This window comes from Helianthus annuus, chromosome 11 (genome assembly GCF_002127325.2).
Source record: "Helianthus annuus cultivar XRQ/B chromosome 11, HanXRQr2.0-SUNRISE, whole genome shotgun sequence".
NCBI lineage: Eukaryota > Viridiplantae > Streptophyta > Magnoliopsida > Asterales > Asteraceae > Helianthus > Helianthus annuus.
In genome coordinates this window covers 179,921,942-179,994,030 of record NC_035443.2, presented here as the reverse complement: position 1 = coordinate 179,994,030, position 72,089 = coordinate 179,921,942, and the positions used below count along the sequence as shown (strand labels likewise).

Sequence of the window (72,089 nt, the reverse complement as noted above, 5' to 3'; positions counted from 1 at the left end):
TCTTAAATAATTAAAAGCATTTACAAGCTTTCACAAATCAATAATCCTATTCCTTTTGTACTTGAAATCACACATTACAAACACGAAGACAATGCTACGTAAATAAAATAGGGGTTATATACCTAAATCATAATGATCAAAGTTTACCACTAACATTTAAACCGTCAAAACCTCAAACTTTAAACCATCATTTATCTCCAAACTTAATTTGTGTCTAAATTTACTTATAAACATTTTCGGTTAACAAGTCCTTTGATAACCAATCATTCACACGACTATATATATGGTGTCGTGTCATAGCCCTCAACTTTTCCACTTCATATAACACTCAACTTTTCCACTTCATATAACACTCGTTTGGTGAGAAACCTCACACAGACTGTCCCATTCATTCAAAATACTTCTCAAAACTAACAATACTTGGTATGACCTCTATATTTGCATGCCTCTAAACCCTAGCTAAACCCTTGTTTCATATTTTCACCCTAGTATCACTTTCCAAGATTTACTTTGATGGTGGTCTTATAACTACAAATCATCATATACACATAGTAAAGTGAAATAAACAAACTAATTGTCAAGTTTAACCATCTTAATGGGTAAGAATCCAAATATTTAACCAATCATACTAATTCCAACTAAAATGCAAATTTTATTCAACATTGCTCCCTATTTCACTACATACATGAAACTATCACATGGTCAAAAGTTTAAAAGTTTAGCCGACTTTGTGATCATATATCGTTATTTGGTATCTTTGTTCTTTTTCGACAATTTAAATCATACAGTGAGTTATGATGTAACATACTATAATATGGTATATAATGTTCTTTTAAATCATATAGTATCTTTGTTCTTTTTCGACAATTTCAATCATAGAGTGAGTTATGATGTAACATTCTTACTATAATGGTATATATTGTTAATATGCATATGGAAATGCCATTGTTTTTAGTGAGAACAAAGAGTCATACCATGAATACTAGATTTTGGAACTAAAATTTAAATCACTAAATTCAAGTTTAAATTGTAGTTTCTTCATATACCAATTTCTTTTTTTAAAAACATCATGTTCTTAAGAATATCCTAAGTACTAGATTTTTAAAACTAAATTTACATCACTAAGCTCAAGTTTATATTTTAGTTTCTTCAGATACTGAATATTAATCCAATTAGGTTTTAGATGACGTGAGATGATTATTTGGCAAAACTTTACTTTTTAATGACGTAATATCCTAAGTACTAAAATTTGAAAACTAAATTAAATCACTAAACTCAAGTTTAAATTCTAGTTTCTTCAAACAAAATGTTAACTCAATTAGTTTTTTATGAGGATATGACATGATTATTTGGAAAAACTTTACTTTTTGATGATGTAGCATGTGTATGTGGCAAAAAACTTTATTTTTTATGATGTGGCATGCTTATGTGGCAAAAAAACTGTAATTTTTTATGACGTGTGACGTGCTTAGATAGTAACATATAAACTGAGATAAACACAGATGAGTTTTAAGGTAAAAAATCAAATAACTACTAACTACCCACGTAACAGGCAAACGTACCTATCAGACTATAGTATAGTTCAGATAAGTTATCGAGTATCAATCCTAGGACACAAAACCTATTAGTACTAGACTTATCCCTTAATATGCAATATATGAATAATTAAACTTAAATTATAGCTACTAATACTTAAATTAACTAAGAAAGATAACCAAGAGTTAAAAAATATAACTATCCAAGACTCGAATCAACGAATACTGACTAGATTGATGATATATGATACCTATTAAACTATTTCAAGACTTAGCTTTGATAATAGCGTATGAAGTGCTAAAATGAACTAATACCGATTAAGGTTAATCCTATTAAGCTAGGGTTAAGACTATAGACACGCCTTTAGACCTAATCCAATAAAGCTGGTATTGATATGGATGCGTATGGCTAAGGGTTTCTAGATTAGTGCCAAGATCGAGCAGTGAAACATTATGGTTTGATATCAAAGTTAGCCAAATATAGAAAACTCTAACTAATTTCTAGACTTTTTTTATCAGATCCTTCCCGTAGGCAGAATCATGGTTGTAGAAATTGCTAGTCGCTAGTCGGTCGGTAAGGTGGGGACTAGCGATTAATCGGGATTAACCGGGGATTAATCGGGATTAATTGTAATTAATAGAAAATTAATCGAGATTAATCGGTGATTAATCGGGGATTAATCGATGCCTAGTCGGGATTTTTACAACCATGGGCAGAATACATGTTTTACCAACTATGATGATCAATCATCTATTACCGGTTAAGGTTTCAAGCCCTAATTTAATGGATGTCAATATAACCTAGAGATAGAAATATTAAGTCTAGCATGCATAACTTCATTGAAAGATCAACACAACCACACGATTAACATCATAATCAATACACAACATGTACTCATATGTATCATAAGACTAATCTATAACAAACTACTAAAATCATACTAATAAGTAAATCAATCACCAATCACAAGTCAATTCAACGAATCATCTCATCTGGACAGTTATAAAAGAGTTTAGCCGGACATGACAAAGAAATCTAAAACGTAAACTAAATTCATCATCAAATACATAAGTTTAAAGACTAGAAAATAGTAAAAATTAACCCTGGGAATCAAATATTGCTTCCCTTTGCGTTAGATCTTCAATCCTCTTGCCTCTTGTCTTTTCTCTGCTGAATCTTTCAAAGCCAAGTTCATCATCCCTTTTTCGCTCTCCTGATTATTTTAGTTTATTTCTAGGGTTTCCATCGTAATCTTCAAATAGACGGCTCTAATTGGGATTCGTAAACGGTACGAGCCGTCCCTTTTTATTGTGTACGGGCCGCATTCTTTTGACAAGGCCTAGTTTGGCCCAAATCCTAATACCGATGATGTCTTTTAACTGGCGGTGCTTAAGGATCGTACTCTCTAAATCGGGTACGGGTCGTACCCTTCTGGATATCCTACCTTTCTTCTAGCTTTTCTCCTTATGTTCCAAAAGTACACTTTTTACATCCATATTACTCAATTTTCATTAATTACCTGCAAATCCTCAACAATGCATTAATAACTAATTAATCTTATCAAATTTGAGATAATTACCCCTAAAAGTGGGTTTTTAACTCTTAAATACTATGTATCCTACAGTTACATCAACGTGGCATTCTTATTTGGCAAAACTTAAAATTTTTGATGGCGTGACATACCACATCATCACAAATTAACTGGGTTACATTAAGTTAGTTTGGGATTGTTGGAGGAAAATACATTCAAAGTTAGGATTGTCATTAATTATTTCCTTAGTTGTGATTAAGCTTGCCAATAGATAAAAGTTGGGATTATTAAAACCCAATAACCTTATTATTATCTATGTTCGGTTAGGATCAAATAATAAATAAGAAATGTGAGAAAGATTCTAGTCCATTGATCTTAGATGTGGAGAGTTGAGATTAGTTTTGGAAGTAAAAAATATGAGAAAGGCATAAATGGAATATCCTATATTTGTTGACTTTCTCTCTCTTCACATACATGACACATACGCCAAATTCCCCATCATTTTAAATGTCCATAATTTTTTCATACAATATTAATTTTTATTAAAAATATCATCATAATAACGAGCATTTTTTATCTTTAATATGAGTAAGATATTGCTATATAAAAATAAAATAAAAATTACAATATTTACTAGGTTTCTATGCATTGTGTTAAAAGTTCTGGTTATTGTGTTTTTCAATTGGGTTTTGGTCATTGTACTTTTACTAGGGTTTTTATATATTGTGTTATTCTCAAAACCTATAACACAATGTTATTATACATTGTGTTATCGTCAAAACCTATAACACAATATTATTTTGGGTTCTTTTCATCGTATTTTTATCAGTAGAACCTATAACACAATGTATAACACAATGAAAATGGGTTTCTATGCATTGTGCTAAAGGTTCTAGTCATTGTTTTTTTTCAACTTGGTTTTGGTCATTATGTTTTTTTTACTAGGATTTCCATACATTGTGTTATTAGCAAAACTTATAACACAATGTTATTTTAAGTTTTATCCACTGTGTATTTATTATTAGAACCTATAACACAATGGAGTTGTTATATTTGGGATTTCTATACATCATGTTATTAGTTTTGATTACTGTGTTTTTCAACTGGGTGAGTTTTCCAATTCATTGTGTTATAGGTTCAAGTTATTGTGTTTAGTCTCTTATCCATTGTGTTTTAGGTTGTTTGTCCATTGTGTTTTTTGTTCTACTATCCATTTTGTTTAATCTACTGTCTATTGTGTTTTAGTATATTGTTCATTATGTTTTAGTCTGTTGTCTATTGTGTTTTAATATGTTGTCCATTATGTTTTTTATTTGATGCCAGTTGTGTTTTTAATTTACTTTTTATTATGTTTTAGTCTACTTTCCTTTGTGTTTTTAGTCTATTTTCCATAGTGTTTTTAATTTAATACTCATTGTGTTACATCATGTCCATTGTGTTTTACATAACTAGGTTTAAATTTTTTTTTCTAACGGTATAACAATAGAGTACTCATGTTAAAGATAAAAGGGCACTCGACTTTATGATATATTTTTTTTTCAAATGACTTATAAAAATTTGGGAGGGTGGGGGTGGATAACATGTGACTTACATGTACATGTTTTTAGATATGTGACTTGCATATGTATCTTTTTTTTCTCTTTAAAAATGGAAAAATTACAAGTTTTGGCCTTTATCTTTAAACCACTTTTCAGGCGGTGTCCTTTTTAACGAATGTTGACAGGCGGTGTCCTTTAGTAGGTATTTTGTTACAAGTTTAGTCCTTTACACCCAACCCAATTAAAAAACCCTGTTAATTGTTGGGTGTAAAGGACTAAACTTGCAACAAAATACCTAGGTAAAGGACTAAACTTGCAACAAAATACCTAGCAAAGGACATCGCCTGTCAACAATTAACAGGGTTTTTTAACTGGGTTGGGTGTAAAGGACTAAACTTGCAACAAATTACCTAGTAAAGGACACCGCCTGTCAACATTCGTTAAAAAGGACACTGTCTGAAAAGTGGTATAAAAATAAAGGACAAAACTTGTAATTTTTCTTTAAAAATATTACCATTTCCACTTGATCTCTCCTTGGACATTTGTAACTCCATGGTAGATTCTTATCATTCTTATTTATTTTAGGCTTTGTTAATTATCTTAACCCTATCTATGTTTAACGCTTCAATTTGAAATTTGAACAAATTTAAATTTAATAAAGTCACATTTTTAATCTTTTATGAAATTTATGATTGTCGCTATAAACTTAAATGTGTATCCTATATATAACATTTATCAATGGTCAACTTACTCGTATAATTTACTAGTCATAGTGTTTGGTATGTTTTATTTTTAAATTTTAAATTTCAAAATTTCATCCTTACACTATAAATAATAAATAATTTATCTCTTTAAAAATAACTCTGTATGCTATAAGTAATAAATGCATTCAAAACATTTAGCTTTTATTTAATGTCAATATAAACTTGAATATGTAGCCTATATATAACATTTATCTATGGTCAACTTACTCGTATAATTTACTATTCATAATGTTTGGTATGTTTTATTTTTAAATTTTAAATTTCAAAATTTCACCTAAATACTATAAATAATTTATCTCTTTAAAAATAACTCTATATGCTATAAGTAATAAAGGCATTCAAAACATTTAGCTTTTATTTAATGCCCTTGTATCATAGATAATACACGTTTTTAAACCGTATAATTTAATGGATTAATTTAATATATACCCTTGCAAACTTGAAAAATTTTCATATATATCCAACAAAAATGAAAATATCATATATGTCCTTACAACTAAAAATATCATATATGACCTTACAAAGAAGTTAAAATATCAAATATACCCAATTCATTAAAAACAATTTAATAAATAATCATTTACACTTATTTTTTTGAACTTATAAGTTTTCATATATGCTTATCTTTAACTTCATATTTTTACAAAACAAGTTTAAGCTTAAATTTGTTTGTACCCATTTTTGTTTTTATTTTTCCATAAACATTAGTATTCTCCATATATATATATATATATATATATATATATATATATATATATATATATATATATATATATATAAAGGGTAGGGTTCTAGAGTGAACACTAGGTTGAGAGTGAACTGTGTGAACTAATCATCGCCATTGGATTACATCATCTAAAGATTTTTAAACAATGACAAGATTTTAATTATAATATTGTAACCTTCCTTTAAATTAATTGGCAAAATGGTATTTGCGTATTTTGTTAATTGCATTTATTAAACAATATAATCAAAATCCCTAAAATCTCGCTAGTTTCCGTATATACAAGATACACAACTGTTAGTGTATACACATGTACACATGTGTACAGTCTCGCTAGTATTAGTTTATACAAGATACACATATTTTAGTTTATACACATGTGTACAGTTTAGTCATATGATGAGGGTTAGCTACCCGAGTTATACATAAATCAAGAACATTGTGAACTTTACTTTTGCTAAACTTAAATTTGTGAATTCGACAACTTTATTGTTAACACGTAGTTGCATGCTTTGCAGGTCAATAGGTATAGCCGTGGATGGGCGTTGCAAACTGCTGGGGTGGTGTGGTTCGTTAACATTTTGTGTTTTGAAACATTTATTAAACTTCTGGTTTTTCTTTAAGTTCATGTTGGGTTTTAACTTTACTTTCCGCTGCAACATAAACTGTGTTTTGGACAATTAAAACCCTATCGCTAATCATGTTATTAGTGACACTCTTATAAGCTTAAATGTTTGGTTCGACATGATTAGTGGCTAGATCATTGTCAGTCACACGCCTCACGGTAAAATTCTGCATGTGGAAATTGAGGTTGTGACAGTATTGTTTTTAATGAATTGGGTATATATGATATTTCAACTACTTTCTAAGGGTATATATGATATTTACAATTTTACAGGATATTTTGCGATTTTGTAGAGGTATATGTGAAATTGCCAAATGTTTTTATTCCCTTAAGTTTTTATTTAACCTTTTGACAAAGTTGCATTTATTGTTTTTCTTAACATTCCGTTATATATTTTGTTGAAAACGAAGTTGTATTTAGAATAGAGTAATTTTTGAAAAAAGAGTTACAAAGTTACCAACCAAATCGATTAACATCGGCATCAGTGTCATTATTATTGGAACTGATACCTCCATTCGTTTTTATGGTCGATTTCGTTTTAGGATAAGATATGATAAAGTCTAATATAAAATATCATGTAATATATGTAATATGATATGATATCATAATGTATATCATATCATATCATATCATATCATCATTATTATTCTTATTATTAAATTATGTCGTATTGTATCATATCACATTATGTTAATTTTATTATTATATATTTTTTTTGAATTTCAAGACAATAAATAACATTCCATTTAATTTGTTTAGAAAATGTTTTATATTGTAAATTATGTAATTGAATTGTAAATTATTTATTGGAATAATATTGTAACTTAATTATTATTTTACCACAATTTTTTTACGGCTAACTCATACATCCTTTAATTCTACACCTAAATCTTCACTTTTGCTCACCTTGATACTTGAACCTTCAACCAATTGGTGAGTTGATAAACAATATTTGTCTAATACACCATGATACCGCTAGACTACAGACCTATTTGATTTCACCGCACTACATGGACACCCTTTCGTTTTATATGATATATCGTAGGAGTGAACTATATAATCTAAATATAGTAGGTTATAAAAAAATATAATTATACCTTTTTAAAAGCTACTTATACTTGAATACCTAATTATATTTGTTTCGATCTAGTGCATATCGAAGAATCTATAATTTCTCTATATTTATGCACTGATAATTTCTCTATATTTATGCACCATTTCCATGTTACATACTCGTTAAAGAACAAACCCTACTCGCTATATAATAAATTACAACGCAAGTAAAACCTTTTTATAGACACAACACGACTACATTATTGAACATACATGCCTTTTAAGTTAGCCGTCATATCAACATTAATACGCTAAACACAAACGAACAAATTCGAGCGTGTACACAATCAAAAACATGCACACAAACAAACGTATAACCTGATTGTATGTAAAAATTATCTTTTCTGTTCGTTCGTGACGTATAACCTGTCGTATGTTCAAATTATCTTTTCTGTTCGTTCGTTTAATATAAATAAAAATAAAAAAAAAAATAAATAGAAAAAATGACATTTAGAGATATTCAGGGAGGGTCTATTTAGAAGAAAACATTTCTGGATAAGTCAACGTGAAAGTCATTTCTATTTTTATTTTATTTTACTTTACTTTTACAATCATTCTAATTTGGGCTTCACTCTCCACCTATACATATACTCTCTCTGTCTCTATATCTGTATCTTCCTGTTCACATTCCAATTGCAATATCTGCAATTCATGCAGATGGAGCAACAAATCACATAAATTCACAACTCCTAACAACAATTTCTACTCTCACAAACCCTAGGGCTTCCAATTGCTCGTTAATTTCACACATTCTCACCGATTCATCACCGAATTCCGATTTTCCCCCAATTTTTCACTCCGATTTCAATTCCGATCAATCGCTATTGAAATTGAGATGAAGAGAGAGCTAGCTTTCGCATTGGAAGCTCGATCTCAGTTCAATTGCTTCTCCGGTCGAACTCGCTCGTCGAAAAGCTCACCGGAAAGTGTACCGATTCACCGGAAGAACAAACAGAACAAACAGCGGTTACGTAACGATCGTGTTGCGAAATCGGTAGAAGAAGTGCGTGTGAATCGCCGGAATAAACGGATTAAAACTCCGATTCCGGTGATTGATGACGTCAGCGAATCGGCACCGGCGGCGGAGGCGGAGGCGGTGGTGGTGGACGGCGGAGAAGAATCGGCGGCGGTGTCGGATGTGATCAACGGCGGAGATGAAGCTCCGGCGGTGGAAGTAGCTAAGAAGGGATCGGTGGAGAAGGTTTACGTGAAGCGCAAGAAAAGTAAAGTTCAAGTGGATAGCGGAAGTCCTAAGCGGTTTACGCGTTCAGCATTGGCGGAGAAGGAGACGGAGAAGGAGGAGAATGTTGAAGGATTGGGGACTCCAAGTAGGAAGAATTTGGAGATGAAGATGTCTAAGAAGATTGGGTTGGGTAGAATGCCAACTAACATGAGGGAGCTGCTCGAGACCGGGTTGCTTGAAGGTTTTCGCGTTTCGTACAATTACGTTGCCAAGGTAGTACCCTTATTAATTGATCATATTTTGTTTGCTATGATTGTTTTACTTAGAGGTTATGTTATGTGGATTGATATACTAATATAATATATAATCATGTAGTGAACAGGTGTTTTTGTGCAGGGGTGTCATCGGGAGCAGCCTCTCTGTCCACTGGGATAGAGGTAAGGCTTGCTCTCGTCACACTGTATTGTGTACGTTTGTTGTTGTTGTAGTTATGTTAAAGTAGTTAGGGAGTGACAAACTCAATGAAAGATTACTCGTTGAGGTTTGATTGTTGGTTGCTTATATGATGAATGATGATAATTAATTGATTGATCTCATAGGGTTGAAACTTGAATGTTGGTCGGTTGGTCCTCATGTTGTATGCTAAGTTGTTAACGTTGGCGTTCTTTAAAAGTACATAATATGTAGTGGACAATGTACGTTTGTTGTTGTTATAGTCATGTGAAGGTAGTTAGGGACAAACTTTGTGGTTTTGAATTTTGAATCTATCTTCGATCAGAATAACGTCGATGGAAAGATTTTTCGTTGAGGTTTCATTGTTGGTTTCTTATATAAGTTGATATGATTAATTGATTGATCTCATAGGTTTGATTGTTGGTCCTCACATTGTATGTTATCATTGACGTTTTTTAATAGTCTAATGTAGTAGTTACTGAATTATGAAGGGATGAAATCTATGTTTAAATTGAATAATCATTTATGGCAGTTTAGTTAAGGTTTAATCGTTAACAAGTAGGACGCGACTGAGATTTGTTTTTTTTTTTACTACAGGCAAGTAAGCTGCAAGGAGTGATCAAAGGTGTTGGCATACTGTGTTCTTGCAGTTTGTGTGAGGGTACCAAAGTAAGTTATGTTATCGACTTATCCCTAGCGCAGTGCACTATACGTAATGGGGTTTTTTGGGTTGAAAGGATGGGTTTGACTTTTGTTGACTTATTGCATGGTAGGTCATTTCACCGTCTCAGTTTGAGATGCACGCATGCAAATTATACAGACATGCCATCAAACATATCCGTCTTGAAAACGGTAAAAGTCTCCTTGATGTGATTGAAATATGTAAAGCATCGGCTTTGGAACCTGCAGAAGTAGCTCTTCAAACTGTAATTAGATCATTGCCAGTGAAGGGACCTTCCATGTGTATAAAATGCAATGGTGAACAATACTCTAACCGACATAGTTTGTTATATATTATTTGGTTAATGTAGTTTTTTAACTAGGATGTTCTTTTTTTCGTGGATTTCAGGCTTAATCGAAGGGTCGTCTACTGAAAATATGTTGGTTTGTGATTCGTGCGTGGATAGAAAACAAGTGGAAGCTGAACCTTGTGTTGCAACTCGTGGTCAACTTAGGTATGAATTATCATTAATGCATCTTAATAATGATGTTGGTGTCAATGCATCTAAAGATATCCACAAAAACATTTGGATGTCGACTTTAGTTGGTTTCTTGATAACCCTAAACGTTTCAATCCTTTAAAAACATTAAACAGTGTTTTAGAAATATCATATGTTGTAGGGTAAGGACCGGACCAGATTTGACGTATGAAATTTAGGGTAAAACATGCAATTGTTCTACTGATTTTTCATTCTATTTCATTTTATCTTTGTTTTGTTTGCTCCATATGTTCTACTGATTTTTTTATTATAGCCCGTCGTAATTGCTTTAATGAATGCATCTCTCTTTCAATTCCAAGAATGCATGCTCTTTAGGTTTAAAGCAAAAGATTATTGTCTAATACCATTCTTTATTCATAGGGCATCAAGTCCGGACCCGAAGGTATCTGAAAGTAACAGCTCAGCAGTTTCAATTCTTACCAAGAATAAACGAGGCAGAAAAAGGAAGTCAGAATCTGTTTCGTCCAAGTATTTTTTTCTATTTTCTCTCATTAATTTCTTTTAACTAGAAGGGTGCCCGCGCGATGCGGCAGGAAACACAGACACTGCCAGGGTGTGCATTGTTCGGTTGGTTCGGTTATTATCCTCAACCAAGCCGAAACTGAAGTCATCGATTAGTCTATTTTATCAACCAACTGGTTTTCGGTTAATCAGTTAGATTGACAGTTTTTGGTTTGATTCGTTTAACTTCGGTTAATAGCCAAAACCAAACTTTGACTAAAACTTTTGCTTAGAACTACATGAAATTGTGTATAAATACATGAAATGGATGTATAAATACATGAAATGGAAAGTATAAATACATAAAATGGAGGTATGAATATGAAATACATGAACTGAAGGTATAAAAGTTAGACATATATGAAAATATGAATGGTTTGGTTTGGTTTGGTTAATTTTGGTTAAACGAGGGTACAAAAAAATGATAACCGCTTTTGGTTAATTCGGGTTTCGGTTAATCGTTTTCTAGTTAATTCAGTTTTTAGTTGATTTCGGTTCGGTTTCGTGTGTATTCGGTTTGGTTTTGGTTAACGATTCAGTTATTGCTCACCTTAGACACTGTTAATCACGTAACATATCATTTTTTTTTAAATAAAAACTATAGCAATACTTTACTCAAATTAAAGAGAATAAAATACTCCTTTTTATGGTGTAATTTTTTTTGTTTTTAAAATTAACGTACAAAAAAGTTATGATTGTTTAAAAATCGTGGGGGGTAGATAGTTTTTTATAAGGGAATAAACTGTAAATACTAACTAATTATCTATATTTGTTAAAGATGAGGGATTAAAGTGTAATTAAGATGAGGGGATTAAAGTGTAATTAGTGTTTGAAAGCCTAATTTACCCTCATTAAAGCAAAAAAAAGTTCTTAACTTTTGGGTATGTTAAAATGCCCTTGTGTTATGCATTATATATTTCCTTTAATGTCTAATGTTTTCATAATTGCTTTAATGAATGCATCTCTCTTTAAATTCCAATAATTCATGCTCGTTAGGTTTAACGCAAATTATTATTGTCTAATATTCATAGGGCATCAAGTCCGGACCCGAAGGTATCCTCAGCAGTTTCCATTCTTACCAAGAATAAACGAGGCAGAAAAAGGAAGTCAGAATCTATTTCATCCAAGTATATTTCTTTTCTCTCTTTAATATCCTTTAATAATGTCTAATGTCTAATGTCTAATGTCCCTTCGTTTTATAACCGATCTATCGAGTGATTTTTCAGGTCCTCAAAGTCAGCTCTGAAAACCGTTAGAAGGGCTCGAAAGTTTAAATTTTCAGGAAACAAAATAAAGAATTCAAAGATACTCAAAAGGTAGAAATGTAGAATACAAAATGATAATCAAGCTTCGTACTTTTTATAGATATACTAATATTTATTACGGTGGTGTAGGTCACCAAGATCCGCTTCGGCACCAAGACCCATCGTTAGTGTTACTAAATGTACCTCATCACTACAAAAGAGTGGACCAAAGCTAACGAAAAAGTCGGTCTCTGATTTTATTAAAATATGTTCCATAAGTTTGCAGCATAGTTATTAAAGGCGCTAAGCACACTCAAGGCGCATAGGCCTCGCCTGGGGCCTAGGCGGAAAGCGCAAAAAAAGCGAGGGCCTGAGAAAAATTAAGCGCATAATGGAAAAAAGTTAAAAATATATTATGTATTAGAAAAAGAATACTATTCTTCAAATAAAATAAACAAATTCTATTATATAAAACTATATATCAACTATTTAGAACCAAAAGTTCTAAAAACATTAGTGTATTAGTGTAGAAAAGTAGTTTCCCTTAGACAAAATTAGAAATCTAGCTAGAATCTTGTCGGAATTTAGAGAATTTGGCCGGAATGTGCGCCTGAACCATCACCTGGAGAATTAAAGCGCAATTTCCTCGACTTAAAGCGCAACTGCCTCGCCTCGCCTGAAAAATGGGCCTAGGCGCTAGAGGCGATGGCTTTTAATAACTATGGTTTGCAGGAAACTAATCATATGATGTTTTTTTTCAGGAATCTTTCATTGCATTCGCCTGTTTTTAAGGAAGGAGGATTACCAGATGGAACTGAACTAACTTACGTTGCTCGTGGAAAGGTAACAAATCTGATAATTCATATGCGAATAAATATAATTTAGAGTAAAATGCCATTTTCGTCCATGAGGTTTGGCCAGTTTTGCGAATTTGTCCAAAGGTCTGTTTTTCCGCATCTGGATCGGAAAGATTTGAAATGTTTGCCATTTTCATCCGGCTCGTTAGCTCCATCCTCTTTTCTCCGTTCAGTGAGGGGTATTTTCGTCCTTTTTTGTTAACTTAAATGGCAATTCGGTTTTTTTTCACTTTATGTAAAAAGACCGAATACCCTTGAAAAAGACTGAATTGCCCTTTAAGTTAACAAAAAAGACGGAAATACCCCTGACTTAACGGAGAAAAATGGATGGAGTTAACGAGCGGGATGAAAATGGCAACATTTCAAACCTTTTCGATCCAGATGCGGAAAAACAAACCTTTGGATGAAAGTCGCAAAACTGCCCAAACCTCAGGGACGAAAATAGCATTTTACTCTATAATTTATTACCCAGAAAGAATCCAACAAATTGTTTTGTTTTGTTTACAGAAATGTCTAGATGGTTATAAGTTGGGTAATGCTATCTTTTGTTCCTGTTGCAAAACTGAGATCAGTGCCTCACAGTTTGAAGCTCATGCTGGTTGGGCCTCACGCAGAAAACCGTGAGTTTTTGCTATATACACATACATATGTTTTCTTCTAGCGTGTGTGTTTAACTGTTTACTTATTTGGATTATTTACATATACATTTTTTATAAGTTTACATTTCATAAATATCCTTCTAATTTTTTTTAAATATCGTACTTACCCTTTCAAGTCACAATCATGTTTGCTATATCGCACTTACGCATATATATCAACCCTTTCAATTCACCATCAATTTAAGTAACTTTTTTATTCACTATAAAATCGATAAATATGACATTTCTAGGGTTTGGAAAAGGTAAACATGATATTATTAAATTTAGAACGATATATATAGAATTGTCTGAACGTATTTGTTTTTATACTGATTACAATGTTTGAAACGTTGACAGATACGATAATATTTACATGTCAAACGGAGTGTCACTTCATGACTACGCAGTTTCGTTAAAGAACGCCGAAGACGGAAGAGGTTCGTTGAGCTCTAATGATGATGTGTGTAAGGTTTGTGGAGAGGGTGGAGATCTCTTGCTTTGTGACGGATGCCCTAGGTCCTTTCATAAAGGTCAGTTTAGTAATTTCGAACATTTTTAACGATGACGGTGAGCCTAAAAGTTTTGGTCTAACAGAATGTGCAGAGGAAACGAGCATCCCACGTGGCAAATGGTATTGCAAGATTTGCCAACACTCGATGAAAACTCATGGAGAAAATGAGAATGCTTTGGCTGCTGGAAGGATTGCAGGGGTTAATCCTATAGAACTTAATATGACCCGTTGCATTCGTATTATCAAACACTCAGAAAACAGTGATCTTTGCGCATGTGTTTTATGCAGGTAACACTGATTCTAGTAAAAACTAAAATTGGGTCGAAAAGGGTTGTCTTAGTTTGGGCCCCAACGGGCCTTTTCAGTTCATGATGGTTTGCCTACAAATGATTTTGTCACTATTTTATGAATAGTTAACATTAAGGTGCTAGTTTGGTAGATATGAATATATGATTATAGAAATTTGGTTTTACATTAGTTATTATCTTAATCTGTAAAATATTTTACATTAGTTATTAATGGGGTGCAAACGAGCCGAGCCGAGCCCGAGCTTGACCAGGCTCGAGCTCGATTAACTTATGTGAGCTTGGGCTCGAGCTCGGCTCGATTCGAGCTTTGTTTTCAAGGCTTGAGCTCGCCTCGTTTGTATTTTTTCAAGCTCGAGCTCGGCTCGGGCTCGGCTCGTTTATTATCTTTTAATTAATATATTAAATAAAAATAATATAAATAATAGACTTTTTAGGCTCGCGAGCTCGATAAGCTCGGGCTCGGGCTCGTTTACTAAATAAGCTTATTTTTAGGTTCGAGGTCGGCTTGTAAACAAGTTTGAATAAGCTCGGCTCGACTCTGCTCGTTTACACTAAGACTCGATAAGGCTCGACGAGCCTAACGAGCTTCACATGCGAGGCTCGAGCTCGGGCTCGATAAACAAACGAGCTTTATTTTAGGCTCAAGCTCGGCTCGGGCTCGATAAGGCTCAGCTCGTTTCGAGCTTTTTCTCGAGCCAATCTCGAGTAGCTCGCGAGCCGCTCGGCTCGTTTGCACCCCTAGTTATTATCTTAATCTGTAAAATAAAAGGGGGTTGTACGTATTAAAAGTACACTTTGGGAGACCTACAAAATACAACCACTTTGACCCGTTTCTTTATTGCCAAATTAAAAAAAAAGGGGATGATGTATAAGTCAAAATTTCTCTCTATTTATCAATGTGGTTTTGTTTATGCAGATGCCATGATTTTACGAAATGTGTCTTTAATGACCGGACAGTCATAGTTTGTGATCAATGTGAAAGGGAATATCACATCGGCTGTCTGAGAGAACGTAATATGGCTGATCTAAAGGTATGTATGTGTGTGCATGCCTGTAAATGAACCGAACGAACACGAACCTTGACATGTCCGTGTCCGTGTCCGTTCATTTAACTTTAACGGAACACAAAAATATAATCGAACGCAAATTTTTTTCATGTTTGTTTATTAAGAAAATGGGCATGTTCGTGTTCGTTTATGTTCGTTCGTTTACAACTTAAACGAATGGTTTATATAAGTAGTTAGAAAGTTCCTTTTCTGTTGAATATATATAATTATAACTATTTATGTATTTAAATTGAAACAAACATAAGCGAACAAACATAAGCAAACGAACATAAACAAATGTAAATAAACGAACATAAACGAACGTTCATGAACATAAATGAATGAACAAAACGTTTGTTCATGTTCGTTCATTTAATTAAATGAACATAAAATTGTGTTCATGTTTGTTGGTTTATTAAATAAGTTATGAACATTCAGTTCATTCACAGGCCTATGTATATATAATATCTGTAACATCTACTTTTTTATTGCATTTCCTTTTCTTTTGATTTTCGCTTGATTATAATATTTATAACATCCACAACTTACAGGCGTTGCCTAAAGGGGAGTGGTTCTGCTGCAACGATTGCAAGAGAATTAATTTGGTTTTGAAAAATTTGCTTGCCCATGAACCCGAAACGCTCCGTGATGATATGTTGACTATTGTTAAGGAGAGACAAAAGAACGACAGTAACAATTCGGAATCAGAAACCACTTCGAATCCGGAAATTAAGTTTGTCGTTCTTAGAGGCAAAAACGCCCCCAGTGAAGCTAGGAAACTGCTGGCACAAGCCGTTAACATTTTTCATGTAAGTACTGTTTTGATTTTAGAGTGGTTTGACCGTTTGACTATTCTTAGTTTGAATATTTCTTTGACTTTGTTTTTGATGGTAATAGGAAGGGTTTGACCCCATTGTTGATGCAACTAGTGGACGCGATTTTATTCCTTCAATGGTGTATGGGTGAGCATAACCAATTAACTGGAATATTTTTAATCGTTAATCAATGATTTCTCTTTGCTATTATATCTATCTTAAACTAAAAGGTCGGTGGAACGAAATGACAAAACACCCCCCTTAAGTTTCAAACTTGACAAAAACATCCTCTAACAAAAAGACAAAACATCTCCTAAACTTTTGAACTTGATAAAAACAGCCCCTTAACTTTCGAAATTGACATTTACACCCCTACACTTCTAAAAATTTTATAAATGTCATTTTCACCCCTTTGAGTTATAACTTAATTTATCCCCCGTTTTTTTCATACTTTAGCTTAAAAGAAAAAAACTATTTTCTCACGTTATTTTTATGTACGCATCGGTGTAACTGTAAATTCACGTTTCGACATAATTTTTTTCGGAAACAAGTAGGGTCAAATACAATGCGTTTTCATTGCTTATTTTTATGTACGCTTTCAGTTTGTCTACGTTTTGACATTTTAATGTACGTGTCGGTATAAATTCATGTTTCAACGTAAACGATATAAACTCAGGTAAACGATATAAACTCAGGTTCGACATATTTTTTTTTTTTTTTTTGGAAACAAGATATGGTTTGATGTCGCTATGTCTTGATGCAAAGGTAAGGGTGGTGTATTGGTTAGATGGAACGCTCACGAAACGAACCAACTATGGTTCGATTCCATTTCTTTTGTAACCGCAATGCTTTAGATCGGACACGTCAAAGCACGCATTTTCATATGGTTAACGCATCACATAACGTGTCGTCATCTATAAACAACTAAAGCGTCGCCGGCGCAACGCGCTATGGCGTCAATCTAGTTTTTTTCTTAACTTAAAACATCTTCTCTTTTTTTCCAACAGAAGGAAAATCTGGAGCCAAGACTTTGCAGGAATGCTTTGTGCAATTTTAACAGTAGAGTGAGGATATTTACGTCATTTTGCGTTTGTTTTTGCATTTATTTATTTATTTATTGACGACACTTTTTATTTGATCGAGCAGCTCAAAAGTTGTGACAGCTGGAACGCTACGTGTTTTTGGTGAGGATTTAGCTGAACTCCCAATCGTTGCTACTAGTAAATGTAACCAAGGGAAGGTATGGATATTTCCTACATATACATTTGTAAGTTTGGTGAATAATGCCAGGCTGGACCAATTTATTTTTAATTTAATTTTATTTCCAGTTTAAAATTACGCTTTCGTCTTTTATTTAAAATTACGTTTTTGCTCCCAGCTCAAAATAAAATAATTTTGCCCCTAGCTCAAAATTACGCTTTTGCCCTCGGTTCAAAAACTCACCTTTAATTTTGTTCCCAGTTTCAAATTACGGTTTCGCCCCCCGTTTAAAATTACGTTTTTGCACCCAGTTTAAAATAAAATTTTGTTTTTTCCTCTAGCTCAAAATTACGATTCTGCCCTCAGCTCAAAATTACGTTTTTTCCCACAGTTCAAAATAAAATTATGTTCCCCCCCCCCCCCCCCCCCCCAGCTCAAAATTATGATTTTGCTCTCAGTTTAAAATTATGATTTCGCCTTCAGTTCAAAATATAATTTACGATTTTGCCCTCTATACAGACATACATGTTATAAGAGAAATATTCGGCTTATTGCCCCGCAACGCGGGCGGGGCAAAAACTAGTTATAATTACAAACCAATATGTATCGAATTGTTATTATTATTTTAATAATCTCTTTTAGTAAACATTTTCGGGATTCATTGTATACTGGCAGGGCTACTTTCAACTACTGTTTACTTGCATTGAGAGACTACTTTCTTCTTTGAAAGTAAAGAAGATTGTGCTTCCAGCTGCAGAAGAAGCTAAATCCATATGGACCAATAAGTTCGGTTTTGAAACAATATTACCTGATCAGGTAACGTGTTATTAGTCTAATGGCTTATACGGGTAAAATTAGCTTAAATGAAAACGTGGCGAAATTCAAAGTCGCCCCAAATCGATTCAAAATAGAGAAAACCTCACAAATTTATTCAAGACAGAATTTGCTTAGTGGCAAATGTAAAAAGAAAACCCTACAAACTTTATTTTTGCATGGTTAAGTTACTAAATTTATGAAAGAGTAAAGTACACAGATAGTCCTTGTGGTTTTTCAAAATTTTGGATTTGGTCCCTAGCTTTTTAAAAGTACACGGATGGTCCCCGTGGTTTGCACTTTGTAATGCATTTAGTCCACAACTTTTGCCAAAAGTACATAGACGGTCCCTGTGGTTTGCATTTTGTAACGCATTTAGTCCATAACTTGGACCTCCTGAAACCTTTAGATTTGTTGGCTGGGGACTAAATACGTTACAAAGTGAAAATCACAAGGACCATCTGTGTACTTTTGGAAAGCTAGAGACGAAATACAAAATTTTTAAAAACCAACGGGACTATTCGTGTACTTCACTCTTTATTTTTTTTTTTTTGCAGACTTAATTTTTTTAGTTTTGCAGACTTAATTTTTTTAGTTTTGCAGACTTGGTAAAAATGTCCTCTATAGAAACTTTGCAGACTTAATTTTTTTAGTTTTTAAGTTTCGGGTCATATATCACAAGCAAGGACTTTTCCGTAGTTTTTACAAGTCACGGGATTTAATCGTGTAAACATTAAAAAGGTGTTTGCGGGTCAACCCAGTTTGACTTGACCCATTAACCGTTTTGTGGTACATAATGTCTATTCTTCCTCTTATTTTATTATATAGCTTATATATCATTTGTTTGGGTTCCAGCTTAACGAGCTCAGGCAATCGTGTTCGGCTATGATGACGTTTCAAGGAACATCAATGTTGCAAAAGGAAATCCTTCAAGTTCAAGATGGTGTTGCAGATGCAGGTGATAATGGCGGTTTGAACCCTTTGGTGGAATAGCTGGATGAAGAATGTTATTTATTTATTTATTTCTTTTTTTTTTTATGGTAGACTATGAAAAGTTCAACCATTCCGGTTTACTTGGTATAGTTTTCGTTTCTGACTTTAGCAAAAAACCCAGTTTTCAGTTTGGTATGGTTCAGGCCGTTTTGGTCTGGTTCAGGCTAATTTGGTCTGGATTTTTTTAATGATAGTTTGGGGGTTAAGGGTTCATCTTTCAAGTGCATGCATGGATTTGGTTTGGTTTTGGCTCAAATCCGAACGGTATTGAAGCGGTTCAGGTTTTGGCCCTTCGAAACGTTTTGGGTTTGGTTTCTTGGTTTTCTAACGTTTTTTTTTTACTTTCTTTGTGGTTTTGCGGTTTTGTTTTCTAGGATGTTTGTTTTGAGCTGATCATTAGGCTGCACGGTATGGAGGACCATCTTGGTCCGTCCTCCACCGGCGACGAACCGCCCTCCACGCCGGCCCCCCCACGTCCCGTCCTCAACGTCGAGGTCTTGCCGTTTGCGACGAACCAATTATGGTGGGCCCCCTTTGTGATTTGTACATTAGGCTGGTGGTACTTGTACATAGTGGTGGGGTAGGATCATCCTCCCATACCCTCTAGTTTTGTGGGATGGACCATCCTTGGGAGGACTATGACGTGCTGCCTACGTGGCGGATCATCCTCCCTTGGAGGACCATCACCATACCCTCTAGCCTTACTAGATAGTTCGTCAACATACGAAAACATGTTATTTACGTGTTTCATAGTTCATCAAGAAAAGAACACATTACTGTTCTCTTTTTTCTTTTAAACTTATATCTTATAAAACTATAGAATAATCGGATTCAATTTTTTTTTTTTTTAAATAAACAGTTATCATCAATGTGAACTCATAAACTCATAAACTCATAAACAAGGTCTGGATTAAAATTAGCTTGGGCTGAAATGAGTTGTTATAGAAAGATAAAATATAATGGGTTCACTGGCTATATTGATGTTTACGGTGGCGGAGACCCAAGCAGAAGAGGCAATAACAATGGCAGCGGCGGTGCTGAACACAACGGTAGTGTAAGTGGCAACAGTGGTGTTGGTAGCAGCGTCGTAGAAGCTTCAGGGGGTGGAGGCGACAACCAATAGGTGGTGTCGCCAAGAATTGGTGATGACGGCCAATGACCGTCGGTGTTGCTTGTCCATTTGAATGCAAAGGTCATGCCTAGGGGTGTAAACGAGCCGGGCTGAGCCCGAGCCCGACTAGGCTCGAGCTCGGCTTGGTTCGAGCCTACTTATTTGAGCTCGAGCTCGGCTCGTGAGTTAAACACAAAGCTCGGCTCGAGCTATTTTGAGAATAACCTCAGACAAGCTAAAAGCCTATCTTTTTAAGCAATCTTATTATCGTTATCGTTTCTTCTTTATCGTATTTAGCTTTACTTCCTTTTCTTCATCGTAGCATCTTTATCACGTGAAATAACTCGTTATTTTCATCTTTCGACTTTTCTGATTATCTTACCATCATAAATACATGTCAATAACACTAAAATTCCCAACATTAGTACAACTTTTTTAATAGCCCATGCTGCACTTCTATCATAGAAGTTCTATGGTTTTGTAATGACACCCCATAGCTTTTTGTTTATTTTTAAGTCTTATTAATTTCATTATTTCTAACAACATCTAGGTCTTACCGTCTTACACTTAGGTAGCGTTCGTTTCATGGAATGGAATGGAATGGAATTAGGAAGTTTTTCTTTGTAAAATTGATCTTGGTTGGGAGAGGGAGGAATTTAAATCCTTCACTCTAATGAAATTTGTGACTATTTCAACATTCCTTAGAAATCCTTCACTCTAATGAAGGAATGGAATGGAATGTTGAAATAGTCACAAATTTCATTGATTAAAGAAATTCATTGGATTTCAAATTCCTCCCTCCCCAAACCAACATCAATTTTACAAAGAAAAGCTTCCCAATTCCATTCCATTCCATTCCATGAAACGAACGCTACCTTAGAGTTTCATTGAAGGATTATAATAGATTTTGAATTTGGAAATGATAGATCATCTCTTCAAGAAAACGATTAACTTAAAAAGGCAAAAAACTAAAAATAAAATAAAACAACATTTTAATTTATAAATTATGGATGGAAAGTCGGTCACTAATTCTTTAAAAAAACTGGAAATTCAGTCATAAATTGTTTCAGAAAACTGGAAATCCATCGTAAAAATATTTTTGTTGCAAATAAGTAGCTAAATATATATATATATAGTGGAGAACCGGGAAACACTCTTAACAATTGAACTTAACATATTAAAAATCAATTTTTCAAAAAAATTTTTGGCGCTTTTCTTTTTATATACTTTTAGAAGCATTTTTAATAAAAAATCAAAAACTAAAAATATAAAAAAACAGTTGAAAAAAAGCTTAACTTTTTTTTTTTTGTACAAAATTTTTTTTTATTGGAATAGTTTCTACCCATTTTTATAAGAAAAAACGCTGACAAATTAAAAAAAATGTTTTTAACATGTTAATTTTATAAGTTATATTTTTAAATTGTTTTTTAAATATTTTTTTATATGTTATAGTTTTTTTATTAAAAATATTTCTACATGTATTTATAAGGAAAAGCGACGATTTTTTTTAGAAAAAGTTGATTTTTAACATGTTAAATTAAATTTTCAAAAGTGTTCCCTGATTCTCCACTTTTTTAATGTTCCCCAATGAACTCTCCCCAATATATCCAATGCAAATTTCCTTGTAGCAACATAAATATTTTAGACATTTTATACTTTTAGTATGTCGATCACTCAAAAGGTGTTTTCATAATTCTTGGGTCTCAGAGGAAACAACATCTCTATCCTCAGAGATAGACTTATCCCACCTCACCCGCCCCTAACAATAGTTGTTGCTATTAGTGAGTGTTTATTGGGTACTCGTTTGTTTGTTTAGACTTTTAGTATGTTATAAAAGATGGCAATGGTTTGAAGGTCGATCACCCCTTTCCCATTTTACGTATTTGATAAAAGTTTTTCGAGTCTTATATGAATAGAAATACATCCCCAAAATGATTCTTGATCACAATCCTTTGATCCAAAAACATTAACACCAAAAGAAGCACATTGTTTTGGCTATCTATCACTACCATTGTTCTCCTTTCCACCAGCCTCTTTATACACAAAAGGGGTGTCAGTTATTACTTGAAATGCTGATCAAAAGGGTTGTGGCCTTGTGGGGAATTTAACATTGTTCAAAAGCAGTTGATGTTTTACCAGATCATGCCCCAAGACCAACACTTATTATAGTGTTCCTTTTGCATGGGGAAAGTAGAGGTGAAAAACAGGAAATCCAATTTGATAATTCAAGTTACAATGGCTACACAATATCTTGAACCAGTGTAGGCTTCTTGGCTAATTCTTCGGTTACAGCTTGAATCATCAACGTCATATTACGTTGAGACGAACCCCCTTCCTCCATTGCTCTCTTTGCCATTACCGAAAACTCCTTGGATCTCTTTCTTCTTGCTTCTCCTTCCTCATCATTCTTCATTAGGCATTCTATAGCTTCCTTGATTTCATCCCTCTTCACAATCTCTTTTGACTCATCTAGCTCGTGGAAGATAACAGGAACCTCCATCCCAATTTTGACACCAATTTTCAACACGTTTATGATAAATCGTTCATTTAAAAATTGTTCCGCAAATTGTGGCCATGTAACCATTGGGATCCCAGCTGAAATCCCTTCTAGAGTCGAGTTCCATCCACAATGTGTCACAAAACCACCAATGGCTTGGTGTGACAATATTAATAATTGCGGTGCCCAACCACGGACCATTAGGCCTCTACTTTTTACCCTTTCCTCATATCCGTCTTTGGAGAGCCATTCCTCAAATTCTTCACTTGGGTGCCTGATGACCCAAAGAAAAGGTATGTTCGATGACTCGAGTCCCAACCCAAGCTCAATGGCTTGTTCGGTGGAAGCATAAGATAGACTTCCTAAGCAAATGTAGATCACGGACCCTGACTCTTTCGAATCTAGCCATTTCAAACAATCTTTAGCGTTGATCGCAGCCTTGTTTCCTCTTTCGGCTTTATCCTGGAGGCTAGTGTTGTATAGTGAAACCGGCCCTACACACCAAACATTTTTATCTTTTGCCTTTGCAAATTCCTTAACATATTTGGGCTCCAACTCTTCAAAGCTATTAACCACAATCCCTATTGCTTCTTTCTCGGCTTCTTGCATTCGTTCAAAAATCTTCGTGGATTCTTTTGTGTCTCCTCTTCCCCAAGTTGAAGCCTGAGGTTTGGTAACTTCAATTCGGTCAGGCAAGCCAGGCATTACAAAGTACTTTGATTCGGAATCAATTTCATCTAGTATATTTGTATTTGTCACTATGTGTATGCACAAGAACGCGAAACATCCAGGTCCATAGAAAACAACCCTTGGAACACCGAGTTTCTTCGCCACATCGTTAGTCCAAGGGAAACCGCCATCTGAGATGATGCAACTTGGAGGTGGACATAAGTCTTGGAGCATTTTTTCGGCTGGTTCTTCTAACATAATCATTGCTAAGTACATGTTAACCGCGTGTGCATTTGATGGCAACAAGTCAAAATTCTCACATCCATCCGGCAAACCAACTTCAACACATGGGAGTTGAAGTTCAAGAACTTGGATCTTGAGATCAGCTTCAATTGCGCGATCAATAACTGATTTAAAACGGTTTGCATTAACTGGACTTGTGATTATAGTAACCATAATACCACGTTGGGCTAGTATACGGGCCATGTCTACCATTGGTATCAAATGACCTTGAGTCATCAAAGGAAACAAGACAAAGTGAAGGTTTGTGGGATGAGAAGGAGAAGCCATAGAGTATGTTTCAGATGTTGGGTATGGTGTTAATTACTATGAAAACATATGTGTATAAGTACTCATCATCATGTGTCTTTTCCCTTTGTATTTTTCGAAAATGGTTACTGGTTAGTAGTAAGATTACCCCACAATAATACAAAAAGTGGATGATTACATGAGCGGTATAAGGCATTGCCACCACATCTTACCTATGACAAACAAATTGGATTATTATGGAAAGCATCGCCACCACATCTACTCTTTGGTAACAAGTAGCATCATTGAGGTGACTGGTACTTTTGTGTGTTTCTAATTTTTTTTAGGTATTTTTGGTTCTCGCAATAAAGGTTGGTTCCTAACGGATCCTTATCCTGGGTAGGGTTCATTTGAGAAACACTCTTATTGCAAGAACTATGAGAACCAATGTGAATACAACAGAATAATCCCACCCACCACCACCCAAAACCTAAACACCCCCCCCCCCACACACACACACCCACCCACCAAAAACCTAAAAAAACCTAACTGGACTTCCCATGTAAGACTGTTTGACTCTTGGAGTTCCAATTGTGTCAATATAGAGGGGTTGTAAGAATAGATGTTAGTGGAAACTATGATAATGATAATAATAATAATAATATAGAGTTAGTTACTTAGTTACATTGATTAGGGAGTTATAAGTTGGTTAATAGTAGTGTTTAACTACTGTAATAAGAGTTGCAATGTATTGAATCATTAAAAGAATACAAATCATTTTCATATCTCAAATTCTTTATGTAGGAAGTTAAATAAAAACTAGATTAGTTTCTCATATTATATTTGAAACCATCATACAGTATACACAAATAAGAAACATGAAAACCAATATACAACATATAAATATCGGAAACCAAATACGATTGATAAATATGAGGAACATGGGTATTTAGAGGGATTGCAAATAGGTCTCTGTGGAAACCGAGAAGAACAAGATAATAAGTGTGCATTAGAGCAATGAAAAGGCGAGATTACAAAAACTCTAGACACAACAATTCAACACCCCATACATGAGCCATAAAAGTAAAAGCTTTAGAGTTCTTGTTATTATCATGTTATTTTGTTAAAACTTCAATAAAATTTTAAGTCACTAACCCATCAATCCATATCGACCCATTTAGTTAAACATGTTATACGAGTCATGTTTTGTTATATGGGTCGTGGTCGGATCATCAATACATTTTGAACCCGTCAACCTGACAAGATTGACATAACACTTTTTAGAGTCTGATAGAAGTGTTACTTCTAAATTTTCATTCTTGTAAGATCTCTGATACAAACAAATTTATTATTTACCATTTGTTGGAAAATAAGTGAAAATAGCATTTTCACAAATATAGGAAAATGATTTTTTCCTATTTTGGACTAGAAATAAATATAATAAAATGAGGGGGTTTTATGTATTTATTTATGGGTTTGTGTTCTATGTTGGAAGAGCTTCGCAACGAACTAAACCACGTCCAAAACCGAGCTAAGATGAATGAGATATCGATGCTCAAAGTTGGGTGTTTGGAACATTCAATGTTGAAACTAAAGGGAAAGTAGCACCTTGTCCCACATAGGAGGAGAGATGGAACTTAAATGGGTATTTAAGGTGGAACTCTCCATCCTTATTGTTTCATGGAAGCACACACTAGTGTCCTCGCGAAGGGTGCGGAGCACCCTAACTCGCACTCGCTCACGCTCGCTCGCGCGCGTGGCGTGGGCGATGAGGCGCAATGTGGCGCTTTGATGGCGCACTTTGCACTTTGCACGCTCGCATCGCCGTATAGGCTCACACGCACGCCGCACGTATAGGCTCACAGGTGACGTGGCGCACGCCGCATGGCAGTGAGCCAAGAGGCCGCACGCCGCATGGCAGTGAGCCACAAGGCCGCACCGCGCATGAGCGCGCATGGACATGGGTCAGTGTGGCGCACGCCGCATGGCAGTGAGCCAAGATGCCGCACCGCGCATGGGCGCGCGCGCAGAAGCTTCCAGCATTGAATGACTAGGCAGTTTCAGTCCAGCTTCGTAACTGACGAGTTAATAGGCTTTGACTGAGAATTAAATGACGTATTAAATTGCATTGAAGACGTTTAATGCAATTTAAACCTCTCATTTAATTCGTTTTGACTGTTTCAACCTAGGAGCTGTATAAATACAGCTCCATACCCACTTCAGAAGTACCCAGCAACAACAGCTATATGCAAACAATCTTCTATACTCTTCTGTTCATCTTCTTCTTACAAGCTTCAAGGTAACCTTCGGGTTGTAGGCGAATTCCGGCAGTACCACTGCTCCGGCTGTTGTACCCTGGGAAACAAAACGACTACTCCTGGGAGACTCGGAATTTGTTTTAAGGGAAGCGTGTGTTCACGTGCCTCAGCCACTCTGCTTCTACTCCTTTCTTGTATATTTGGTTTATTTCAGTTGTATTGTTCAAGTATTTTATTTTTAGCTTTCCTTGTATTGTAATCAGTAATAAAAATATTGTTTATTTTATTTATTTATGCGAACGGCTCCTACAATCTTAAAACAAATTTTTAAAACCGTTCGTGTAATCAAAACCATTCTGATTGTGATTCAAACCAGTTTTGTTTTCACTCAGTTTGTGTTTTAAAAACAGATTTTTTTTTGGTTTTCATCTTCAAAGGTGCGACTTTGGTTGAAAACCAGTTTGGTTACTTATAGATTGTCCTAAAAAATTGGTAATAAACTTTCTGATTTGGTCTTCAAAGTTGGACTTAGAAGCCAATCAGTAAGTTATAACTAATAAAAATTTTCTGTTTTTGGTATTCAAAGTTGGACTTAGAAGCCTAAACAGTAAATTTGTGGTAAAAAAAAAATTAAAATTTAATTGTTTACTTCTGGTTTTTGCGTAAATCATAATTTTTTGACTAAACTTTTAAAATTTTAATTTTTTCAGAATGTCGACCTCAAACAACAACAATACGAATGTTGTAGTTGGAACCCCTGCCAACACTGTGGGAGCGTCCATAGTGGCAAATCATGCTGAAAGACCTGAGAAGTTCTCGGGTCTACACTTCAAGCGGTGGCAACAGAAGATGTTCTTCTACTTGACCACCATGAACCTTGCGAGGTTCTTGACGGAAACCGCTCCCCAACCTGCGGAAGGGGAGACCGACGCTCAGGCTCTGAGCGCGGTAGATGCGTGGAAGCATTCGGATTTCATATGTCGAGGCTATGTACTCAACGGTCTCTCGGATGCACTGTATAATGTGTACTACAATATCAAGACTTCCAAAGAGTTGTGGGAGTCTTTGGAGAAAAAGTACAAAACGGAGGATGCGGGAACAAAGAAATTTGTTGTCGCCTGTTTCTTGGACTTCAAAATGGTTGATAACAAGCCGGTTATGAACCAAGTCCAAGAGTTGCAAATTATACTAAATGACATCCATGCCGAGGGAATGGTACTTAGCGAGACATTTCAAGTGGCAGCCATGATTGAGAAATTACCTCCTGCTTGGTTGGATTTTAAGAATTATCTTAAACACAAGCGGAAGGAAATGTCGGTGGAGGACCTTGTTCTTCGTCTTCGTATAGAAGAGGAGAATAGGATCGCCCTAAAAAACAGCCTTGTGCAGCCTAGTGCTAGTGCAAACGTGGTTGAGCATGGGCAATCCTCTAAAGGCACAAAGGGCAAGGGGAAAAAGGACAAAGGGAAAGGGAAAGCAAAGGCTAGCAACCTTGGACCGAAGAAAGGGGTTGTGAAAAAGAAACCTCAAACGTTCCAAGGGACTTGTTACAACTGTGACGAGCCGGGGCATCGGGCTAACCAATGCAAGAAACCAAAGCGTGAGCGTGCGCACATGGTGGATGAAGACGGAATGCCTTTGGTGAAGGAACGGTGATCTTGAAGTGGACTTCGGGGAAGGTATGTTTGATGACTCGAGTCCCAACCCAAGCTCAATAGCTTGTTCAGTGGAAGCATATGATAGGCTTCCTAAGCAAACATAGACCAGAGACCCTGGCTCTCTTGAATCTAGCCACTTCAAACAATCATGAGCATTGATCGCGGCCTTGTTTCCTCTCTCAGCTCTATCTTGGAAACTTTCGTTGCATAGTGAAACCGGGCCGACACACCACACCTTTTTATCTTTTACCTTTGCAAATTCCTCAACATACTTGGGCTCCAACTCCTCAAAGCTATTTACCACAATCCCTATCGCGTCCTTCTCGGCTTTTACCATTCGTTCAAAAACTTTCGTAGATTCTATTGTGTCTCCTCTTCCCCAAGTTGAAGTCTGTCGTTTGGTAACTTCAATTCGGTCAGGCAGGCCAGGCATTACAAAGTACTCCGAGTCAGAATCAATTTCGTCAAGTATATTTGTACTTGTCACTATATGTATGCAGAGGAATGCGAAACATCCCGGTCCATAGAAAACAGCCCGTGGAATATTTAACCTCTTTGCCACATCGTTGGTCCAAGGGAAACAACCATCGGAGATGATGCAACTTGGAGGCGGACATAAGACCTTGAGCATATTTTCCGCTGGTTCTTCTAACATATTCATTGCTAAGACCATATTAACTATGTGTGCAAATGATGGCAACAAGTCAAAATTCTCACATCCTTCTGGCAGACCAACTTCAGCTAATGGGAGTTGGAGTTCAAGAATTTTCATCTTGAGCCCACTTTCAAATGCGCGATTAACAACTGATTTAAATCGACTTGCATTAACTGGACTTGTGATTATAGTAACCATAGCACCACGTTGGGCTAGTATACGAGCCATGTCTACCATGGGTATCATATGACCTTGAGCCATTAAAGGAAACAAGACAAAGTGAAGGTTTGCGGAATGAGAAGCCATGGTATGGTATTTCTCTTTGAAACCACAGATCAAATGGCTAATCACTTAGTTGATTACCATGAGAATTAGCATCTATATATAAGCACTTACCCATGTGTCGTTTGCCATTGTATGTTTTTTAAATGATTACTAGCTAGTAGTTAAATAATGTGACAATAATGTTAAATTAAATGTAAGATGATAACACGAGTGGTAGCTAGCAGGCATGAGACTCATTTTGTCCAGCAAACAAATAGGATTGTTATGGAACTCATCGCCACCACCTGTTATATTTGGCAACATGTACCACCTTTGGTGTGACAGTATGGCCAACTTAAGCAGATACACATGTATTCTTCAATATGTACCAAGAACTAACGAACAAATTAAGTGTTTTTAAGTTCGGCAGCATCTACCACAATAAGTTTTCATGCTACATATGCATCCATTGTAACTAGCTAAAATACTACAATTATATAAATATTGTTGATAATTATATAAATATTGTTGATAAGGACGACTAATAATAACTTTATTTTTATAATAATATATAGTTTTTTGTTTTTCTTTTATTTAATAGTTTATTATTATATTTACTTTTAATAACATATTTTAAATTTTCCCTTTTTTAAAACCATATATTTCCTATACCATTTTTTAATAATTATTTTTTTCTTTTTTTAGAAAATATATTAATTTATCGATTAATTTGATACTTCTTTAATAATTTACGTTTATAACTTTTTTCTAAAACTCAAGTACGTAGTTGTGCTTGATTTTTTACCCGATATTCTGTTATAAGTTTTATTAAAAACGAAGTTGTACTCTAAATAAAGCATTTATTTGGTATCTGTTGACGAAGGACGGTGAATATTAACTTTATTTTTATAAAAATATATAGTTTTTTATTTCTCTTTTATTTAGTATATTATAATAGTTTGTTATTATATTTACTTTTAATAACATATTTTAAATGTTTTTCTCTTTTTAAAACCATATATTTCATATACCATTTTTATTTAATTCTTTTTTTCTTTTTTAGATCATATATTAATTTATCGATTAATTTAATACTTCTTTAATAATGTACATTTATAACTTTTTTCTAAAAATTAAGTACATAATTGTGGTTGATTTTTTTCCCGACATTCTTTTATAAGTTTTGTTAAAAACGAAGTTGTATTCTAAATAAAATATTTATTTGGTATTATAAAACGATAAGATGATAAACTAAACCGTTCTAATGGTTTGGTTTTCTAACAACATGCTTTATTTTCAAATCACGTTTGTTTTACATTATCAATTGCTCGATTTTACGACGCAACGCGCGACGTCAAAAAAACTAGTATATATTAGCTTTGTGATTCTTGTACCAACAAGAAAATATTTTCTTGTAGTTTTATTGACTCTTGGTGCCTAAGTAAAGAAAAAAACTATTATCGGTTTTGATAATTATTTTTAAAGTATTCGTAAGACAATACATTTCGTGTGATAAAAATGAAAGATAGTGAGACAAACTAGGAAAGAGTCGGAATTTATTAAAAAGGTGGCACGATTGAGAAAGAGAAAGGGTGTGGCTAAATGCATCTCCATTTTTACTGTTTATACCTTCCTTTTTAAAAATATCATTTTTATAATATTTTAAATTCCACCCTTTACCTTTTATATATTATTGTTTTGTTCAATTGTTTACGGTTTCTCTTTTTTTAGTTCATTCACTGTTTGTTTTTTTATCAATTCTTGATTGTTTTGTAAATAATCAATTTAAAATGTATTAAGAATTAAATTTAATACTTTTTTAGTGTACTGTAATGTATATAACTTTTTTTTTCATATTTTCTGTGTGTGATTTATATTAGATATTCGATCTTTTTGATGAAAGTGAAGTGAAAGTAGGCAAGTCAAAAAAAGGGGTTGAGCTAGAGATGAATAGAACATGGTCGGAAGAGCAACTATAAATTCTAAAATAAATAATAATAATGATAACCACCTCCACCTCCACCACCACCACAATATATATCACCCCCCTTTACAAAGCTAAACACACACATAAACACACTGTGGATGAAGAATTAAAAGACTCCTGCTGCTCAATCACGTAATGTGGCACAATACGAATATAGTTTGCTAGAGGAGTTTTGTAGATGAGAGACGTTCTCCAAATCAAAAGAATATAGTTGATCTTTTAGTTAGAATACATACAAAGAATACTCAACCAACTAGAACTATGATAAAAATCAAAGTTGAAAAAAATTGTTTCTTGGAGCTCTCTCTTAACTCCTTCTTTAAATCAGTGTATGTTTTTTTTTCTTCAATATAATCGTTACGTATTCATAGGTATATCTAAATATTCAAATTATGACATGTAGATAAACCCCTAAAAAAATAAGGATATTTCCAAATACAAAATTTCAAAAAATAGAAAATACAAGGGTTAATTGTATTTATTTACAAACTTCAGGGGGAGTGCAACCAGTAAAATTAAAAAAAATCGGAGTGCATTTAGCAACACCCAAAGAGAAATTATGGTTATCTTCACAGGAAACCCTCGAATTTCGGTTTCTCTATTAGTGGCAGCTGGAGCTCGGACCCGGTATTAATTAAAGGTGAAGTTTTAAACTTTTTCAAATCCAAATTTGATGACCCTATGCCATCTAGACCTGAATTTGTGTTGGAGTTTCTTCCGTCAATCTCGGAGGACATTAGAAACTGCCTCACTTCATCCTTTTCAGATGATGAAATTCGCAAGGCCATAGAGGAGTGCGGTAATGACAAAGCTCCCGGTCCAGATGGTTACATTAAGAAAATTTTTAAGCATTTCTGGAACTTAATTAAAGAAGATGTCATGGCTTTTGTTAGAGAATTCGAGCAGGCCGGTATAGTTAGTCAGGGATGGAATGCTTCCTTCGTATCTTTGATCCCCAAAAACCCAGGACCCTTATAGGCTCTATGATTACCGACCCATTAGCTTAGTCGGTAGCACGCAAAAGATTATCTCAAAATTGATAGCGTTGCGGCTTAAGCCTTTTTACAAGACATCATTGGGAACGAGCAGTCCGCTTACATTGAAGGGAGGTATATTATGGATGGGCACTTATTGGTGAACGAAACAATCTCTTGGGCTAGACGGAACGCAATAAGTGCCTAATTTTTAAAGTTGACTTTAATAAGGCTTTTGATTCACTTAACTGGAAATACTTGTTGTCTATCTTGGGCCAAATGTGGTTTGGTAGCTTCTGGTGTAAATGTGTCTCGTCATGTTTAGAATCGAGGAAGGCCTCGGTTCTTGTCAGCATGTCGCCGACGTTGGAATTCCCTCTTAAAAGGGGAGTTAGGCAAGGGGACGCTTGTCACCTTTTCTCTTCATTTTAGCTATGGAAGGTCTTAATGCGCTCATGAAGGCCGCCGGCGTTAGCGATTTTTTCAAGGTGGTGGGACTTCCAAACAACGGGCCGCAAGTGTCTCATGTCATGTTCACTGATGATGTTCTTTTCGTGGGTGAATGGTCTGTAGCTAACATTTTGGGCCTCAAACTGTTTCAATCTTAGTTCGAGGATCAAAGTTAACTTCCATAAGAGTCGTCTCTTTGGTGTATGGGTTGAAGAGGAAGAGGTGCACTTGATGGCTAGCATCCTTAATTGCGATAATGGGATCCTCCCATTCATTCATCTTGGTTTCCCGTTGGGAGCAAATATGAATCTTTCTAAGCATTGGAAGCCGATGGAAGATAAGTTTCTCACTAAGCTTAGTTCATGGAAAGCGGAGCATCACTCATTAGGATGTATGCTTACTTTGGTAAACTCGGTGTTAGGTAGCTTACCTCTTTTTTATTTCTCCATGTTTAAAGCTCCTTACAAGGTGGTGAATAGACTAGATAAAATCAGAAGGAAGTTTCTATGGGAAGGCAAGGCACATGTAAAAAAGATGCATTGGGTTAGTTGGGACGTGGTTTCGAAACCAAAACTTATGGATGGACTAGGAGTATGTAATTTGAATTTTCAAAACTTAGCCCTTTTGGCAAAGTGGTGGTGGAGAGTGCTTGTTGAGAAAAATGAGCTTTGGATAAATGGGGTTTTAGCTATTCACAATGCTGGGTTCCCGACTTCGAAGAGGTTAGCCACGACTACGAGCTCTAGGGCATGGTTAGGTATTACTAAAATTACAGTTGGCTTTAAAGCCTTAGGATTAGGAGTTAATCTGGAAGTTTGTTAAAAAAGTGAGCGATAGGAATCACACTCTTTTTTGGAAGGATGTCTGGTTTGGCAGAAGGCCACTTCAGAACTTATTCCCTTATCATGCTCTGGATAATGGTAAGGTGTGCTCCATCTCTCAACGGGTCACTCGTGAAGTGGGTAACATGTTCAATTTCTCTTGGAATTGGGCAGGAAGGAACCTCAGACACCATATGAAAGAAGATGTCTCGGATTTATCAGAGATGATTTTTCATTATCCTTTCATCCATGGTCAAGACAGGTAGGTTTGGGAGGCAGACACGTCTGGAATTTTCTCGGCCAGTTCAGTGAGAAAGCTCCATATTCGGAATCTTCCCCAGACGATCCCAACAAACAAGTTCTTCTGGTGTAGCTGGGTTCCGCTCAAAACTATTTGTTTCGCGTGGAGATTGGCTCTTAACAGGATTCCTTTGGCGTGCAATCTGATTAGAAGAGGTGTTCCCTAAGTCTCGATCGTGTGCAGTCTCTGTAATAATGATGAAGATAGAAGGGACCATGTCTTTCTCTCTTGCGAGTTTGCTATTGAGGTTTGGCGAAGAGTCTCTTGGTGGTGTGGTTTGAAGTTTAATTTGGCCAGCTCTGTTCAGGATCTTTTTGATATTGCAGCAGGTAATAGAGGGAACAAAGACTCTTTTATTCTCGGGTTTGCGATCAGGTATTCTGCGTTTTGGTGCAACTGGTGCGTGCGTAATGAAGCTGTTTTAGGAAATCAAAAGAGAATTGTGGATTACACTTTTGACCTGGTAGTCTCTCATTTGTTCTCATGGGTCAAATACAGATCTATATTGAAGGAATATGAACCGAATTGCCTCCCTAGAATAGGGATAGCCTCCTTTAAATAGAATTGGAATATTACACTTACATACATAAAGAATATACCAAATACATAAAGGTGGATAAAGTTTATAAAAAATAAAAAGTCAAGTAGGTTTAACATCCCCCCTCAAGAGAAAAGGTGGTGGTCCAATGCAAAGCATAGAGCGGAAGAACTCGAACTGAAGTCAAGGAAGGCTTTTGGTGAAAATATCAACCACTTGAAGCTTGGCTGGCACGAATTTGGTATGGAGTTTACCCGATGTGACAAGTTCACGCATGAAGTGGAAGTCAAGATCGATATGTTGGGCACGTTTATGTGAAACTGGATTTTGGGTAAGGAATAAAGCGCTTTGGTTGTCACAAAGTAAGGTAGGCCGATCAGGAGGGAGAGTATGAAGTTCCCTGAGAAGGTGAGTAACCTAGATAATTTCTACAGCAGTGTTAGCCATGGCTCGGTATTCTGATTCACAGTTGGATCGAGTCAAAGTTGGTTGCTTTTTGGCACTCCATGAAACAAGATTTCCACCTAAAAAGATTGAATATCCATAAGTGGAGCATCGTGTGTTTCGATTCATCTGGCCCAATCAGCATCAGGGTTTAGAAAATCGCAAGCCAAAGGCAAGTGTACCTTTTTTATACCGAAGAATTCATTTTACACATTTGAAGTGAGCCATGGTTGGGGTCTTCAAAACGTGGCTAACTTGATTGACAGCATAGGAGATATCAAGTCGGGTTATAGTGAGATATTGCAAAGCACCAACAAGGGATTGATAATGAGTGGGATTCAAGTAAGGGTCTCCATCACTGTGTAAGCAGTCACTGGAAGCCAGAGGGTGTACCGATTTGGATTCAAGAAGATCTGCACGAGCATATTTGGTTTAAGACAAAAATAAAACCATCTGATGTGATAGTTACCTCTAGGCCAAGAAAATAATTTAGGGTGCCAAGATCTTTAATAGCAAAATCGTTATGTAGTCGTTTGATGAACGATGTGATGACCATGTGATTGTTGCTTGTTAAGATTAGGTCATCAACATACCCCCGGAGGTACATGATAGTGGAGTCACATTTAAAAATAAATAAAGAGGGATCTGCACGGCGGCACAATAACCCATGTTGAATGAGAAAAGTGCTGAAATGTTAAAACCATGCCCGTGGGGCTTTCGTAAGGCATATAGAGGTTTATTTAGGTGGCAAACATGAGTGGAAAATAAGGGATTGACAAACCCAGTGGTTGTTCCATGTAGACAACTTCTTTCAAATTACTGTACAAAAAGGAATTATTAACATCTAGTTGATGTAGGCGCCAGTTGTTGATGGTAGCCAATGATAGGACAACTCGAATAGTAGAGGCTTTCACAAAAGGACTAAAAGTTTACGAGTAATTAGGGGTGTAAACGAGCCGGGCTGAGCCCGAGCTCGACCAGGCTCGAGCTCGGCTCGTTAGGTTTTTATGAAGCTTGAGCTCGAGCTCGAGCTCGGCTCGGTTCGAGCCTACTTCTTTGAGCTCGAGCTCGGCTCGCGAGTAAAACCCAAAGCTCGAGCTCGGCTCGACTCAGCTCAAACTATTTTGAGAACAACCTTAAATGAGCTAAAAGCTCGGCTCGAGCTCACTTCAACATCGCTTAAACGAGCCAAAGCTCGGCTCTAGCTCGGCTCATCAATGTTATCATCATTATTAATATATTATATATTAAAAAATTAAAATTTTGTATGGGCTCGTTTAGGCTAGTGAGCCTAAACAAGCTTTGTATTTCAGACTCAAGCTCGGGCTCGATAACAAAACGAGCTCTATTTCAGGCTCGGGCTCGGGCTCGTTAAGACTCGGCTCGTTCGAGCTTTTAATCGAGCCAATCACGAGTAGCTCTCGAGCCTCTGGGCTTGTTTACACCCCTACGAGTAATCCAAACTTGGAACTTGACTGAATCCTTGAGCTACTAAACGAGCCTTATATCTGTCAATGGACCCATCCGACTTGTATTTGGTGTGAAATAGCCTTATAACCAACTATATTTTGTGTGGTAGGGCGTGGAACTAACATCCACATGTTGTTTTTGTGAAGGGTGGTTTGTTCATGTTTCATAGCTTCTAGCTAGTGGGAGTATACTGAGGGGGACTAAAATCCATGTGGCTCCGCGGTGGCAAATAGTATGTGATTAGGTGTAGGCAAGATTGGCATGATGTTTCAGTTTAAAAATGCCTGCCTTTGTGCGTGTAATCATGGGATGCGAGGAAGCAATGGATTGATTATTAGGTGATTAAGTCGTGACGGGGGGTGGTGGATCAGTGGGTGGTGAAGAGGTTTGTGATGGGGCAGTGGGATCCTGATCTGGGCTAGGAGTTAGAGGAGGATTAGGTGGTTGAGGAGTGGAGGTGGGCTGCTGGGTCATAGGAGGAGTAAAGGTGGTGGTGGGCTGGTTGTTTGAGCTTGGGCTGGAAGACAACCCAATCACATCTGGGCAGATGGAGCATGGATGGCCATTTGGAGATGGAGTTTTGGGGGGTGTTACAGGTATCGAGGGTGGTAGATTATGAATGAGAGTGTCATCCAAAAAAATGGAAAGTGATAAGTGGTTAGTATTGGGTATGGTTTATCACCTAGAAAAGGGAAAGTGAGCTCGTCAAACGAGCATGGCGGGTGATGTAAGTACGATTGATTGATGGGTCGAGGCATTTGTATCCTTTGTAATGTGAGCAATATCCTAAGAATATGCATGGTATACTTCGTGGCTCCAATTTATGACCAGAATAATCTCACAAATATGGGTAGACACGACAAGAAAAAGGGCGAAAACTGTTATATATTGCCTTGTGAGAAAATAATATTTCAAAAGGTGAGTTATCACCCAAAGCCTTGGTCGGAAGCCAGTTAATAACAAAGACATCAGAACTAAATGCTTCAACCCAATAGGAAGATGGAACTCGACCATTAAACATCATCGCTAAACCTGTTTCGACAATATGCTTGTGTTTCCGTTCAGCCCTCCCATTTTGTTGGGGGTGTAAGGGCATGATAGCCTATGTAAAGTACCATTTTGTTCAAATAGGTTATGGATGGAGTGATTGACAAATTCTTTGCCTCCGTCACTTTGAAAAACCTTAATTTTTCGTGAAAAATGTATCTGGACGAACTGCATAAAAATGGGTAAAATATCTTGGAAACCAGATTTTATTTTAGGAGGATAAAACCAAGTAAATCTGGAACAGTTGTCCACAAATGCCACATAATATCTATAGTTATCGACAAATGTCACGGCCGATGGACTCCACAAGTCACAATGTACAAGTCCAAAGGTTGTGAAGCTCATTTATCATTGAGATCAAAAGGTAACCGATGGCTTTTTGACAATTCACAAGATGGACATAAACCTGGTTTAGGCAAAATGGATGTAACAAATAAACATCCAGTTTTATTTAAAGATAAATAATGTCAAAAGATACATGTCCCAAACTCAAATGCCAAAGTTCAAAAGATGCTTTTAAAGGTAAATTTGAATGAGCAGGAAAAGCTCTAGGATCCGTTTTCAAAACATATAGTCCATCTTCACATTTCCCTGGGATAGGACCTATTTGGTGGTTCGGTCCTGAATATAAAAGTGGGGTTGTAAAAGCAAAACTTCCAAATTATGATCAGTTGTCAATTTACTAATGGATAGCAATGAAGTTGGTGTAGCATTTTAGACATTATGGATGGGAGGGAGTCATATGGTTAGAAGCACCGGAATCGGAAACCTAATCCGGACCCATGGACGTAACATGGCATCGAGCGTGAAATGCTTTTGCAAGATCTGAATCTGAAAGAGCCGACTTGGATGCAAAAATGGGCAATGAGGGGCAAGAGTTGGAATAGTGCCCATTGTTGCGGCTTAGTTGGTAGTGAGGGAGTCACCTACCACGACCACGACCACGACCACCAGAACTGCCCCCACAAGAATGATGACCACCACCACGGTTCCGAGTAAAACCTGCCTTAGAAGACTGAGCATTAAAAGCAACCGTAGGATTTGAGTGACCATGCAAAGACCTGAGAAATAGTTCATGATTTTCAGCCTGGATGATTAGTTCACGGAATGGAGGCTGCGGTTTGGATGCACGGACCACGGTGGAGAAGGTTTCAAAGAGGCACCAAGTCCGCAAAGGAACCAGTGCAGTTTGTCAGTCTCTTCAACAGGATGGCCAATAGCCGACAATTGATCACAAAGAGCTTTAAATTTTCGACCAAACTCAGCAACCGGTGTGTTGCCTCGAACTGAGAGTCTGGGTTGATCGCGGAGATTGTGAATTCGTTCAATGGAGGTGTTGCAGAACGCAGTTTCAAGGGCTAACCATTTTTGGCGGGCATTTGAGACCCCAATAACTCTGCCAAAGCTTTTACCGATAACGAGGCGTGGAGAATAGCCACTGCCTTCTGATCAGCAGCGAGCCATGACGCATAGAGCAGGTTAGCAGTGGGTTTATCATCGCTTATAGTTTCAGTAGCAGGGGGTGGGAGGAGCCATCGATGTGAGGAAGCAGACCATGAAGGGAGAATATGGGAAGCATTTGGCTTCGTCACATCAAATGATTTGATGCATCCAGTTTGGTGGTGATCATATGGGCAACAACACCAAAGTTAAAGGGAGTTTCATGGCTGGAATAAGAGCCTGCCATAGTGCAGTAGAGAAGAGAAAGAGATGGGCGAGATTTAGGGTGAAAATGGGAGGAAGAAGATCAGTTAGAAAGGGAGAGGAAAAGGCATGATCGTATGTCTATGATACCATGAAGGAATATGAACTGAATTGCCTCCCTAGAATAGGGATAGCCTCATTTAAATAGAATTGGAATATTACACTTACATAAAAGAAGGGTGTACATATTCAGACACCTTATTCCCTAAATCCACACCTTTCTAGACGCCTCGTATAGACCTATACGAGGCGTATAGGTTTGCTTTTCCCGACAGCTTCTGCACCTCGTACAACGTCACATCAGTCAACTTATACGGGGAGTCTAGCCCTGTACGAAGGGTCAATACGAAGGTACTTAGACGCCTCGTATAGGTCTATACGAGGCGTCTTGGACTGACCGATTTGACTATGATGAGACTATGCCCGACATGACTTAAAGGCATACGGGGAGTAAAGACCTATACGAGGCGTCTTTAACTCACATAAAATGCAACCTACAGTGCGTTCTTGGTCCACATCCGAGCATTCAACAAACAAACACTCACATTCTGTTTCTTCTTTTATTTGTCTTTGCGTTATTATCATCCCGGAGTGTTGAAATGTCATCATATTGGGACGGCAACTATATCTTCGGGCAGTATTCTAGCGAAAAGTGGGGGCACGAAGGCGTTCCGGTAACAGTTATTAGCGTAAATGTTTTAATTGCTTGTTGTTTTAGTTTATTATTTACTAATGATGATACGGTTGTCTATTTTGGAGGAGTCTGGCGTTCCCGATTCTAATGAGCAAGAGGAGGTTGTGTCTAGTATACAAGGAAAACAAAACAGCCCGTTTCTAGATTTGAACAAGCATCCTCCTGTTGATGAAACAGCCCCTGTAGATGACTCATACCATGCTAGTGGATACGGAGGAGACGGTGGATACGGAGGAGACGGTGGATACGGAGGAGACGGTGGATACGGAGGAGACGGTGGATACGGAGGAGACGGTGGATACGGAGGAGACGGTGGATACGGAGGAGACGGTGGATACGGAGGAAACCGTGGATACGGAGGAGACGGTGGATACGGAGGAGACAGTGGATACGGAGGAGACAGTGGATATGGTGGATACGGTGGATACGGTGGATACGGGGGATACGGTGGATACGGAGGAGACGATGATCATCAGCAATTCATTTCCCCGGGCACTCCTTATGTTCATCAAAACAATTCGGACGTTGGAGGATATGGTGGTTATGGTGGATATGGTAGATATGGTGGTGAAGCACCTCCGATTCTGGACAGTCTGTACTTAAAAAAGACGGTATAAATTACTATTTTATTATTAATATTTTTATTATTATTATTATTTTTATTATTATTATTATTATTATTATTATTATTATATTATTATTATTATTATTATATTATTATTATTATTATTATTATTATTATTATTAATATTGTCGATGTTACAGGTTTTCAACTCCTTAGATGAACTAAAGAAACGGATACAAGAAATAGCAAATGCGGATGGTTTCGTTATTGTCACCCGTCGATCAAAGAAAATCGGGGGAAGAACCGGGAGGGTATGGCTTGAATGTGATCGTGGTGGTGAGCACCAGAGTACAGCAACACTTAGAAAAGCTGGAAGCAAAAAAACCGGTTGCCCGTTTTACCTGCTAGCTGTTCGAAACCACCCGTATGAAACCTGGGAGATAAAAGACGGAACAATTGAACATAACCACGAACTTTGTGAGGACCTGTCGGCCCACGCGTTTGTGCGAAGGTTTACTCCAAGCGAAATGAAACTGATCGAGCAGCTGACAGCTCAAAACATGGAGCCGCGCAAAATATTTCAAACGATAAGGAAGCAGGACCCCGACAGGTTTCATGTTCAGAAAGACGTTCAAAACGTTGTAGCGAAGATTAGAGCCGAACAAAGACAAGGATTGACTCCCATGCAGTCACTAGAAAATGTGCTGATGAACAACGACTTTATTTACGAGACACGGGAAGAACCCGGAACAGAGATCGTAACAGAGATCTTCTTTCTTCATCAGGACTCGAGAGTCATGTGGCGTGCATTCCCCCACGTCATGATGATCGATGCAACGTACAAGACAAACATATACAATATGCCCTTTATCCAGATTGTTGGTATGACGCCTACCAACAAATCGTTTATTATCGCGCCTGCCGTTGTTAGTAAAGAACGGGGTGATAACTTTGTGTGGGTGCTTGAGAGGGTTAAGGCAATGTTGGATGAATGTATGGAGCCACGTGTGATTTTAACGGATAGAGACCTAGCCCTTATGGGCGCGTGTGCTAAAGTATTTCCAGACGCCTCCAGGCTTCTTTGCAGGTGGCACATACAACAGAATGTTATGAAGCACTGCAAGGGTGCCTTCACAGACGACGACTGGAAGAAATTTATGTCATTCTGGGGGACATTGATTGAGTCTCCATCCATACCCATCTACGACTACCACTTGCGCAACATGCGAAAGCGACTTGGGGAGTGCAAACGTTCTAGTAAGTTTTTCTAATAACATACGACTCACCTATGCAAATTTTATTAAATTATTTTTACTTTTTAGGAGTCTTCAAATACGTGTACGATAACTGGCTAAAAGACTATAAGGAGATGTTTGTCTTTGCGTGGACTGATAAGAGGCGCAACTTTGGTAATTAGGAGGCTAGATGTCTTGGAGCGCTTTAATTCATCATGTGGTTGCCAAATGTGGCACAGCTGTGGGTTGCCCTGTGCTTGTAGGATAGAAAAGTACATGCGTGAAGGTAATAATTGTTGAACGTACAACACTTGTGTGATATATTTCCTTTTTTCATTTTACTTAAACAATATTGTTTTTAACCGTGCAGAGCGTCCGATTCAACTCGAAGACATAGACGTCTTCTGGCGGAAACTTAACTTCCAAAGTTGTAAATTGATAGACGACTCACTTGACGTGGTCGAAGAGCTAGATGTTGTTAGACAACAATTACAGTCGCACCCCCCAGCTCAGCAAAAAAGCCTGCTTTCAAAGATTAAAGCGGTGTTGACTCCAACGAAATCTACCAAGAAACCACCGGTTGTCCAACAAAATACTCGTGGCCGACCAACAACAAAGCAGGTACAAGAAAGGTTGGACGAGGCCTCTCGTATAGATGAAGAATTGAGGAGAAGCTCCTTCGGTGATGCAAACACGTGCTTTGAAGGTCACGTTATTCGAGGTCGTGCCGCAGGAGCTGCGCTACATCCGGATGTACGAGCCAGGCTTGACAGGCTCGACGATTTGGTAGGTTGGCTGGTACGGGCGGAGCAGGATAGACGAGAGAGAGAGGGATTACCCCCGATACCGCTTCCACCGGTTCGAGCACCACATCAGGAGCACCAGCCGCAGCAGCAGCATCAGGATTCAGATTCGGATTTGGATGCATAGACCTGTTGTTGTTTTTATTGTTATTATGGATGTACAAACTTATCTTATATATTTTTGTTATGGATGTAAACAGTTATCTTATATATGCCATATTTATGTTTGTTTTCAGTTATTCGGTTACTTAATGATTGTTGTCTTAAATTTAGGTAATACGGAAACAATATAACCCCCTGAATATAATACGGATACAATATTTGAAAGAAATAAAATTTTAATCGAAAGAATAATATTTAAAAAAGTAAAATGTTAAAAACAATATAATATTTAATCAATATAATATATTTAAAGAGCCGATTTTTAAAATAGTTGATTTAATCGATATAAAACAAAAACTTTTTTAAACTTTTTATAGTGTAAAAAACAAAAAAAAACAAAACTTTTTTAAAAACCAAAAAAGAACGATTTTTAAAGGCAAATAGTTAATTTTTAAAAAACAAAAACTTTTTATAGTGTAAAAAAGAAAAAAAACTTTTTTTAAAACCAAAAAAAATTTCAACAAAAAAACACATCTTCAAAAACTATCCAAAAAACCATACCAAAACCCACCAAAACACCCCTCATTTCAGCCAAAAAAAAAAACCAAACATGGACGCCTCGTATAGCCCTATACCCTGCGTATAGGGTTCCTTAAACAACGTGCCTGACACCCTCTGAGACCCCATCGAATTCAGTGCATGTACGCCTCGTATAGAGCTATACGAGGCGTCTAGGTTTAAAAAAGTGTGAAAATAGGCGCCGGAGGTGTCCGGATAGTCCCAGCCTAAAAGAATAAACCAAATACATGAAGGTACATAAAGTTTATAAAAAATGCAAAGTCAAGTAGGTTTAACATAAATATCGAAGGATTGAATGGAATAAATGGTGCAGCAAGCCTGGAGATTCTTTTGTTTAAAGTTCAGCTTGGTTTATTCTTGTTTAGTTGTTTTTTTTTTTTTTTTTTTTTTTTTTGTTGTTGTACTTATATCCAGTAAAAACCGTGTACGAGGGATATTATTTTTAAATGATGAGCCCTTCCTTATGTTTTGTGAGAGAGAAGTTCTTTTAACAACACCCAATAAACAACTAAGACGTGGCAAATATGAAATCTTTAGAGTTACTATAGTTTCTATCAAACAGAAAATACTCTTAGGTATTCTGTCGAAATAATTTGAGTCGGGAGTTGTAGTTCAAGCTAGAATTTGAAGTGGTTATGCGATGGGTTGTCAGTTTGAAACATTTATAATGAAATTTGGTAAATATCTCTTGATCATACAATCTTTGTGCACCACTACTAGTCGTACTCTAAGTGGGGTAAGATACAAGAACATGTTCCTTTTACATGGCAGAAGTAAAGGTGAAAGGAACTATAACCAATTTGGTCATTCAAGCTATAATGGCTACACAATATCTTAAACAGGTGTTTTTTTCTTGGCTAATTCTTCAATGATAGCTTGAATCATCGACGTCATATTACGTTGAGATGAACCCCCTTCCTCCATTGCGCTCTTTGCCATTACCGCAAACTCCATACACCTCTTCCTTCTTGCTTCTCCTTCCTCATCATTTTTCATTAGGCCTTCTATAGCTTGTTTGATATCATCCCTCTTCATAATCTCTTTTGACTCATCTAGCTTATTGAATATAACCGGAACCTCCATCCCGATTCTCACACCAATTTTCAACACATTTATGATAAATCGTTCATTTAGAAATTGCTCCCCAAATTGTGGCCATGTAACCATTGGGATCCCAGCTGATATCCCTTCTAAACTTGAGTTCCATCCACAATGTGTTACAAAACCTCCGATGGCTTGGTGTGACAATATTAAGATTTGTGGCGCCCAACCACGGACCATTAGACCTTTCCCTTTTATCCGTTCCTCATACCCCTCTTTGAAGAGCCATTCCTCAAATTCTTCACTTGGTTGCCTAATGAACCAAAGAAATGGTATGTTTGATGACTCGAGTCCCAACCCAAGCTCAATGGCTTGTTCAGTGGAAGCATATGATAGACTTCCTAAGCAAACGTAGATCACGGACCCTGACTCTTTTGCATCCAGCCATTTCAAACAATCTTGCATGTTGATCGCGATCTTGTTTCCTCTTTCGGCTCTATCTTGGAAGCTTTTGTTGCATAGTGAAACCGGCCCTACACACCACACCCTTTTAGCTTTTACCTTTGATAACTCCTTAACATACTTGGGTTCCAACTCCTCAAAGCTATTAACCACAATCCCTAGAGCGTCTTTCTCTGCTTCCACCATTCGTTCAAAAACCTGGGTGGATTCTTTCGTGTCTCCTCTTCCCCAAGTTGAAGCCTGAGGTTTGGTAACTTCAATTTGGTCAGGTAAGCCAGGCATTACAAAGTACTCTGAGTCGGAATCAATTTCGTCTAGTATATTTGTACTTGTCACTATGTGTACACACAGGAACGCGAAACATCCTGGTCCGTAGAAAACAACCCTGGGAATATTGAGCCTCTTTGCCACATCGTTAGTCCAAGGAAAACAACCATCCGAGATGATGCAACTTGGAGGCGGACATAAGACCTTGAGCATGTTTTCTGCTGGTTCTTCTAGCATGTTCATTGCTAGGATCATATTAACCGCGTGTGCAGATGATGGCAGCAAGTCAAAATTCTCACATCCTTCTGGCAAACCAACTTCAGCTAATGGGAGTTGGAGTTCAAGAATTTGGATCTTGAGATCAGCTTCAATTGCACGATCAACAACCGATCTAAAACGGTTTGCATTAACTGGACTTGTGATTATAGTAACCATAGCACCACGTTGGGCTAGTATACGGGCCATGTCTACCATGGGTATCATATGACCTTGAGCCATTAAAGGAAACAAGACAAAGTGAAGGTTTGTGGTATGAGAAGCCATGGTATAGTGTTTCTCTCTGAAACCACAGATCTAATGGCTAATAACTTAGTTTATTAGCATGAAAATTAGCATCTATATATAAGCACTTACCATGTGTCTTTTGTGATTGGATTGTTTGAAAATGATTAGTAGCTAGTACTTACATAATGTGACAATAACATAAAAAAAGTTAGATGATAATGAGTGGTAGCTTGCATGAGACTCATTTTGTCCGGCAAACAAATAGGATTGTCATGGAACTCATCGCCATCACATTGTCCGGCAAACAAATAGGATTGTTATGGAACTCATCGCCACCAAATCTTATATTTGGTGTGACTGGTATGGCCAACTTAAGCATAAACACATGTATTCTTCAATATGTACTAGTAACTAAAAAACAAAAATCATTATATGTTCGGCAGCAAGCATCTGCTACAGGACCACAATAATTTGCATGCTATATATGCATCCATTGTAACTAGCTAATTAAAATATTACTAAATATATATTGGTTTTGTGATTTTTGTACCCCACAAGAAAATACTTTCTTGTAGTTTTATCGTCTCTTGGTACCTAAGTAGGAAAGTGTCGGAATTTGTTAAAAAAAGGTGACACAATTAAGAAAGAGAAATTAAATAATCAAAACAGATATTTTACATCACAAAAATTATAAAAAATAGTTTTTTGTACTCGCACGTTGCGGTGAAATCGAGCAAATAATAATGTAAAACAAACATGATTTGAAAATAAAGCATGTTGTTTAGAAAGCTAAACCATTAGAACGGTTTAGTTTATTATCGTACTGTTTTATGATACCAAATAAATACTTTATTATAAATACAATTTCGTTTTTAACAAAAATTTATAACGGGATGTCCGGGAAAAAATCAATCATAGCTACGTACTTAAATTTTAAGAAAAAGTTATAAACGTATATTATTAAAGAAGTATTAAATTAATCGATAATATATGTTCTAAAAAAGAAAAGAGAATGATTAAAAACGATATAGAAAATATATGGTTTTAAAAAAGAAAAAATAATTAAAAATACTTTATTAAAAATAAAAAATAATAAAAAGCTATATATTATTATAAAATTAAAATTACTATTCATCATCGTTCACTAATAATATTTATATATATAATATAATATAAGAGCTAAATGTCATTTTAGTCCTGTGATTTGCGTCATTTTGTCAGTTTAGTTCAAATGTTTCATTTTTCGTTTGTGGGTTCAAAATAGTTTCATCGTTGCCATTTTAGTCCACTGGGTTAACTTTATCCATTTTTTTGTTAACGAAAAGAGCAATTCAGTTATTTTATATGGCCGCATTATCCTTCTAGTTAACAGAATTATATATATAAAATGACCAAATTGTCATTCTCGTTAACAGAAAAAATTGATGAAGTTAACCCAGTGGACTAAAATGACAACGGGGAAACATTTTGGACCCACAGACGAAAAATGAGATTTTTGGACTAAACTGACAAAATGATACAAACCACAGAGATTAAAATGACCTTTAACTCTAAAAATTAAGTATAAAGTGTTAATCAAAATACTAATATTTTTAAAGGGCTTAAATTACACAAAATGCGTCTTCGATGAGACTCGAACCCTTAACCTTAAAGTGAGTAACACCTTAACTTCAATAGTTTTGTCAATTAAACCCAACCCACCAATTAGATAAAAATACTATATTACAGTTGATTTTTTAAACTGATTATAAAAATAGTTGTGGTTTAGATGGAGTAAATTGCACAGGTAATGGGCCAATTACATCGTAACGTGACAAAGGGTGAACAAATAGCCCAAATGGGACCGAGGCTGCACAATTTATGTGGATGGGACTAATTGCCAAATGAAATAAGGGTTTGCCTAAAATCACCCACTCATATTCAAGTACCCATTTGGTACCATATGAAAGAGATATTATTATGAGTTGTCCTTATGTTTTCTGAGAGAAAAATATGGTTATCAACACCCAATAAAAAACTAAGACATGACAAATATGAAATCTTTAGAATTATCGTTTTTTGTCTCGGTTTTTTTTAGCATTCTTCCCTTGTTTTAACTTTTAACCCTCGCTTTCATCAATAATTTGCAGTGGTGGAGGCTCAAAAAAAATTGGTGGTCGGAAACTTTTATGGGTCAGCTGTCTATTAGGGCGTAGGGGCACTCCACTTTCCATCACTCACCACACTCAATCATTGCCCGCCACGTCATTGAGATTGATTCCATCACTAGTGATGGATTTTAGTAAAGGTGTCCATCACAAGTGATTTTTTTTATTTTACCCGTAAACCAGCCCTTTATTTGCAATTTACACGAAAAAAGCCCTTGTTGAGCAAAAAGAAACAAATCCCTTGATTAAATAAATACCTGCCTGACGTTTCTGGATTGCTTGAGAAGCAAACACGAAGAAAACGGTTGGGTATGGAAAGACGACAATCAGAACTCCAATAAAATCAATAAATTTGAAGACACAAGCCCTAAATCTGAACCTAGATGCTCCACGAGGAAGATTATATCTTCACAGTGCATAACAAAGGAGGTGGAGCCTGGAAAATTCATTAAAAAGTGCGAGAAAACAGAGCAACTTCTCAAAGACTGCGTTGGAAGGTAATGTTCTGATCTGTAGTAGCAACAATTTGTTAAAATCAACGTGTCATAGCTACCACGCGTGATGAATGTTGGCGACGGCGGTGTATCACGTGGATTGACGCGTGAACTTTGATGTATCATGGGGCGCCCCGACCACCTTACTATATATCATTTTTAGTATGATTCGGAGTGGATTACATAATAAAAATATAAAACCAACTTAAAATACGAGAAACATATTAATAAACCCTAAAATAAAGAATAAGATAAACAGATAAACCAAAAATATCAAATCAAACAAAAAAGTTAAAATCTTATTGTTTTAATTCAAATAAAATAATAAAGAATAGTAAATATGTTGTTATAATAATTTTGTTTTAGTGTGACCATCAAATAAAAAAACTGATTTTTGTTTATTGTTTTTTCCTAATCAAGTATAATGGAAAATTTGCCTTTCGGGTTTGTGCAGATTTGTCACATTCATTTAAAAGGGGGAAACTATCCGGACACCCACTGCGCCTAAATCCACACTTTTGCAAACCTAGACGCCTCGTATAGACCTATACGAGGCGTCCATGCACTGAATTCGATGGGTGTACAGAGGGTGTCAGGCACGTTGTTTAAGGAACCCTATACGCAGGGTATGGGGCTATACGAGGCGTCTCTGTTTGGTATTTTTTTTTGGCTGAAATGAGGGGTGTTTTGGTGGGTTTTGGGTTGGTTTTTTGGATGGTTTTTGAAGATGTGTTTTTTTGATGAAATTTTTTTAGGTTTTAAAAAAAGTTTTTTTTTTCTTTTTTACACTATAAAAAGTTGTTGTTTTTTAAAAATTAACTATTTGCCTTTAAAAATCGTTTTTTTTTTATTTTTAAAAAAGTTTTGTTTTTTTTTTTGTTTTTTACACTATAAAAAGTTTAAAAATTTTTTTTGTTTCAGCGTCGATTAAATCAACTATTTTAAAAATCGGCTCTTTAAATATATTATATTGTTTTTAACATTTTACTTTTTTAAATATTATTCTTTCGATTAAAATTTTATTTCTTTCAAATATTGTTTCCGTATTATATTCAGGGGTTATATTGTTTCCGTATTATCTAAATTTAAGAGAACAATCATTGAGTAACCGAATAACTGAAAACAAACATAAATATGACATATATAAGATAACTGTTTACAACCATAACAAAAATATAGAAGATAAGTTTGTACATCCACAATAACAATAAAAACAACAACAGGTCTATGCATCCAAATCCGAATCTGAATCCTGATGCTGCTGCTGCGGCTGGTGCTGCTGCTGCGGCTGCTGCTGCTGATGTGGTGCTCGAACCGGTGGAAGCGGTATCGGGGGTAATCCCTCTCTCTCTCGTCTATCCTGCTCCGCCCGTACCAACCAACCTACCAAATCGTCGAGCCTGTCAAGCCTGGCTCGTACATCCGGATGTAGCGCAGCACGATCACAGCTTTTCTAAGTGTTGCTGTACTCTGGTGCTCACCACCACGATCACATTCAAGCCATACCCTCCCGGTTCTTCCCCCGATTTTCTTTGATCGACGGGTGACAATAACGAAACCATCCGCATTTGCTATTTCTTGTATCCGTTTCTTTAGTTCATCTAACGAGTTGAAAACCTGTAACATCGACAATATTAATAATAATAATAATAATAATAATAATAATAATAATAATAATAATAGTAATAATAATAATATAATAATAATAATAATAATATAATAATAATAATAATAATAAAATATTAATAATAAAATAGTAATTTATACCGTCTTTTTTAAGTACAGACTGTCCAGAATGGGAGGTGCTTCACCACCATATCTACCATATCCACCATAACCACCATATCCTCCAACGTCCGAATTGTTTTGATGAACATAAGGAGTGCCCGGGGAAATGAATTGCTGATGATCACCGTCTCCTCCGTATCCACCGTATCCCCCGTATCCACCGTATCCACCATATCCACCGTCTCCTCCGTATCCACCGTCTCCTCCGTATCCACCGTCTCCTCCGATTGATATGTCTCCTCCGTATCCACCGTCTCCTCCGTATCCACGGTCTCCTCCGTATCCACGGTCTCCTCCGTATCCACCGTCTCCTCCATATCCACCGTCTCCTCCGTATCCACCGTCTCCTCCGTATCCACCGTGTCCTCCGTATCCACCGTCTCCTCCGTATCCACCGTCTCCTCCGTATCCACTAGCATGGTATGAGTCATCTACACGGGCTGTTTCATCAACATGAGGATGCTTGTTCAAATCTAGAAACGGGCTGTTTTGTTTTCCTTGTATACTAGACACAACCTCCTCTTGCTCATTAGAATCAGGAATGCCAGACTCCTCCAAAATAGACAACCGTATCATCATTAGTAAATAATAAACGAAAACAACAAGTAATTATAACATTTACGCTAATAACTGTTACCGGAACGCTTTCGTGCCCCCAGTTTTCGCTAGAATATTGCCCGAAGATATAGTTGCCGTTCCAATATGATGACATTTCAACACTCCGGGATGATAATAACGCAAACACAAATAAAAAAACAAACAGAATGTGAGTGTTTGTTTGTTGAAACCTCGGATGTGGACCAAGAACGCACTGTAGGTTGCATTTTATGGGAGCTAAAGACGCCTCGTATAGGTCTTTACTCCCCGTATGCCTTTAAGTCATGTCAGACATAGTCCCTTCATAGTCCCTTCATAGTCCCTTCATAGGTCTTTACTCCCCGTATGCCTTTAAGGTCTTTACTCCCCGTATGTCTTTACTCCCTCGTACAGGCCTAGACTCCCCGTATAAGTTGACTGATGTGACGTTGTACGAGGTGCAGAAGTTGGTCGAGAAAAGCAACCCTATACGCTTCGTATAGCCCTATACGAAGCGTATAGAAGGTGTGGATTTAGGGAAAAAGGTGTCTGAATATGTACACCCTTTAAAAGTGTTTGTTTACAACCGGGACCCTTAAATTTCTCTTTGGTTGTTAGTTTCATTTAATTCGTTAACTCTGTTTAAGCTAACTTAACTCAGGGGCAGTTTGGACATTTGACCTATTTATTTTTGTTTTTTAATTATTTATAAAACCCTCTTATAAAGAAATTGGGTTTATTTGGTGTAATTTTCCAAAGTCAACGGGGTATAGTGTATATTCTTATATACCATCTTCCCATCCCTGCACTTTCACGTTTTTCAATTTCGGTCACTACCACCGTCGTTTCGTTTTTACGACCAAGCCCGCCTGTGTCGATCAAGAAACGGTTCGAGATAAGTTATATATATTGTTCTACTCCTGATCAAAATCCCTAAGGTTATAATCGCAAACTGTAATCATGGAACTAGAATTTCTGAAATGAAAGTGTGAACGGTTCTATGGTTCTTGGATTGGGAAAGACGATGATCGAAACCTGCGTTGCTCAATCCATTCCAGAAACCTAACACCCACCACTGATTCCTAGTCAATTAGCTCTTCGATTGAGGCATCGTCGTGCTTCAACGTGTGCTACCTTCACCACCGTCGAGGTGGCTGCCTCTGTGTCGTCACCCCAAGTGGTGGCCAATTCCATCGATCTCTATCTCTCTCTATCTCTATGATGTATAAGTGTGTGTGTATATATATATAACTTTGTGTGTATATATATTATAATTATTTTTATTGTTCTTTAAAGGTAAAAAAGAAAAATAAAATAAAGTAAAATAAATGGGTGAAATGTCTAAACAGCCCCTGAGTTAACGACACATTTTACTTGGATTTGTGATTTAGATAGAAATGACAACAAGTTTAAAACGTTAGGTGACCAAATAAAAAAATTATTTTGGATGTGACAGACAATCAACCCAAACCTTAAGGATAAATGATTTTGGCATTTTACTCCTACTATTCTTAATGAAAAAATTACCAAAATAGACAATATTGAATTGAACTTCTTAATGAAAAAATTACCAAAATAGACAATATTGAATTTAACTTTTCTATAGTTTTGACTTTCGAAATAAAGACTCAGGCTAACCTTGCCCCCAACTCCGACTAAACTAAAAGTATCGACTAAATATGATTTTTGTGTCAAAAAGTAAGAGTTGAGACTTAGTGTCGCTTTCTGATTGTTTAAAACACTCTACAGAGTCAGAAAAAAATTGTGTCTTTATTGAAAAAATCTTGGTTAATATTATCTATATTTGTAATTTATTTTATTTTATTTTAGAGTAAATTACAAAACTCGTCCTTTATGTATGTCATTATTGCAAATCATGTCCTTCGTCTTCAATAATTACTTAAATCATACTTAATGTTAACAAATCCTAACATGAAATATCCTTTATCCCAAACCAAGTTAAAAATCTCAGTTAACCTTACTCACGTGGGACCCACCTGATGGGCATTAATGTCCATTCACCTACCAAGTCTTCTCCCCCAATAAACCCCCCCCCCCCCCCCATTTAACCCTAATCGCCACTCATTCCAAATCAACCCACACCTGCAATTCCTAATACTTCGACAGAACCAACAATGGTGATATGCGAATGTGGGAAAGAAGCCATAATTTTGATATCATGGACCGATCGTAACCCTAATCGGCGTTTTTATGCATGTCCTGATTAGGTACTATTGTTAAATTAGGGTTCTTCACTTACTTGGTTATTGAGGTTTACTGTTATGTTTAAATTAGGATTCAGAATGTGGTTTCATCGGCTGGTTTGATAAAACAAGATGTCAAAGGTGTGTTGACATCATTCCTTGTAACACCTCGAAAATTCCTGTCCAACGAAATAAAGACACGTTTCATGTGGGACAAATGTGTCAGGAACCCGGGTCAAATATAAAGATACGGGGTAGGATTTTAAAAGGGCGTCATGTTATAAAAATACCTCTGAACGACCCAAGGGCGACATGTTATTAAAACACCTCTGAGCGACCCGAATTTATAAATCCCAAGATCCTTAAATTATTTGATAAACATCTTATATATTTTTACCGGTTGATTCTAAATAAATAAAACTCCATCCTTTATAAGGAAGTTGGATTATTAATAGTGTTACTACAATAAATCCTGATTTTAATCCTAAACTAATGAGAATTGGGAGTTGATGAGAATTCAAGAATTCCTAGTTATATCCGTCACTTTACAAGTCCCACAAGAATTAAATTTGAAAGGGAGACATGTAAGAACCATTCAAGCATGCAATGGCTGAGCAGATGGTCCCACAACTGAAAAAGATGGCTTGGATTCGGATTTGTTTGATTGCATGGTCAAGACTTAAAAGTTTACAAATTTTGGTCCTCTGACCACCGGTTACGGACCGCAAGGCCCTAGGCTTACGGTCCGTAAGGAGGGTACCTGGGCGTTTTCAGCAAAGGTCGGTTACGGACCGCAACAATTTGAGCATACGGTCCGCAAGGGCTGCATACGGACCGCAAGAGTTTAGGCTTACGGTCCGTAAGCCTGTCGCTGGCAGCAGAAAATGGACAGCTGCCTGTTCAGCCTGTTGCACCGCCTTATTGAGGTGGTTTTCGAAACAAGGGACTCTCTAGGCAGTATTTAGCCTATTAGGGACACCTGGGGTAATCTTGTAACCATCCTAGACTTCCATGTCTTGATCCTAGAGCATCTTGGTCACTATATAAGGGAGTGAAGTGTGGTGAACTTTGATCATTCATTTGTGTCACTCACTTGGAGCATTCTCTGGAGCTCTCTGGACTTCAAGCCGTCTTCCTAGTGATCTCTAATCTCAATTAGGACTCTTGTAAGTGTCCTTAACCCTTCCTAATTCGTTTTAGCCTAGTTAATTAGCTAAAAGTCAAACCGTCGTAATTGAGGTTTGACTTCGTGAGTAATTAAAATATGCTCTGTCAAATCACGAATTCAAAATACCTTTAAGTAGGTAATTATGTGGGTAATAAACCCTTAAAAGGGTATTTCCAGATTCCCACTCTAAACATGTCAATTGTCGAGTCAAAGCTTACTATAAAAAGTCAACAGAATGCTTATTTGCGAATTAATGCATAATTAGTAACGTAGGGTGCATGCAACCTGTTTGATCATTAATGTAAGAACATGTTCCAGCATGTTCAACTCGACAATTTTCTGTTTAGACCCGGTTTGGAACCGAAAGTCGCATAGTTTGACTTTCGCTTTGACTTTCAGTTCTAACCCGTTCTAGTCAAGTTTAGGATTGCCTTAGAGCTTCTCTTGAACCTATATTCATGTTAGTATAACTCCCTGAGGTTATGCAACTTGGTTCATTAGAAATCCTATTCGCATGCATGTTTCCGTTAAATGCCTATATGTTGACCATTATGCCCGAATGACCCTAAAACATATTTTTTGAAAATGTGAAAGGGTAGACACCTTAGCTACTGAATTATAAGCTTGTACCTAAAATTTGAGGTCAGTTGGAGGTGTAGAATAGGAGTTATGCTCATTAGCGTAATTAGAAGCTTCTTAAGTAATTAAATGGCGTAAATTGCGTATAGCCTATCTAAACCCAAATTTTTGTATAAAACTTTATACCTACTATATTAAAATAATATTTTGGGATTTTTAAAGATTTTTATTTAATTTTAGGCTGAGCATAACATAGTGTCCTAAGCTTAATTCGGCTAATGTCGGTATTGCCCTTTTAAGCGATAAAATGAGTTTTATATATCCGATTGACCCCAAACCTTTTTCTACTGATCTAATATGTTAAATAAATTATTTTGAGCCTTCTGTAATTTTAAAAATATCAGCTTTTTATATAAAACCCGGAAATGGCTCCAAATCGCCTTTTTAAGCATTTTTAGCACCAAGTATGCTCTAGAACCTTGTTAGACATAAGGGGTTGAAACCTACTGATGTAATCAGTAAATTTTTTATATTTTGAATCAGTAGAAAAATAATTTAAACTCAGATTCCCAGTTTAACCTTTTAGGCCTAAGTGAAATTACCAAAACGCCCCTACGGTGTCTAGAATGGTTAAGATTAATAAATTTCACATAGGATTAATACCCTACTGTTGTAACTTGGTAAAATGAGTAGGTTTACTGATTTATTCAGACCTGTAACTCAGAATGTCATTTAAACTCTTTTACACCCTTTTTAAATGACCAAAATGCCCTTATGAGGCATAGTTTGGGTTTAAAACCATTTGGGGCATAATGGAAGGTATCATTCTGATATCACAACATATTTTGGGCATATTAACCTCAGAAACTTGTATTTGACTCTTATGGTTGCTCGTTACGCACTTTACGCGTTCGGATCGGCTTATGTAACTAGTTTACCCATTTTAGCCGAAACGGGTCAAACCATATCATTTCAGTCTCAAAATTTAGAATGTGATTAAGTTACCCATATTAAACAAGTATGCAAGCTTGTTGGGTTAAAACCACATTCTAAAACGGTCTTCGCCTTATCATGCATTTAAACGGTAATCTTCACTTTAGGAATAACCGGTCTAGGCTTAAGCCAAAGTAAAAGACCCGTTAGATTCTAATAGGATATTTAAAACCTTTATTTTCAGATATAGGAGCCCAGTAAAAGCTACTTGTACTTGCTGTATTTGAATTTTACTTGCTCAGGTAAATACGTTTAACGTATTTTCCCTATACGGGCTTGGGGTACGGTATATAAAATACCGCTTGGTCGGGTAATTGACCTTAATCGGTCGGTGGTTAAGAGTAGTCAAATAACCCGTTTGAAAATGTTGTTTTGTTTGTATAACGCCTTTGGGAGCTTAATGACCATGTCCCGGATATCCTTGGCATCATTCAAAGAATCGCCACGACCTTAGCATACGGGTGTAGGCGTACATCCGTAGTGCATTTAATAAAGTATAATAGTCGGTACGAGAGGAAATCTCGCGGCGGGACTATACTATGTGGTGTGTCTATTAAACTTTAATCCGGCACGACCCGGATACTGAACGCTAACAAACATGTAATTCTTTTACAAGATTATAGGCAAATAATTGTCCCAAGTTATAAAATGTTTTGTGCCTCAGGCATTTAAATCAATTTTTAAACCTTTTCAAAATGAGTCAGTTAAATTGTATTTACCAGTGCAAACTGACGTATTTTCCAAAAAGGCTAAGTGCAGGTACTACGCGTATAGGCTGGTCACTCCTTAGCATCTGTAGAAGTCTCGCAAGCTTAGGATGCATGAAGTCTGTTGAAATAAAGTTTCCTTTTGTTTTGAATCCGCCTGTGGATCTATTTCGACAATTTGTGATACTTAGATATTACAATATTATTAAGTTGAAATAAATCTATCTTTTGCTTCCGCTGTGCATTATAATTTGTGTTGTTTGACTATGATGATATCAACTACGTCACGATAATCCCCCACCGGGCCCACCGGTGACACGTGGAAATTAGGGGTGTGACAGGTTGGTATCAGAGCCAACACTGAGTGAATTAAACACTAGCCTTTTGTGTTTAGTCTCAGTGCACGAATTGCACATTCTTCAAGTTCCAAGTCTAGACATCGAACATAGGACAAACTCTGTTTTGTTTCGTTTTATTGGGTCTTTTTTTATTATATATTGGTCGTTATCTTATCAATGGTTGCAGGTCAAAATGCCACCAAGATTTCTTCGCGGGCGAGGCAAAGGCCCAGTCACGGGTCACGATCACGAAGTCGGACCTTCGCACCGGCGTACCCCTTCTATTACCATGAGCACTAGTCCACAAGAGCCGTGGCGAGTGTATGTTGAACCAGGGAGGCGCTCAGTCTCCTTAAGCTCTTCACCGTCTTATTTGCATTCCTTCAGGCCGCAATCTGAAAATGAGCCCGACAATCAACCGCCACCTTTCATACCGCTGCAAAGGTCGAACTCTCACCACTCGTATGGCGACCCCACCCCAACCTTTCAGAGCCGGTTCAACCTGGCTAATATCTTTCCAGAACTTGTGGGTCATAACCCACTAGGACCTGAGGATCATTTCTCAGGTGACCACGCTGATGACATGGATGAAGACACGGACCCCGTGGAGCCCGCGTCTGGAACACCCAACCACCCGATAGAGATCTCCGGCGGGTCATCCTTTCACGGATCACCTTACCGTGGTCCAGATAGCTTCCAGGCGAGGTTTAACCAGTATGACTGGTATTTCACCCCGTCCGAACACTCGCCTCCCTATCAGCAGCAGCACCAGCAGCAACCGCAACAGGATCCTTCCGAGGATCCTCGATTCAGGGCAGTCACACCGCCACCACCACCACCAGTAGAGCAGCAGCAGCCTCCGGAGCCACCGAGGCGGAGAAGGTCGAACGCACGGATGTCCGTGCGAGGAGGAGTCCGCATCAGCACTCCTCAGCCTTCGAGTGGCAGTCACTATCCGCCACTCCAGGAGGAAGAAGACCCGCAGATGGGGGGTCCATCAAGCCCCATCCCAGAGATCAACTCAGTGCCTATGGCACCACCATTGGGTTTTGACAACCCAATCCCTGCATACGCCGGTTCAGCGGCGTATAACCCCTTTGAGCAGCCAGCGCATACTCATTACAACTACAACTATGCGGAGGTTGACCCATATCAAGTAGCTCGAGACTACAACGCTCTTCACCCTGAAGGGCAATACGGAGGACCGTGGACCACTGGTTACCCGACTTATGGGTACCAGCATCCACCACCTCCACAGCCTCTGTACCAGCCGCCGCAGCTAATCCCGCCTGAGCGCCAGCAGGAGGTCCTTGAGAGATTGGACCGTTGTGAACGGGAAATCCAAACTGAGCGCAGACACAACAGAGGTTTCTTCAAAGGACTATCAGATCTGATCAAAGGGAAGTCCAAAAGAAGGGATTATTGAAGATCTTTGTTTATTTTAGTTGTAATCAGTCCCTGCGTGGACATGTGTTTCTGAACGCAGCTCCTGTGTGAGCTTGTCTTTCAGTATTCCGCCCCTGCGTGGGCATGTCTTTTTAATTAACCCCTGCGTGGGTTTGTTGTTTGTTTTTTTCGCCCCTGCGTGGGTATGTTATTTGTAGAAGTCCCGTTTAGGGCAATTGATTGTACTTGTTTAATTTAAGTTATGGAATGTTTGCAATTAAATTTTCATGATTGTTATTATTAAGTATATACATAAAACTTAAAATACAAAGCAATAATGAAAATAACATTCCTATAAAAGATCTACCATTAGATTAAAGTGGAAAAATCTAAAAAGGGACAAGACCTAGCCATGTGTCATTTTAAGACAAGGCCAAGATGGTATCTCCATAATTAGGTTCAGATCTATAATTAACATCTCAACTTAGGATTGTTCTGCGTATTAAATTTAAAAAGAGAATCTTTAGGGCAAAACCTAGTCACGTGTCATTGTAGACAGGGCCAAAGTGGTAGAACCTGTCCAAAAGATTCCAAAAACCTTGTTAACACCTGTAAGTATGTTCGTATGCTGGGCAAATTGTGATGCAGCATAAATCACACAGGCCATCTTTAAAATTGGGATAATTTAATTCCCTGTATATAACCATCCTTTGAGGATGAAGTGCCTATGGGTAATAATTAACGTCCTCTGGGACTACGAGACAGTTGAAATCTGTAACTCACTGTCTAGAAATAGGGTAGTGAACCGTGATTCAGACCCGTATACCTCGATTCTGTGAAAATCCTGGTTATAAATTTAAAACTGTCCTTGTGACTAAGCTTTTTATGCTAATATTAAAATGTAATATGGTATTATAATAAGAGTCCTGAATAAATAATTAATAAATTAACCTGTAATGGCTATTTAAAACCATGGTTAGTAAATTATAAAGTCCCTATAAAAGCTTCTAAATAAACCTTGCCCATTACTTTCTATATGTAGCAATTTAAGCTACATGGCGGGGTCGGACGAGGTAAACAGTCGTCCGGTGGAGAATCACGAGAATGCTAGAATTCAGCTGACAGGTGCAGAGTTGCAAGCACTGGTGGACAATGCTGTTACTCAGGCTTTAGATCGTCAGAACAGTGAGTCTTCTGAGACTCAAAGTAGAACTCTGTCCACACCACACTCAAGGTCAAAGACTCATTCTGAGAGTCACAGCAAGACACCTTCTGTCCAACCCAAGTCTAAGAAGGATGAATCTAAGAAAGATGATGATAGACATTCCTCGAGCCATAGCAGTGTTCCGCGCAAGAAGATAGTGTTTGATGACACCCCACGTACCAAGTCTTGTACGTATAAATATTTTGTATCATGTAAACCCCGGGATTTTACTGGGGAGAAGGGGGCAGTGGATTGTATGACTTGGTTGGACGAGATGGAAACGGTGGTAGACATCAGTGGTTGTGCAGAGAAGGATATTGTTAAGTTTGTATCTCAATCTTTTAAAGGAGAAGCCTTGGCCTGGTGGAGGTCATTAGTTCAGGCTACTGGGAAGATCCCATTGTATAACATGTCTTGGGATCAATTCGTTGCTCTCATCAAGGAAAACTATTGTCCGCAATACGAGGTTGAGAGGATAGAGTCTGAGTTTCTATCCTTGGTTATGAAGAACCTGGATTGCTAGGCTTATCTTACCAGTTTTAACACCCTGTCAAGGTTAGTTCCTCACCTTGTGACACCTGAACCGAAGAGGATAGCTCGTTTTATCGGGGGTCTGGCCCCGAAGATAAAAGCAAGTGTCAAGGCATCTCGGCCTACTACATTCAGATCAGTAGCCGACATATCTCTGTCCCTCACGCAGGACGCAGTCAGACAGAGATCGCTGAGAATGGCGGATGCTGAGAAAAGAAAGCGAGAAGATGATGGTTCGCGTCGATCAGCGAAGAAGCACAGGGGAAACAACGACCAGAAGAAAGGGTCGGGTTTTAAGAAGGGTGATCAGCAGACGGGTGATAAACCCAAGTGTAAAGTTTGCAAGAAGCACCACTTTGGGAGGTGCAGGCATGAATCAAAATCCCAATTTCAGCCGAAAGCATGTGGGATTTGCAAGTCCCCAGATCACAAGGCATTAGACTGTAAGAAAATCAAGGATGCCACATGCTATAACTGTAATGAAAAAGGGCATCTGAGGACTAATAGCCCTAAGCTTGCGAAGAAGACTAAGGAGGGAAAGAAGACCAATGCAAGAGTCTTCCGCATGGATGCGAAGGAAGCTGTACAAGATGACAATGTCATAACAGGTACCTTTCTTATAAATGATATCTACGCAAGAGTATTATTTGATTCAGGAGCAGATAAATCGTTCGTAGATAGTAAATTTTGTGAATTATTAAAAATACCTGTTAAGACTTTAAGTGTGAAATATGAAGTGGAGTTAGCTGATGGAACCATAGAAACCGCTTCGACTGTATTAGATGGATGTGTCATATCTATTAGGAACCACTCTTTTCCTCTGTCCCTTCTTCCGTTCAAATTAGCCGGTTTCGATGTAGTGTTGGGCATGGATTGGTTATCGCATAACCAAGCCCAGATTGTATGCGATAAGAAGCAGGTGATAATCAAGACTTCATCTGGTGAGCCACTCACCATTCAGGGAGATACACATTATGGATTGCCTGAGCAGGTGTCTATACTCAAAGCATCCAAATGTCTGAAGAAGGGTTGTGTCATTTATATGGCACAGGTGACCATTGATGAGCAGAAGCCCAAGATTGAGGACATTCCCGTTATATCAGAGTACCCTGAAGTTTTCCCAGAAGAGCTACCTGGTTTGCCACTAGACAGGCAAGTGGAATTCAAGATCGACATCATTCCCGGAGCTGCACCTATTGCCAGAGCGCCTTATAGACTAGCACCAATGGAGATGAAGGAATTGAGAGCTCAGCTAGATGATTTGCTAGCCAAAGGTTTTATTAGGCCTAGTTCGTCTCCATGGGGAGCACCAATCTTGTTCATCAAGAAGAAAGATGGTTCGATGCGTTTATGTATCGATTACCGAGAGCTTAACAAGGTTACCATCAAGAATAGGTACCCTTTGCCTAGGATCGACGATCTGTTCGATCAACTGCAGGGAGCGAGCTACTTTTCCAAGATTGATCTGAGGTCAGGCTATCACCAGTTAAAGGTCAAGGAAGAAGATGTGCACAAGACTGCGTTTAGGACTCGTTATGGTCATTACGAGTTCCTAGTGATGCCTTTTGGGCTCACTAACGCACCTGCCGCATTCATGGATCTCATGAATCGCGTATGCAAGCCTTATTTGGACAAATTCGTCATCGTCTTCATCGATGACATTCTCATTTATTCCAAGAATCAAGCTGATCATGAGAAGCATCTCCGTTGTATTCTGAAACTGCTTCACCAAGAAAAGCTCTATGCTAAATTTTCTAAGTGTGAGTTCTGGCTTCGAGAGGTCCAATTCCTTGGACATGTTGTCAGTGAGCGTGGTATACAAGTAGATCCCGCTAAGATAGAAGCTATCATGAACTGGCAAGAACCGAAGATGCCTACGGAGATTCGCAGTTTCCTAGGACTAGCAGGATACTACAGACGCTTTATCGAGAATTTTTCAAGGATTGCAGCACCCCTGACCTTACTGACTCGCAAGAATAGCAAGTTCAATTGGGGGCCTAAGCAGCAGGAGTCATTCAATATCTTGAAGCAGAAGCTGAGTAACGCTCCAGTATTGACGTTACTTGAAGGGATTGATGAGTTGTGGTATACTGTGATGCATCACACACCGGAATGGGTTGTGTGTTAATGCAAAAAGGCAAAGCCATTGCCTATGCTTCACGTCAATTAAAAGTGCACGAGAAGAACTACACCACCCACGACTTGGAGTTGGGTGTCGTTGTATTTGCACTAAAGCTATGGAGGCACTATTTATATGGAACTAAGTGTGTGATCTATTCTGATCACAAAAGCCTTCAGCACTTGTTCAATCAGAAGGATTTGAACATGAGGCAGCGACGCTGGATGGAAACTCTGAACGATTATGATTGTGAAATAAGATACCACCCAGGCAAGGCCAATGTTGTCGCAGATGCCTTGAGCCGAAAGGAAAGAGTAAAACCAATAAGGATCAATGCCAAGAGCATTGAGGTCAAGAACAGTCTGAATGAAAGGTTGTTAGCTGCAGAAGGAGGCAGTGTTAGAAGCTAACTATCCTAATGAAAAGCTGGGAGTAACGAAAGAACAGTTATCCCATGGCAAGGACGGAATCCTGAGGTTAAATGGAAGAATATGGGTTCCTGTCTATGGAGGACTTCGAGACGTCATCCTGCAGGAAGCCCACAGTTCCAGATATTCCGTTCATCCTGGAGCGGATAAGATGTACCAGGATGTGAAGGCAAATTATTGGTGGATAGGCTTGAAAAAGTCTATAGCTACCCATGTGGCTAAATGTCTGACGTGTGCCCAAGTCAAGGCTGAGCATCAGAAACCGTCAGGTTTGCTACAACAGTCTGAAATTCCCACTTGGAAATGGGAAATGGTGACGATGGACTTCGTCACCAAGTTGCCTAAGACGCGGAAAGGAAATGACACTATTTGGGTAATAGTTGATCGACTGACTAAATCAGCACATTTCCTACCCATTAAAGAGACTTTCAGCTCCGACATGCTAGCTCAACTGTACGTGGATAAGATTTTATCCTTGCATGGCGTACCAGTATCTATTATCTCTGATAGGGATACTAGATACACGTCTCATTTTTGGAAGAGTTTCCAACAGTCTCTGGGTACACAATTGAATTTTAGTACAGCTTACCATCCTCAGACGGATGGACAAAGTGAGCATACTATTCAAACATTGGAAGACATGCTGCGTGCATGTGTGATCGATTTAGGTGGTAGCTGGGATAGGCACCTACCTCTGATCGAGTTCTCCTACAACAATAGCTACCATACCAGCATTCGGGTTGCGCCTTTTGAAGCATTGTATGGTAGGAAGTGTAGAACGCCCATCTGTTGGGCAGAAGTTGGAGACACTCAATTATCAGGACCTGATTTAGTCTTCGAGACAACGGATAAGATTGTCCAGATTCGCGACCGCCTAAAAGCTGCCCGTGATAGGCAGAAGAGCTATGCGGATGAAAGGCGAAAACCCCTCAAGTTCGAGGTTGGTGATAAGGTCTTGCTCAAAGTATCACCTTGGAAGGGGGTGATGCGATTTGGTAAGAAAGGTAAGTTAAGCCCAAGGTATATAGGACCATTCGAGATCATTGAATGTGTAGGATCAGTGGCTTATAAGTTAAACTTACCAGAAGAGCTTAGCGGTATCCATAATGTATTCCACGTCTGCAACCTGAAGAAATGTCTAGCTGATGAATCACTAGTCATACCACACACAGACGTGCATATCGACGAAAGCTTGAAGTTTGTAGAAAAACCTGTGTCGATCGAGGATCGACAGGTAAAGAAGCTTCGAAGGAAGCATGTACCTATCGTCAAGGTCAAATGGGATGCCCGCAGAGGTCCCGATTATACGTGGGAGTTAGAGTCCACAATGAAAGAGAAATACCCTCAATTATTCCAATAAATCTCGAGGTCGAGATTTCTTTTAAGGGGTTGAGGATGTAACACCTCGAAAATTCCTGTCCAACGAAATAAAGACACGTGTCATGTGGGACAAATGTGTCAGGAACCCGGGTCAAATATAAAGATACGGGGTAGGATTTTAAGAGGGCGTCATGTTATTAAAATACCTCTGAACGACCCAAGGGCGACATGTTATTAAAACACCTCTGAGCGACCTGAATTTATAAATCCCAAGATCCTTAAATTATTTGATAAACATCTTATATATTTTTACCGGTTGATTCTAAATAAATAAAACTCCATCCTTTATAAGGAAGTTGGATTATTAATAGTGTTACTACAATAAATTCTGATTTTAATCCTAAACTAATGAGAATTGGGAGTTGATGAGAATTCAAGAATTCCTAGTAATATCCGTCACTTTACAAGTCCCACAAGAATTAAATTTGAAAGGGAGACATGTAAGAACCATTCAAGCATGCAATGGCTGAGCAGATGGTCCCACAACTGAAAAAGATGGCTTGGATTCGGATTTGTTTGATTGCATGGTCAAGACTTAAAAGTTTACAAATTTTTGTCCTCTGACCACCGGTTACGGATCGCAAGGCCCTAGGCTTACGGTCCGTAAGGAGGGTACCTGGGCGTTTTCAGCAAAGGTCGGTTACGGACCGCAACAATCTGAGCATACAGTCCGCAAGGGCTGCATACGGACCGCAAGAGTTTAGGCTTACGGTCCGTAAGCCTGTCGCTGGCAGCAGAAAATGGACAGCTGCCTGTTCAGCCTGTTGCACCGCCTTATTGAGGTGGTTTTCGAAACAAGGGACTCTCTAGGTAGTATTTAGCCTATTAGGGACACCTGGGGTAATCTTGTAACCATCCTAGACTTCCATGTCTTGATCCTAGAGCATCTTGGTCACTATATAAGGGAGTGAAGTGTGGTGAACTTTGATCATTCATTTGTATCACTCACTTGGAGCATTCTCTGGAGCTCTCTGGACTTCAAGCCATCTTCCTAGTGATCTCTAATCTCAATTAGGACTCTTGTAAGTGTCCTTAACCCTTCCTAATTCGTTTTAGCCTAGTTAATTAGCTAAAAGTCAAACCGTCGTAATTGAGGTTTGACTTCGTGATTAATTAAAATATGCTCTGTCAAATCACGAATTAAAAATACCTTTAAGTAGGTAATTATGTGGGTAATAAACCCTTAAAAGGGTATTTCCAGATTCCCACTCTAAACATGTCAATTGTCGAGTCAAAGCTTACTATAAAAAGTCAACAGAATGCTTATTTGCGAATTAATGCATAATTAGTAATGTAGGGTGCATGCAACCTGTTTGATCATTAACATAACTTGGTAAATAATGTAAGAACGTGTTCCAACATGTTCAACTCGACAATTTTCTGTTTAGACCCGGTTTGGAACCGAAAGTCGCATAGTTTGACTTTCGCTTTGACTTTCAGTTCTAACCCGTTCTAGTCAAGTTTAGGATTGTCTTAGAGCTTCTCTTGAACCTATATTCATGTTAGTATAACTCCCTGAAGTTATGCAACTTGGTTCATTAGAAATCCTATTCGCATGCAGGTTTCCGTTAAATGCCTATATGTTGACCATTATGCCCGAATGACCCTAAAACATAATTTTTGAAAATGTGAAAGGGTAGACACCTTATACTGAATTATAAGCTTGTACCTAAAAATTTGAGGTCAGTTGGAGGTGTAGAATAGGAGTTATGCTCATTAGCGTAATTAGAAGCTTCTTAAGTAATTAAATGGCGTAAATTGCGTATAGCCTATCTAAACCCAAATTTTTGTATAAAACTTTATACCTACTGTATTAAAATAATATTTTGGGATTTTTAAAGATTTTTATTTAATTTTAGACTGAGCATAACATAGTTTCCTAAGCTTAATTCGGCTAATGTCGGTTTTGCCCTTTTAAGCGATAAAATGAGTTTTATATATCCGATTGACCCCAAACCTTTTTCTACTGATCTAATATGTTAAATAAATTATTTTGAGCCTTCTGTAATTTTAAAAATATCAGCTTTTTATATAAAACCCGGAAATGGCTCCAAATCGCCTTTTTAAGCATTTTTAGCACCAAGTATGCTCTAGAACCTTGTTAGACATAAGGGGTTGAAACCTACTGATGTAATCAGTAAATTTTTTATATTTTGAATCAGTAGAAAAATAATTTAAACTCAGATTCCCAGTTTGACCTTTTAGGCCTAAGTGAAATTACCAAAACGCCCCTACGGTGTCTAGAATGGTTAAGATTGATAAATTTCACATAGGATTAATACCCTACTGTTGTAACTTGGTAAAATGAGTAGGTTTACTGATTTATTCAGACCTGTAACTCAGAATGTCATTTAAACTCTTTTACACCCTTTTTAAATGACCAAAATGCCCTTATGAGGCATAGTTTGGGTTTAAAACCATTTGGGGCATAATGGAAGGTATCATTCTGATATCACAACATATTTTGGGCATATTAATCTCAGAAACTTGTATTTGACTCCTAACCGGTCGGTGGTTAAGAGTAGTCAAATAACTCGTTTGAAAATGCTGTTTTGTTTGTATAACGCCTTTGGGAGCTTAATGACCATGTCCCGGATATCCTTGGCATCATTCAAAGAATGGCCACGACCTTAGCATACGGGTGTAGGCGTACACCCGTAGTGCATTTAATAAAGTATAACAGTCGGTACGAGAGGAAATCTCACGGCGGAACTATACTATGTGGTGTGTCTATTAAACATTTAATCCGGCACGACCCGGATACTGAACGCTAACAAACATGTAATTCTTTTACAAGATTATAGGCAAATAATTGTCCCAAGTTATAAAATGTTTTGTGCCTCGGGCATTTTAATCAATTTTTAAACCTTTTCAAAATGAGTCAGTTAAATTGTATTTACCAGTGCAAACTGACGTATTTTCCAAAAAGGCTAAGTGCAGGTACTACGCGTAATAGGCTGGTCACTCCTTAGCATCCGTAGAAGTCTCGCAAGCTTAGGATGCATGAAGTCTGTTGAAATAAAGTTTCCTTTTGTTTTGAATCCGCCTGTAGATCTATTTCGACAATTTGTGATACTTAGATATTACAATATTATTAAGTTGAAATAAATCTATCTTTTGCTTCCGCTGTGCATTATAATTTGTGTTATTTGACTGATGATATCAACTACGTCACGATAATCCCCCACCGGGCCCACCAGTGACACGTGGAAATTAGGGGTGTGACATTCCTGGACTGCTTAGAGCAAGGAATTTTCTTGAAGCTGAAAGGAACAAGCTTGAAGACAAGGTCAAAGAAAGTCAACTCCAAGCAAGCAAACTGAAGAGGTGGTTGATAATTAGCTGGATTTGTTTCATTATGTATGTAGTCTGTGTTTAGAGTCTGTATGTAGTGTTGGTATGCCTTAAAAGGTCCTCTCGGTTTGTTTAACATGTAGTGTCTGTGTTTATGCACTAATGTAAGATGATGTAATGTTTATTAATGGATTTTGACTACAATCTAATGAAATGTGGTGTTTTTAAAGTGTTAATAGTATGTAATTGTGGTAAATGTGTGGTATTTAGAATATCAAAAGTGCAGAACCTGTTTACGACCAATGCATAAACCAAACATAACAAGTAAAGAATCTGTTTACGACCAATGCATAAACCAAACATAACAAGTGCAGAACCTGTTTACGACCAATGCATAAACCAAACATAACAAGTGCAGAACCTGTTTACGACCCATGCATAAACCAAACATAACAAGTGCAGAACCTGTTTACGACCAATGCATAAACCAAACATATAAAGTGCAGAACCTGTTGACCCATTCCACATTCAAAGAACAAAACATTAATAAAGTAGATATACCATAAACTTGATAGGCCATAAACATCCGTAACAACGACCAGTTCAAACAGCATTGCACAAGACCAAAACAGACCCTTCCAAGTACCAAAATACATACAATTTTTCTAGCATAACAAACCCTGCACCAAAAGACCAACCTAGACCAATTCACATATACCTAAACACTACATTAACCCTTCATGTCCTAATGTTGTGCCCGACTTTTCCACGTTTGGTACACTTTCCTTTGGTGTGTTTCTTCGACAACCTTCCAGAGTGTATCATGTCCTCAACTTCCAATGCAGACCTCTTCCTTGCCTTCTTGGGCCTTCCCACTTTCTTATGATGATCTGGTGATGTGAGGGTGGTAGGAACTGGAGACTTAGCCCATAAAGACCTCCCGTTTATAGGATTCACCTTAAAATGATAAACCTGCTTCCACCTAGCCAAAGTGTAGATGGGATTAACCCAACTCTCTAATGAACCAAGCCTTTGCCCGTTAGAAGCCATATTCCATATTGCTGCAACAGTGTGCCTACACGACATACCTGTAATTAAATTGATTAGTAAATTGCATATACAACTAACAACTTGACTAATACAATAGCATACCTGTGATTTCCCAACCTCTGCAAGCACAGGTCCTTTTAGCCAAATCCACAACTCTTGCATGATTTGGTTTACCACTAACTGAGTAGATATCCCTTCCATTCCACTGTACTTGATAGTGTGCAGCATCTTTCTTGATGTTCTCTAGCTTTAATGCATCATACGGTGTAAGCAGCCCTTCAGTTTTGTCTATCACCTTCAAAACAGTTACAATCCTTTTCATCAAGTACTCCATAATGTATTCAAGGGCTGAGATGATGGGCTTATCTCTTCCATCCACAATTTTGCCATTATAAACCTCACACATGTTATTCAGTAGCACATCAGATAATGCCCTGCTTGTGGATACATATACTAGTCACTAACACATAAAACAGATGTTATACACAACAATAGACAAGCATATACACCATACCAGAGAAGTGTGACATAGTCCAGTGCAGTGGTGGAATTTTTGACAACCATTGATATGCCATCCTATTGAATGCCTTCAACTCATCCATTGCAATTTTAAACTTAGGAACAGTAGGGGCACCAGCACACTTCCAAAGCATATCCTTGTACATGTTCCCTTTAAAACTCACTTTCATATTCTCATGAATATGCCTCAAACAGTATCTGTGCTCAGCACATGGATACAACTTGTTAACAGCTTGTAGAATGCCCTGTTCAATTGAAACAATAAGTACATAATACAAGTAATTAGCTAAGAATTGAACTCAAATATAATACAAAAGAAAAGTATACCTTCTGTCTATCAGAGACAAATGCAAAGTTTGAGTTTCTATGTAATCCCAAGTCATCCCCTAACAGTTCTAGAAACCACGTCCATGAGTTGATGTTTTCAGCCTCTACAATGCATAGCACACAAGATAGATACCATTGTTAGGGTCAATACCTACTGCAGTTAGTCATTAACCTGGGAAAGGTCCCTTCATGAATGCACCATCCAGGCCCAACAGATCCCTCCCTATTACCTTAAAACCCTGCTTCAAGGCTCCCAAACATACATATATCCTTTTAAATTTCCTTGTTTGTTCACTAGGATTTCTTGGTGGTTCTACTTGTATCTTTACAGTAGTACCTGGATTCTTATCCTGGAGTTCAATAGCATAATCCCTTAACAAAGCATACTGTGAGGCATAGTCTCCCTCAACTTGTTTCTTTGCTTTAGCATTTGCCCTGTAAACCTTCATCCGGGAAACCTCTAGAGCATATCTCCTTTGAAACTGATCTTGCACAACTTTAACTGGAATATCAGGATTTTCTTCTATTTGATCTCTCATTTGTTCGGACAAGAAGCTATCAGTGCAGTCCCTAACTCTTCTTGTTTGGAGGCATTTATGTTCATCAATGAAAGTCTTCACCATCCAAGATTTTGTTCCACTCACTTTAGATATCAACAAAGTCCAAGGATATAAATATTCTCTTGGTTTTTTCCTTTTCCCCCTTCCACCAACATTTACCACAACTGCCCCTTTCTGTTTGTTGTTATTCACTTTTGAACCCTTCACCTTTTCTTTTCCTTTATCCTTCACTTTTTCCTTTCCTTTATCTTTCACTTTTTCCTTTCCTTTACCCTTGACTTTTTCCTTCCCTTTACCCTTGTCTATATGAACACCATTTTCATCTACATCAAAATCAGGTAGACGACCATGACATTCTGCCCTAAGCCTAGTGGTATCATCCTTCACAATTCTAATACACCTTCTAGTTCCCACAGAATGCTTCTTAATGAGCTTCTTCCCTTCTTGTTTAGTACCAAAAACCTGGCCTAAGTAAAAAATGTGCAATATTTTCATTTGCCCTTCTAATGCTTCTTAAGTTGTGTCTCTTAATGCTTGTCTCCACATCATCAGAGTCTGTCCCACTTTAGAACTTGTCATTGTCTAACACTTCATCCCCCAAATCTATATCTTGGTGATTAGTGATACTGTCTTCTACTTCTAAGTCAACACTCAACCTATAATCAGTCATATCAAATTCATGATTAGCCATAGCATTTTCATCCATCTTCTCATGTGAAAAACAGTTTATTCTGGTAAAATACGGGGCTATGAAGTATGGGTTGTTGCTTGATTTTTTAAAAAGTCCCATGACAACATATTTTAGTATTAGGTCATCTTCTTCTTCTTCTCTTCCCGCATCTTACTTTACAAATCCGCTAACACCTTTATTGATGTCGAGTCGCCGTCGACTCGAACAAAATCTGAAAATCCTATCTTTACTCTTCTCTTTTCATCCCAACTATACCTATTGAAAATAATTTGCAAGAGTATGACTCAAAATTTCATGGATGTCAGAGTCGAAATTTCTTGAGTCTTTCAAGATTACATTATATATACGATAATAACAAAATTTCAAGGGGTGAAGGCGCGACTGTAGCATCCTGAACCTAAGTCCACCCTTGTTTGTAATGACGTTTTTTAATGTCAAATCATTAATCAAAACACTAAAGTTAAATGTTTTATAAATCAATGGAGTGAATTGCAAGTTTGTCCTTTATATTTATACCTAATTTCAGGCGGTGTCCTTTGTCTTTAAAATTGACGAGTTTTGTACCTAATGTTTCAAAATCCTGCACGTTATGTCCTTTATGCCTAACCCAGCATTTTCATCATTTCACCTTTTCATGGACTAATTATGTAAACAACTTATATCAAGGGAGTATTATGTACAAAAATAAAAAAATATATACATATAGATATACAAATATAATAAACCTCTATTCTCTCCCCATGATTTTCCTCACACCAAACAGAGAACTCCACCATTTTCAACCACCACCACCACCACTACTTCAATTCATCACCGCTATCAAACCCAACAACACAAATATATGTTACGCCCCTGCCACAAAACCTAATTGTAAGAAAGATGTAAGAATTTTAATTTGTTATCCATAACATAATAGTGTGGGTACCATTTCCATGAAAAATATAATGCGCCAAGAAAAGCAAATGAATACTCATTTTGACGTTGAACATTAATATAAACAAAATGATGTTCGCAGATGACGCTTCACATTATTTTTCATGATTTAATCTTTTTAGAGCACTCACATTCTGGATCTGTGGAGAACACTGTGCGAACAAATCAGAAATGGGTGGGTGACTATAAGATGAGAGATGCAAGGTATCAGACATCGGAGATCTGAATCTTTGAAACCAGATCTATGGAGAACACCTAACAAACTGGATCTCTCTAGAGGAAGATATGGGTTTGATGATTTTGTGGGTCTCTTTGGCAGATTTTGATGGGCTTCGACGGGGGTGTTTTAGGGTGGTGGTGTTTGTTGTGGAGATTCAGAGGATGATTAAATTTGAAGTGTCAGCGTCGGCGATTGTGGGTAAGGGTCAGGTTTCGTATAACGATGTTGTTGGAGGGTGATGGAAATGGTGAACAACGGTGGTTGGCTAGTGGTGTAACACCCCGTGTTTTCAAAAGTCAAAGTCAAAGTCAAGGTTGACTTCTTTGACTGAAAATAGTCTATTTTCATGTTTTGTTTTAGTTGTATTATGTGGAGTAAGTGTTAGTAATCAAGGATCGAAGTAATCAAATGTTTAATCAATGCAGCCGCTTAACGACCTTGAATAGCAGGAAGTAGCAATGCGATAAAGTAGTCAATCAATGATCAAACTAATCAAATCGAACTCGAAACTCGAATTATGCGACCTTGGTATTATATACGTGTTTGTGTGTACCCTATGTGTTATTTGTGCGTGTCTACTTTATGCTATGTGTGTGGTGATCAATTGAATCGAATCGAAAACTCGAAACTCAATCAAACTCAATCGAAATCAAAGTATGATAAATGGTAACGAACAGATAGTGTGAAATATAGATGCTTATATGTAGATATAGTGGTTGGGACTAAAAGTAATTTGAATAGGAAACTTTATCGTATCCGTATCATCCTCAATCGAAATCGAAATATCAAAAATCGTCGCCCAAACGCTCGAAACAGGCTGTTGATCAATCAGGCTTTCAACCGATCGAACAGCCCAACTGATCGGACAGACCGTCCGATCGAACAGGTCGTCCGATCAGGATGCCTGGCCGATCGGCCAGCCCCTTTCCTCTTTGGGAAGCTTATAAATAGCCATGTCAACATCATTCTTTCCACTTTTGGAAACCCTCTGACCGACCAGCTCGTGTTCTTCCCTATTTCTTAGATTTCTCTCAATCTCGGTAAGATTTCATCCTAAATCTTGTACCTTCTTGATCTATGCACACTTCTACACCTTTCTGTCTTTCAAATCTTGATTTCTAACCGGGAAATCATCAAGATCTGAGTGTTATAGGATGATGTCATCATGGTGTTCTTGAAGAACTTCATGTTTTGGCTTCAATCCACCAAGAA

General features: G+C 37.4%; 6 protein-coding genes across 7 annotated transcripts; 3 read left to right on the top strand and 3 right to left on the bottom strand.

Moving 5' to 3' along the window:
- Positions 1-8,389: 8,389 nt before the first annotated feature.
- On the top strand, positions 8,390-19,831 carry LOC110891305 (increased DNA methylation 1). Of its 2 annotated transcripts, none has more exons than XM_035980337.1 (19): positions 8,390-9,287; positions 10,065-10,136; positions 10,241-10,445; positions 10,537-10,642; positions 11,048-11,134; positions 12,220-12,315; positions 12,415-12,504; positions 12,583-12,675; positions 13,194-13,275; positions 13,797-13,909; positions 14,285-14,457; positions 14,522-14,726; positions 15,663-15,777; positions 16,344-16,601; positions 16,690-16,754; positions 17,615-17,671; positions 17,754-17,847; positions 18,483-18,623; positions 19,476-19,831. In XM_035980337.1, the coding sequence occupies exons 1-19, from the start codon at positions 8,667-8,669 to the stop codon at positions 19,611-19,613; spliced, it is 2,811 nt and encodes a 936-aa protein (XP_035836230.1). In that variant the 5' UTR covers positions 8,390-8,666; the 3' UTR covers positions 19,614-19,831. The 2 variants fall into 2 exon arrangements, with proteins under 2 accessions (XP_035836230.1, XP_021994689.1); XM_022138997.2 differs by having other exon boundaries at positions 11,048-11,155.
- A 2,946-nt stretch (positions 19,832-22,777) lies between these two features.
- On the bottom strand, positions 22,778-24,480 carry LOC110891304 (UDP-glycosyltransferase 73E1). The gene has a single exon (XM_022138996.2). The coding sequence runs from the start codon at positions 24,458-24,460 to the stop codon at positions 22,964-22,966; it is 1,497 nt and encodes a 498-aa protein (XP_021994688.1). The 5' UTR covers positions 24,461-24,480; the 3' UTR covers positions 22,778-22,963.
- A 3,487-nt stretch (positions 24,481-27,967) lies between these two features.
- Positions 27,968-29,295, bottom strand: LOC110888916 (UDP-glycosyltransferase 73E1). Its single transcript, XM_035980193.1, has 2 exons — positions 28,299-29,295; positions 27,968-28,044 (listed from the first exon to the last, which is right to left on the bottom strand). Exons 1-2 carry the CDS (start codon positions 29,293-29,295, stop codon positions 27,968-27,970), a joined length of 1,074 nt encoding a protein of 357 aa, XP_035836086.1.
- An 11,743-nt stretch (positions 29,296-41,038) lies between these two features.
- Positions 41,039-41,665, top strand: LOC110888915 (protein FAR1-RELATED SEQUENCE 5-like). The gene is made up of 2 exons (XM_022136412.2): positions 41,039-41,505; positions 41,571-41,665. The coding sequence occupies exons 1-2, from the start codon at positions 41,046-41,048 to the stop codon at positions 41,663-41,665; spliced, it is 555 nt and encodes a 184-aa protein (XP_021992104.1). The 5' UTR covers positions 41,039-41,045.
- LOC110888914 lies at positions 41,666-43,559 on the top strand. Its single transcript, XM_022136411.1, has 3 exons — positions 41,666-41,769; positions 41,854-42,269; positions 43,530-43,559. Exons 1-3 carry the CDS (start codon positions 41,712-41,714, stop codon positions 43,557-43,559), a joined length of 504 nt encoding a protein of 167 aa, XP_021992103.1. The 5' UTR covers positions 41,666-41,711.
- A 51-nt stretch (positions 43,560-43,610) lies between these two features.
- LOC110888913 (UDP-glycosyltransferase 73E1) lies at positions 43,611-45,287 on the bottom strand. The gene has a single exon (XM_022136410.2). It carries the CDS (start codon positions 45,278-45,280, stop codon positions 43,802-43,804), a length of 1,479 nt encoding a protein of 492 aa, XP_021992102.1. The 5' UTR covers positions 45,281-45,287; the 3' UTR covers positions 43,611-43,801.
- Between the last annotated feature and the right edge of the window lie 26,802 nt (positions 45,288-72,089).

Bases quoted from the DNA above. Each gene is read 5' to 3' on its own strand.
- LOC110891305 (XM_022138997.2), top strand. From the start codon at position 8,667: ATGAAGAGAGAGCTAGCTTTCGCATTGGAAGCTCGATCTCAGTTCAAT. The intron at 17,672-17,753 runs GTGAGGATATTT...TTGATCGAGCAG, and splicing joins TGTGCAATTTTAACAGTAGA to CTCAAAAGTTGTGACAGCTG. The intron at 18,624-19,475 runs GTAACGTGTTAT...TTTGGGTTCCAG, and splicing joins AAACAATATTACCTGATCAG to CTTAACGAGCTCAGGCAATC.
- LOC110891304 (XM_022138996.2), bottom strand. From the start codon at position 24,460: ATGGCTTCTCCTTCTCATCCCACAAACCTTCACTTTGTCTTGTTTCCT.
- LOC110888916 (XM_035980193.1), bottom strand. From the start codon at position 29,295: ATGGCTTCTCATTCCGCAAACCTTCACTTTGTCTTGTTTCCTTTAATG. The intron at 28,045-28,298 runs TCCACCATGTGC...GCTGTTTTTTAG, and splicing joins CCAAAGGCATTCCGTCTTCA to GGCGATCCTATTCTCCTCTT.
- LOC110888915 (XM_022136412.2), top strand. From the start codon at position 41,046: ATGTGGCGTGCATTCCCCCACGTCATGATGATCGATGCAACGTACAAG. The intron at 41,506-41,570 runs GTAAGTTTTTCT...TTTACTTTTTAG, and splicing joins TGGGGAGTGCAAACGTTCTA to GAGTCTTCAAATACGTGTAC.
- LOC110888914 (XM_022136411.1), top strand. From the start codon at position 41,712: ATGTGGCACAGCTGTGGGTTGCCCTGTGCTTGTAGGATAGAAAAGTAC. The intron at 41,770-41,853 runs GTAATAATTGTT...TTAACCGTGCAG, and splicing joins AGAAAAGTACATGCGTGAAG to AGCGTCCGATTCAACTCGAA. The intron at 42,270-43,529 runs GTAGGTTGGCTG...TCTATCAAACAG, and splicing joins TTGACAGGCTCGACGATTTG to AAAATACTCTTAGGTATTCT.
- LOC110888913 (XM_022136410.2), bottom strand. From the start codon at position 45,280: ATGGCTTCTCATACCACAAACCTTCACTTTGTCTTGTTTCCTTTAATG.